This window comes from Oncorhynchus gorbuscha, linkage group LG16, assembly GCF_021184085.1.
Source record: "Oncorhynchus gorbuscha isolate QuinsamMale2020 ecotype Even-year linkage group LG16, OgorEven_v1.0, whole genome shotgun sequence".
NCBI lineage: Eukaryota > Metazoa > Chordata > Actinopteri > Salmoniformes > Salmonidae > Oncorhynchus > Oncorhynchus gorbuscha.
Window position 1 is genome coordinate 70529399 of NC_060188.1, and position 63058 is coordinate 70592456.

Sequence of the window (63058 nt, forward strand, 5' to 3'; positions counted from 1 at the left end):
CCCTTTGTTTTTACACTGCTGCTACTCGCTGCTGCTACCCCCACCTACATGTACAAATTACCTCAAATAACCTGTATCCCCGCACACTGACTGTACTGGAACCCGCTGTATATAGCCTTGTTATTGTTATGTAATCTTGTTGTGTTACTTTTTACTTTAGTTTATTTATTTATGCATTGTTGGTTAAAGGCTTGTAAGTAAGCAAGGTCTACAGCTGTTGTATTTGGCGCATGTGTGACAAATAACATTTGATTTGACTGCTGCATGTATCATTGCCACTGTTCATCGAAGTCTCCCTTTTCTCAAATTCTGACAAAGAAAATCACTCTTAGAAAAAAATACTAAAAGGACATTTTGGAGTAACTTTATACAGTATTCTCTTGCCCTGCATTTGAGTTATAGTTTTTTTTTTTGTGATGTGGATATGACCACGCTAGTCCCTTATGCTCAATTTATTAACCATTCTGATCATGCTTTTCAATGTTTTTGAAAAAAAAGTGGAAAGTTGATTTATTTTACATTTCATGCTGATAAAAGAAAAGCTGACAATTAGTTTAAGACAGGACATTGAAGAGCATATTTGTTTGATACAATCAGACAATTAACATAACCATCAATACAGCAGTTGCTGTTAAAATTTTTGTTGACAGACAGGATCAGGCAGGTAAGAGACACACAAGACAAGGAATGTTTCTTTGTCCAAATGTTCACAGAAATCAAATGGGAGTGAAAACAATTTTAAGATGAGCCAAAAACCTCTGGGAATTCTAATGACGAGCTCTTACCTGCGCTGCCAATCATTCACAAAATATTCTGAGACAGAAATCATTGAAGACAATTTTTTTTAATGCTATACATATTAGCTTTTCATAAACCTCCCTTCACAATATAATGCTTTCCTAAAATGACACAGTATTCTCCATTGTGAGGTCATCTGAAATGGTGCAAGCCACAAACAGGTATAACAATTGCTAGTACTATGTAGCAATGTGTACCCACACTAGGTACAATGTACAGTAGCTGCCAATGTAATTACCACATAAATGATGGCCTTAGTGACACTACATATGAAGTAGGACCAAAAGAAAGTGTTGTATGAATGACAGTACCCACATGGAAATAGAGAGATGCCAACAAACAATAAAAATAAAATAAAAAACTATTGCAAACATTTGAACTGCTGATCATTCAAATAAACCAGTGGTTATTTGGATTCCACAATCAAAAATAATTTAGTTAAGAGTCCTTAAAGCTGAGCTCCGCATTAGGTGAAACAGCGCCAATGGTCGCCGCCAGGTGCATTCGTTACATGTTTTGTTTATGAAGAAGAGGACATAAAAAAATGTATTACATACTCTGCTGTTCTATTGCATGTGCAATGATGTCCTAGAAAAGAAATAAAACATGTTTGAAGTAACATCTTCGTTGGACGTGGCAATATCACCGCTACGTATTCCAGCTTTAAGGATTCTTAAGAACATGGGAATGGTGAAATACATCTAACTAGATCTAACAAAGACACAGCATTCTGTAGTGTGACAGTGTGGATAATTATTTGTTACTTATCATTGTTATCATGGTTGGTATAGTAGGACTAACCTCAAGCTTAACCAAATGTATTATGGTATTCAGCACATCAGAATTTCCGTGGTCTGTTTTCATTCATCAAAGTGCATCATGAACAGAAGGAGTAGATAGTAATGCATATAACTCAACCTTTCTTAGAACCTAAACCTTTTGTTATCAGTTTTGATTTAAGATGTTAGTTAACAATATTGTGCTACAGCTGAGCCACTTGGGGTGCTTTAATTTCAACCTGTTACAATAGGGTATTACATTATAGAATATGTGAATTCCAAATGGTATCAGGTAGCTACAGTAGCTTTTTTTTTTTGCAATTTGCAATTTAATGTGAAATGTGTCATAATATTGTGTGTCAAATACCTGGATACTGGAACTAGCCACTTGGACCAGGATTAATTTAGTTAACACATTATATAGAGTTGATCCCATATAATATCGATCCAGATGCCAAAAGCTAAAAGCTACGGATCAGACAGAGACATATAAAGGCATCCTATCTAGACCGGAGCTCCTTTATCACAAGTTAAACAACATGTTAATTTGGTCCCTTATAACAACAAGCAGGAGGATATCCACTGACAGGACAAAAGTGCTGTCATTCCGAGAGCACGCCTCCATTCCACAACAGGACAGTGTGTCCAGATACTCACTGCAGTTCCACAGGAGTAGAGGCCATGGTAACATACTAATCAACTTAAATTCTAAGGGAAAATAAAGATTGGTTTTGATTACAAAGTGCAAAGTAAATAGTTTTTGTAAAATCTATTTAAAGATTTATGGGCCAAATAAGGTCATAAAAGCTGAGCAAGGCCTATTTCAAACCATAACATGCATCTGAAATACAGTTTCAGCTACATGTATGACGCGGAGCTATTATCTCAACTACCTCTAAATCACCTCTGCAGCATCTCACTCAAACCATTACCCTCCCTCTGTCTGCCTGTTCCCAAAATGGAGCAGGTGGGGGAGAGAAAGAAACTATAGGACATCATACCTCTTCTTTCACATTGAGCAAAGTAGATGCTGGAGGTGAGACCGGTGAGCTACATGAGGGAAGCAGAACAACACATTACACATGAAATATGCAACAATGTCAGATTCAAATACCACTTCAAAAATACATTTGTATTTCTCCAGTTACAGTTTGCAAGCACAACTATTGTCTACATTAACCTGTTAGCTTGAAAGCTTCTACTTCATTATTCTGTATGTGCTTTACCTGTCTGGCTTGAAATGCTCTTATAATTGATGGAAGTGTATCATTATAATACATAACAGCATACAATAATTTACTGGATTTGAACCAAACAGTCAATGAGGCTACAAATAATTGGACATTTGAGGTTGGCCTCTATGCTTAATTTGAGACAAAACAACAGCTGTGCAGTGTGTGCCCCTCTTCTTTATTTAGTCAAACTCAAGAGGAAGCCAGGTTACACCTGACACCAGGAAGCCACAATATCACTGAATGTAACAACTCAATCCCTTGTTTAAAGCTTTTAGTGGGAAAATAATGTATGTCTGTGACAGGTATCACAAGCGTATGACGTCAGTCATACAAGCATGGACATTGTCTGATGATCAAGATTGGTTTCAATATACTTCAAAAAAAACCATCTCAGCTCCTCTTCAATTATAAATCGTCAAACAACCTGAGATCAGTGACAGGGACTACTTACATTTGTAAGAGCAGGATACTTTCAATAGTTCATAATTAAAGTGAACTGATCGATTTATTTCTCAGCCATCACAGGGAAGCATTATGTTTAAACAACTTGGCTTTGCAGCATGTTGAAGCCTTGCCTACCCTGACTGTATCCACTGCCACCTCGTCATCTAACATGATTTCTTCTATATAAGAATTTCATGGGGCAAAGGGGCGTGTGCAGAAGAGAGTTTCGTTTTGAACCTACCTTCCAAATTTCCTTGAAGCATTCTCAAAAAACTTGGCTTTGGAAGCAACGCTGGAGAAAGAGAAAGACAGGGATCACCTGGGATGAATTTGAGGCATGTTGGGCTTTACAGCACACCAAACACTCTTTTGGAGTACAATGACAAAACTTAATGGGCAACATTTTCTGCCCACTAAATAGCCCTGGCAATGTAAAAATGGCATGTTACTTAGGATGTTACAAAACAGTAGTATTTAAAATAGACAGGATGGCCTTGTAATACAAAAGGAGTTTGGAACAGTGCAGCTTGTGATCTCATCTGTTGTGCACACAGTTTACTTGAGATGCACGTACATTATTGCCACTATCTAATTAGCTATATTTTTCCTTCTCCTTCCTTTGTACTTTTATTTTATTATGTTATGTTGTGAAGCACTTTGTTACTCATATTGAAAAGCGGTCAAAAAAAAAATGAAGTGCTGATTACTGTAAAAGAGAGCTTTTGAGATGCACCTTTGAGATGCACCAGAGTGCAAGTATTATGACTAACACTTTTCCATTTGTGCATTTTGTTGGTGTTTAGCAGGCAGAAAGAAAAAAAAATCACCCTAAATATACACTGAGTATACTAAACATTGGGAACACCGTACTAATATTGAGCACCACCCATTTTGCCCTCCGAACTGCCTCAATTCGTTGGGGCATGGAGTCCGCAAGGTGTCGAAAGCGTTCCACAGTGATGCTGGCCCATGTTGACTCCAATGCTTCCCACAGTTGTGCCAAGTTGGCTGGATGTCCTTTGGTTAGTGGACCATTCTTGATATACATGGGAAACTGTTGAGCGTTAAAAAAAACAGCAGTATTGCAGTTCTTGACACAAACCGGTGCACCTGACACCTACTACCATACTCTGTTCAAAGATGCTTAAATATTTTGTCTTGCCCATTCACTCTGAATGGCACACATACACAATCCATGTCGCAATTGTCTCTAGGCTTAACAATCCTTATTTAACCAGTCTCCTCCCCTTAATCTACACTGACTGAAGTGGATTTAACAAGTGACATCAATAAGGGATCATAGTTTTCACCCGGTTAGTCTGTCATGGAATAGCAGGTGTTCTTAACGTTTTGTATACTCAGTGTATTATGGCATCGCACTGGATACCCCTTGTAAAAACAGGAGCAGGCATGTACAGAGTACAAGACTGGTTATTGGGGAGTAGCAAATTGTAGGTTATTTTGTTGCTACAATGGGATAAATGGACACTGAAATGGGGAACACCTGAACACACTAGTGAAAGAGTAAAATCTTTGATCTAAATGCAGCCAATGGAATTAGTATGTTGTGAAGGGTTCAAAACGGTACATTTAATAAGAGACTTACAAGGACTGGAGAAAGACCAAAAGGAAACTCAAGGCTAAACACAGCATTTTGTGATTGTTCTCTTGATTAAGATTTTAATCAGTCTGGATGGAATGTCTGGGTCTGGCTGAATTCTAAGGTCTACTCACTACGACGCCGGGGTGTCCTCGCTGGGGGTTGCAGTGGGGCTCTTGTGGGGTGCAGGGTATCGGCTAGGGGGGTCAGGGGGTCTGGTTGGAGGTCTGCAGATGGCAGGCTTCTCAGCTGGAGACCTCGTTTTGATCACACTGTCATTTTCTGCTGCAATGCAAGGAACGAAAAACTTAGCTTCCATAACAGAACCAAGAGCTAAGACAATGAAATCCACTTTCAACCTTCTTTCTCATTGAACATGAAATCAGTACCACAGAGCAGCTAGGTACTGTACTGCTGCACTGTTGTTAAGCGAAGTATAAAATGCAGTCTAAAATTCATAGCATGTTTGTATAGACTACAGGTTGTTCCGCTACCTTCTCGAATGACCGCAACACTTCGAGGTGGTCTTCTGCCTTGGAAGGACTGCGCTCGGTTCACAGTGACTCCCATCTCTCCATTGGCAGTTGCATCTGGCATCTGACCTCCATCCGGTAGCTTAGCAACCAGTTTGACGACATTAGAGTCTGAGTGTCTGTCCTGGCGGATGGATGGCCTGGGCAGGAGGGCCTGCCTCTGAGGAGGTTCCCGAGGGAGCCGTGGAGGGGCAGTTATGGGTTTGGTCCTTTGGAGAGGTGTAGGGCTCGTTGGGGTGTCCCTGCCAGCCTCCACTCCCTCTGGTCTGCTACCATTTTGATCATCTGTGAGACAAACAGGAACATTTTCAAATCAACATACAAAGAGAGTACACATCCAGCCCAGGCATATCCCTGGTTTACCTTCTTGTGGTTGGGTTTAGTGCAGAGGTTGTCGTTTTAACGGATTTTGAACTTGATATCATTACTTCTCCTGAGCTCCTACCTACCATGAGTAGTATACTTCTACTTACAGAATTTCATGTCTATACATGTAGTATGAGTGATCATAGCATATTTTAATAGCATAACTATTAGAAAATTAATACTTAAAACCAATATTTTTTTTTTACCATTATAAAAATAAATGAAACATTCTTTATATGATTTTATATGTTTATATGGATCCTATTAGCTTTTTCAGAAACCTCTGCTACTCTTCCTGGGGTTCCTAGAGTATTATAAAAGCAAGTCTAATGTTGGCATTTGGGAGGATGCATTTAACAATGGCAGAAAGCACAAACCCTTTACAGTTAAATACATTTGTGGATTAATAGTCTGAGCTGGAGAAAAATATGGTTTTATGGAAAGTGAATTGTGTATAACAATGATCTATTAATCTAGGAGAATAAAAAGTCAGACTACTAGGTTGCATTCTTTCATCTAGAGTCGTGATGTTGGCCAGGTTTTCAGTGGTACATACACTATTCAAATGCTGCGAGGGATTTAGACAGGTGGTAGTTTGTCGTCAAGCAAATCGGAGCTGGTTATTTGGTAACTCCAAGCAGGAACCAAGAAGAGTGATAAATAAAATACCACACAATGAGGGGAGGACACGCTGCAAGTGTTCCACATCTTTCCATACCACAGTAAATGAAAGGCATGATTCACACAGACATTTAACACAAAGTTACAAGAGATAGAAATGTCATGATTTAGCCTGAAGCAATAACTTCCATTCAGTGAGCACGGCCTAAGCAAGACCTCCAACTGCCTTTCTTTAAGCACAGTAAACAAAAACAATTAATGGTTCAACTTGGCTGAGGAGGTCGTAGTAATCCAACATCTGGATATGCCATTGGCCACTATGCAACAAATGTAATGCTTATTGTTTCCGAATCAACAAAACGGTTTGATAAAACGCCTGCGATTAATGTAAAAATCAAACATTTAGAAAGAAAAGTAAAAGCACTATTCTATTTTAGCAATTCACAACGAGTACAAGATTCACACTTGCAGTAATACAGTGCGCAGAATAAACAGCCACCTACTGTATAAAATCACCTTACCCATACCAAGTGTACACTGTAATAATCCTAATATAATTATTTGCATTCACAGGACAAGGGATGGTCATGATAATAATGGTGATGGTGATAATGAGGATGATGATTAAACCAGAGGCTGATAATTACTCTCAATGTTCTGGAGCTGGCCATAATTAACTGCTGGGTAGACGCGGGGCGTGCGCTTGGAGATGGTGATTGGTTGCCGTTTCCTTGGGGTAATCCTTGGAGGCGGCATGGGTGGGGCTGTGGAACTCTCCTCTGGCGCAGTGCAGAAGATCTGTAATCACCCCAGCACGTCCAAAATGACTTACATTATATAGACATTCAACTTCAGAATATGCATTTAATAAAATCTTGAATGTAGTGTACCATGGAATACTTGAATGTTTATGATGCCACAGTGCATTAAATAGCAATCACATGACCCTTGAGCTCTTTGCAAAGGAGGAAAGGTAATGACATTTTTCCAATTCACCTTGGTGTAGTCCTCGATTAGAATCTCAACAACAATGTTCTGGAACTTTATATCCAACATGGCTGCCACAGTCTCTTCCTCTGCCCTCATGAGGGTGGGGCCAAAGATCACACCCATGTTGGAGGGAGTCATCAGGTTGTCTCCACTGTTGCTGCAGACACTGCCAACAGGAATCCAAATGGGTTCGTAAACAACATAATTCTCTCAAGACAGGTCCAACAAGAACAAACACCTCTAAAATAGGGGATAGGGAAGTTAATGCCAGTTAATGTAAATTTATAAATTGCACAACTACTATTAATGCATTAAATAAAAGTATTATTTTAGGAAGATTGGACAGCTATTACACTATGCATAGATGCATGAGTCTCAGTCAGATACTTTACCCATCTGAACAGATGCCACTTAATCCCTTCACTGACGCACATGCAACACAACACCACAAATGCAATTACAAAACAAGAAAAGGCCTAAATAAGCATAACTTGTATAACTTCATGAGTTAGGAGGCACACAGAGACTGAAGCACAACAGTGGCATGTCATATCAGGTTAGCTCTTACTTCACCAGGTGTTCGATCAGTAGGCTTAACATTTCTCGATTCTTCTCTGGGAGTTTGTATGTCAGGGAGTGGATTGCACCCAGTCGATCATCTAGACTATCTGATTCTAAGAAACAAGATACATTTCTTTTTACATGAGCAATAACTGACATATTGTCCATAAGTTAGATTGAGACCTATTATGTTAAGAGCAATGTGAATGTATTCATTGGTAATTAACACAATCCATTACACACACAACCAGTCAAACATTTGGACACATCTACTTATTCAAGGGTTTTTCTTTATTTTTTACTATTTCTACATTGTAGAATAATAGTGAAGACATGGAGAACTATGAAATAACACCTATGGAATCATGTAGTAACACTTTTTGATTACTACAAGTCAAAATCTATTTTATATTTGAGATTCTTCAAATAGCCACCCTTTGCCTTGATGACAGCTTTGCACACACTTGGCATTCTCTCAACCAGCTTCATGAAGTAGTCACCTGGATTGCATTTCAATTAAAAGGTGTGCCTGGTTAAAAGTTAATTTGTGGAATGTCTAGTATACAGAAGATACCACTATTTTGTAAAAGACCAAGTCCATATTATGGCAATAACAGCTCAAATAAGCAAAGAGAAACGACAGTCCATCATTACTTTAAGACATGAAGGTCAGTCAATACGGAAAATGTCAAGAACTTTGAAAGTTTCTTCAATAGCAGTCGCAAAAACCATCAAGCACTATGATGAAACTGGCTCTCACGTGGACCGCCACAGGAAAGGAAGACCCAGAGTTACCTCTGCTGCAGAGGATAAGTTCATTGGAGTTACCAGGCTCAGAAATTGCAACCCAAATAAATGCTTCAGAGTTCAAGTAACAGACATCTCAACATCAACTGTTCAGAGGAGGCTATGTGAATTAGGCCTTCATGGTCAAATTGTTGCAAAGAATCCACTACTAAAAAGGACACCAATAAGAAGAAGACTAGCATGGGCCAAGAAACACGAGCAATGTTCTTAGTCTGGAGTCCAAATTGGAGATTTTTGTTTCAACCGCCGTGTCTTTCTGAGACACGGTATGGGTGAACGGATGATCTCTGCATGTGTGGTTTCCACTGTGAAGCATGGAGGAGGTGTTGTTATGGTGTGGGGGTGCTTTGCTGGTGACACAGATTTATTTAAAACTCAAGGCACACTTAACCAGCATGGCTTCCACAGCATTCTACAGTGATACGCCACCCCATCTGGTTTGGGCCTAGTGGGGCTATCATTTGTTTTTCAACAGGACAATGACCCAACACACCTCCAGGCTGTGTACAGTATGGGCTATTTTACCAAGAAGGAGAGTGATGGAGTGCTGCATCAGATGACCTGGCCTCCACAATCCCCGACCTCAAACAAATTGAGATGGTTTGGGATGAGTCGGACCACAAAGTGAAGGAAAAGCAGCCAACAAGTGCTCTGCGTATGTGGGAAGTCCTTCAAGACTGTTGGAAAAGCATTCCAGGTGAAGCTGGTTGAGAGAATGCCAAGTGTGTGCAAAGCTGCCATCAATATAAAATATATTTTGATTTGGTTAACACTTTTTTGGTTTATATGCATAGACATTGTGCATGAGAAAGTTCATCAGCAAAGCCTAATCCTCATCCCAGTCAAAACATTTCAGGTGTCCAATTGCACACCTGCTGCTACATTGCGGTGTAATGTGAACCTCAAGAAGTTAAAAGATCGGGCTCCTGGGGCATGGGAGCTTATCTCAGTTAAGAGGTTTAGAACTGGTGTATAACATGCTTTTACAATGGTTTTACCATTTAATTATGGCATGTTCAAACGCAATATGGAGTTTTTCACACCCACTATGATACTGTGGATCCAGTCTGTGGAGAAACGGACCAAAATAAAATTACATTAGGAGGCAAGGGACTAGGATCCCCCGCAGGAGAACTGAATAAGATATCCAGAGGTAGGAACTTTAATTGACTGGATCTAATAAAAGAAAATGCCTGATGCTATTATATCCTAATATAATAATAATAATATCATTTTTCTTTGTTATTGCTTTTTTTCACAGGGAACACACAGATAGTGTGTATTTTTTTTTTAATGTATAAAGAAAATAAATAGGGATTTTACTTTAAATTTACTGTACTGAACAGAGAGAATGTTTTTTTTCCCTTCCCTTTTATAGCTGTAACCCAGCCTGTTGAACTTGAGAGTGAACTCAGTCTGATGGAGAACAAATGCACAATTAACTGTAGAAAGAGCACTTGGAATACATAAAACAAGATGTGGAAGTAAACCACCTGTTTCTCAGCTCCCAAAGCCAACCTTAAATGTAATTTGACATTTTAGTCATATCCAGAGTGACAGTAGTGAGCGCATAGATTTTTATATTTTACTCGTACTGGTCCCCCGTGGTAATCGAACCCACAACGAGCACTGCTCTACTAACTGAGCTACACGTTACTTCTAATGACTTGTACGATATCCAAACCGTGTTTGACAAAGACATGCCCTCGCATGAGAAGGAAATGTAAATGTGCCATGAGACTATCCTAAAGATCTAGAAATCTGACCTACTACTGTACATGTTCTGATAACAGAAATCCATCAGTTTAGTGGACTGGTGCAGCTTTTCTTTTTAAAGTGTGTAAGCAAATAAAGTGTGGATCTTGAAGTGGGTCTGAGTAATTGTTTCTCCAAGTCATGGTCTTTATATATCAGTAAGTGTGAAAACACATCTTACTTGCTGCTAAGATGAGGTCCCTGTTGAGACCGTAGGTCATCAGAGGCTCTGTTAAACTCCTGTGGATGAACACACGCGATCAGGTAAACAAGTACAGTACAAATACTCCACCACTCACGTCATACCCTAAAACAGCCTTTTTAATAACTGCTACTGAATTGTTGCTCATGCACTTTCAGCATCAACAAGTGCTACAGTACTCATTCCGAAATGAATTTAAGAGTCCACTGACAAAGGTCTCCTTATCAAAATGTTCCTTCCTAGTCTGAAATTAGACTTAACAATGCAGTGTTAAGGCATGAGTGACCAAAGGCCTAATGTAAGCCTTCAAGCAGCTGCCTGGCCTCCTCAAAGTGTGGGGAGACAACCTGTGAGTAAATCATTATGAGGGGTATTGGGGGAGGATAAAAACCTGGCCTTGAAGACAAGAGGCCTTGAAGACAAGAGGCCTTGTCACTGAGCACTTTAAGCAGCAAACAATTATATTAGGCTCATGGAGCAGAGAGAAACCTCTCATCCTTTGCCAGCATAGATGATTACAACTTTAATATGTAGTATATCTAATCACAGCACATAACTTATTTCAAAACATGGCATTATATTTTCTCATAAAACATAGAATATACAGTCTGGAAATGGCAGAGCGCTGTTTCGCCCTCTTTAAATTTCTCTCATTTAGAAGCTGAGTGCTAATTGGCATCAGACAAAGCTTGGTCTAACATCATTCTATAGAACATGTTGTTCCAGAGCAACTGGCTCTTGTATGTCACCTGCTAGATGATTTAAGACAGAGGTGTCAAACTCATTTCATGGAGGGCTTAGTGTCTGCGGGTTTTTGTTTTTTCCTTTCAATTAAGACCTAGACAACCAGCTGAGGGGAGTTTTCCACTAATTAGTGACCTTAATTCATCAATCAAGAATAAAGGAGGAGCCCACAGACACTCGGCCCTCCGTGGAATGAGTTTGACAAGATTTAATAGGACGGGAACACACCGGAGATAAAACTTCATGGCACTTGTGATGGTTTTAATGTCCCAGTCGCTGCTGTGGAAATCCACATCCCCTGGGCATTTCTGGTCTACAGGAAGAGGAGAAAGACGATTAAAAACAAACAAGAAAACACAATTCTGAAGAGTGACAACAAGTACAGGTTAAACTCAAATAAAGCATACTATTTTCATACTAATAGCAAACAAACCTGATAAAACACCTTGCAGCCCTCCCAAAACAAATAAACAGCAAATCAGTTACAATTTCCCAAAAATAAGGATAAATGCTTTAATTAGAAACACTATTCATAACAATTTTAAACACTTCTACAAAAATCTGAATTAAACAGTTGGACTAATCCTACAGCCTTCTTAGACTCAATAACTTTGAAACAATCAGCAGCAGCAATAAAAATATTAAAAATGTAAATCCCCAAGAAGAAATATTAGACACTTAAAACATTAGCACGGAGAAAAGCAAAATGGGCATCTTTCACATGTCATTTAATTTGATATTCTGGGACAAAGTAGTGCCCCTGTTTACTCAAATGACAACACACGTCACTCAATTCAGCGCTTCTGAGTTTCATGTATCAAACAGTTATTTCAGTTATATTAAAACCAGGAAAATATGGAGTCCCATCAGATTACAGACCCATAAATGTAATAAATTGTGACAAAATAATAACAATAGTCATAAGCAACAGAATGGCAGAAGTATTACCAGACTTGATACATATTAAGCCAACATGGTTTATTAGAAATATAGACTTTCAAATGAAAATATTTTTCAGTATAATACAGTACTCTAAAAAACAAGATGGCTGTTGATAGCGAAAAGGCTTTTCACCGCCTTTTCTATTCAAAACTTTGGAAGCCTTCAACTTTCCACCTGAAATAATATATTTCATAAAAATATCCTGTATTGTCTAGTGTTGTGGCTTTGTTGGCATGCATCCCACTTTTTTTCTCTCTGCTCCAAGAGCCCCCCCCCCCCCAAGAATTACATGTTAAAAATCACCACTGGGTACGAGACTGGGATGTCGTCTCTCCCCCCTCATGTTTGCACTGACAATACGTGAAAATAGTCTGGAATTAGCATGCGCATCTCCCATATGTAACCATGGTTCCTCTTTAATGCATTTAACAATATGTCGCAAGTAAAAGCCTTTGGTGACGAGTTGATACAATCGCAGGATATAAAATGAATGTGAAAATTTCATTTTTTATGGCAATAGGAAAAATACAACTTCATTTATGATCTACAGCAATCCGTTAAGTGAACCACAAAAATTGTAAATACTTAGGATATTTAAGTGATAATAAAACAAATATATTAAGATACAGTTATCCTAGATCTAATTCAATTGAACAATCTTCCCATAAATTTAACAGGTAGAATAAACCTCTTTAGAATGGCCTGGCTCCCAAAGTTTGATGTTTATTCTCAGTAATACCAATTACCCCACTAAACCACAGCCTAGTGGTTAGAGCATTGGACTAGTAACCGGAAGGTTGCAAGTTCAAACCCCCGAGCTGACAAGGTACAAATCTGTCTTTCTCCCCCTGAACAGGCAGTTAACCCACTGTTCCTAGGCCGTCAGTGGAAATAAGAATTTATTCTTAACTGACTTGCCTAGTTAAATACAGTGGGGAGAACAAGTATTTGATAACCTGCAAAATCGGTAGTGTTTCCTACTTACAAAGCATGTAGAGGTCTGTAATTTGTATCATAGGTACACTTCAGCTGTGAGAGACAGAATCTAAAACAAAAATCCAGAAAATCACATTGTATGATTTTTAAGTAATTAATTTGCAATGTGATTTTCTGCATTTTTGTTTTAGATTCCATCTCTCACAGTTTAAGTGTACTGTTGATAAAAACTACAGACCTCTACATGCTTTGTAAGTAGGAAAACCTGCAAAAACGGCAGTGTGTCAAATACTTGTTCTCCCCACTCTAGGTAAAATAAAAATAAAAAGACATTCTTTAAATGGAGGGTGGTTTTAACCTTCTAGATTTGGAATTTGATCAACTCGTCATCCAGGGCTTTTACTCGTATTGTTAAATGCACTAAAGAGGAACAATGGTTACATATTGAAGATGCACATGCTCATCCCCAGACTATTTGTTTAAAAAACAATGTTTATGTATAAAAATAAAAAAAATAACTGGAAAAAAATTCTAAAATATTACTAAACTTAAAAAATATATATTAAAAAATTAAGCAGAAATGGCAAACCTTTTTTTCCCCCACAGGGGCCCTTGCAAACACGTCTGATTAGTGTTCTTTTTTTCTTCAGGTCACACTGGCAAGTTATCACAGTAGGTGCATCCAGTTGAAATATCTGACTATATTGGTGAATTAAAGTACTCAATCTTAAAATGCAAGTAAATATAAAATGCCAGTGTCTTTTGCACTATTTCCACAACAATAAAACTATTATGGAGGGTTGGATACAAGATTATGATATGGATACAATATTATGATAAATTAAGCCTTTGCAGTAGCGCATAGTGATATCTAGATTAATATTGGAAAAAATAAATGTTATATCCGGTCACAGTCATCTGCCTTAGGGGCAAGGGAATTACTTATAAACTACTTCATAAATATGCATTTGGTGCTTTTTAATATTGCTTCAAAATCTGCTGTGTGTTTGCATGGCAACCCAAAATACTTGCTCTGTCCAAACGCTACGCCACACCCACGGACGTTACTTTGTTCTCCGCAATGAGTCTGGATCAGTGTAGCTCCCCGACAACTTCTAGAATACAAACACATTCTAACCGTTCTGATAGGTCCAAGAAAAACTGCTGAGTTGTGCCATAGTCAGAACACACATGGGTAAAGCAGATTTTTTTTAAATGTGTCATTGGCTTTGATACTCTGATTAGTTAGAAATTATCCAATCACCGAGGTCTTTGTTTTACACAACAACCGTCTCAGAATGATGTAAAAAAAGTTTTAAAGCAGAATAATTCAGTTTGAGTTCTCAGGCAAACTGTGTGTGCCAGTAAAACAGGGAAATGTAACAGTTTAATCTCTGTATTGTGCTTCAAACAGCCCCTCTGCATGAAACATTCTTTAATCCCATCCATCCATCCATCCATCCATCCATCCATCCATCCATCCATCCATCCATCCATCCATCCATCCATCCATCCATCCATCCATCCATCCATCCATCCATCCATCCATCCATCTATTGAGAGAGGGAGAGAGAGAGAAAACATGTTGACTGGGTAATTTCCTCACCAAAGAAAGCATTTAAAAGCTTCTGCACTTGGATGTTACTGCCAACAGTTCTGTATACTCCTTCTTGTGTGAGTCCTGTAAAAGAGAGAAGGAGAGAGTGGGTGGGGTTTGGGTAAAAGGAAAGAAAAGGGGGAGTTTCCTCCAGAGAAATTCAGAGCAGTGGAAATGTACAGGCTGTTCCTCAGTGCAGGCCTGTATCAACTGGAGTGAAAATAAGGACGTAGCAGACAACGCCTTCACAATGCTAGCCTACTTCCCAGCCTCTTCGAAATGAATGATTTGCTTCACTGCTCCAATGGATGGCTGGAGTTTATGTTATTATACGAGGCCTGTATATCTTACTGGTTGTGAAAGATAAGAGGATAATTTAATGTAAAGAGACTTACAATCATGCGTTAATACATTTAATGCATGTTTGGCCCCGGGAATCGAACCCACAATCCTGGCTTTGCAAGCGCCATGTTCGACCACCTAAACCATACAAAATCAAAGTGCCGGTGCCTCACCAAACTCGTAAATAAATTGGACGAGTGAATTAGGGAGGGCTGAAGTGAGAAAGCCTATGGAATCTAAAGAATTTGAGCTGCTTGAGAGATAGGAGAAGTTGAATGTGCCCACACATTTAACAGTTTTCTGATGCCACATGGTAATATACTCTCTCTGGAGTAACACTTTTGTTGCCTACATAGTGGTATGATTCTTAAAAACTACGTATAGTACTAGTGCGTTGTTATTAAGTTATATTGCTGTAAACAAGTAAAACAGCAAATGTAGTATGGACTGAAGTGCTCTTCTATAAGGACATTTATTGTGGTGAGCTAAATGGCAAAGTTAGTCATAATGGACGTCATAATGCAGCCGGTGTTTTTATTTACTGCTGCCCTCTGGTGAGAAAGTTCATTTAGGATAGCAGTGAGGCTTCAGAGTCCATTTCAAACAACTCATCTCTGCCCTCTAACGGGCAATATAGAAAACTGACTAGACTATGACGAAACTGGCAGGATATCTGATAGGCGGCATACAAAGACAAAAGGCATGGTATGGACTAGAACTTTCTGGTTACTTTACCTTTAGTTTCAACGAAGTTAATGCATTTTCTTACAAACTTGAATCCAACTTCATTCAATTCCACTGTGGAAGACAAGTAACATTTAACAGATTTCACAAGCAGGGGAATAACAAACAAATGTGTCTTTATGGATGTTCAGTGAGATTCATACGGTTTAATTTACTATATTATACTGCAGTAAAAAAATATAAAATAATGAACATTGGTAATGGTACATACTTTCAGCTTGCTTGTGAATTGGGGAATGATAAATCTGGAATGAAATAACAGTGTAAAACACCAAAAACTAATATCTGTGGAGCTTTCTGTGGCACTCATAAAAATAACCCTGAATATATGATATTATAAAGAGATCCGACTTTCATTATCATATTTCATTATCATTACCAAAGAAAAACAGCAATATTAGGACTATAAAACACAATGCCTTTACAGTACAGAATAACATTTGGACCAAGGGGGCTGTACCCTCCAGTAAAGAAACTCACAGGCTCTTTTCCATCCATGGCCTCCATCCATAACTTCCTGTTGGCCTCCGAAACAGCCTGGAGAGTGACAGGTATGTTTCTATTGTGATAGGAACAAGTGTACCAGTTAGTGCATAGACAATATTGCATGTTTGACTAATATACATATATATTTTCTTTTAACTGGCTGGTGTCTGAGCTCCCTTTTTTAAGTTAAGTTTATTAAATCCACCATTAAAAAAAAACAAAAAAAACAAGCACACATAAAACGTGAAAAAGCCTTACATGCACATTAGTAAAATCCTCGAAGATATCACAATAAAGTCAGACTTATTTCCATTGTGGTCCCTCTGTCTGATAAAAATACACCTTATGGAACAGCAGGGACTGTGAAGTAACAAACATAGACACATGCATGCACACACGATAACATACGCACTATACACACATACACATGGATTTTTCGTTGTAGATATGTGGTAGTGGAGTATGGGCCTGAGGGGACACAATGTGTTGTGAATTCTGTAATGAATGTTTTTAAAATTGTATAACTGCCTTTAATTTTGCCGGACCCTTGGCAGCAGCAGATCCATAATAAATACAATGAAATATCAGTGTACGGCTTGCATCCCTCTGCTGTAAATATTGTAAAGAATGCCTTGCTTGTATAAATATGAGTTCATGGTGTTCTCTTCCCCTGAAATCACCGAGTTTGCCATCTGCTTCCTGCAGGAAGTAGGCACCTGCTGCCAACTGATTGTTTGGGCTATCATCCACTCTGTACATGCACACACTCAGTGTCCTTGTAGACCACCTGTTCACCTCACTGCTCAAACTTGTTTATACCACAAGGCATGTATGATCTTATACGAAGTCTACCTCATCTCGAAGTCCTAAAGTGGCTTGTTTGTACTAACCTCTCGTAAGTTTCGATATCAAAGCAGAAGCGCTTGTCTATGGACTCTGTCTTTCGGCGGAAGCAGGATTTAAGCTTCAGCTCTGTGGGGCCCTGGAAGAAAGCATCACAGTGTGTGAGTAAAAGGAGGGTGGAGAGGCCTAGAGAGATAATCTCTACATTACAGCTTTGGAGAAAGTAAAAAATATATATACATTTAAAAAATCATTATATGAGCACATGTGTATTTGAATAATTCCATTGAGATATCAGAGATGAACAAATTCAAGTGTCTAACCAAGATAATATGACCAATTTTATGACCTACCTGTTTGGTTGCGGGTTTTGGTTCAGCAGGCACCATGACAAACAGCTTGCTTGCTTTGTGATACTTGCAGTAGTACTTCACCCATGACACACCCAAGGCCCCTGGGAGAGCAGGGTGATAGGATATCATGTCAGGGCTCATTCAATACAACATGTTGAGGAATATAGCAGGTTCGTTCCACCAATTAGGTGCCTTTTGAGAAGTGTAACTTGGTTGAAATGCACTTTTGATTTCACCTAATTTTAATGTTGTCATAAAGAGTGCATGTTAAAACTAAAAATAAAATAAAAACTTTCCAATCTCAAGATATAATAATACTATAGTAACCATAGATATAATAATACTATAGTAAGTGCCTATAGAGAGCCAAATAAAGTAATAGGTTGACGATAAATAAATCCCCTGAAAGGGGGAATGGAAGCTTATTGTGTGCAACAGGGAGTGGCAAATGAATGAAATATTTTTTTAAACATGAACTTGATAAATAAATTCAAGCCTGTCTATCTATAGGTAACAGGGTTGATGTGTTTATGCTCAACCTGCTCAGTTTTCCACCATAAAATGGCCAAAAAGTGTAGAACTAGCTCACCTACTTTTACACTATGATTTGACTTTTAGATGTTCACTGTTTATTTTTGTTTATTTTAATGGAATAGTTTCACCTTACTAAAACAAGAGTTCAGTTCAAGTGCCAGGGTTGACCTTAAAAATGAGGGACAGACATATGAATCACTAACCACCTGAAATAAATAATATTCAGAAATTACTTTGTCAAAGGAACAAAATAATTAGGTCTTTACAATGATTGTGAAAGTTAAATTTAGGGATTAAGTGAGTTAAAATCTTTCTAGAAGTGACAGATGGTTGATGAGGGACATGTCAAAATGCTGAATTTTGGCACTTTAGCAAGACTTTATAAAAAATCTGATTGCTTGAATTTTCCATGTGGTCTATATTAAAGAGCATTTAATATAATATAACATGCTTTTAAAATTCAATATTGGTGCACAATTTCTACTTAAAATATCAAAGGGCACTCACTTCGTGGGAAGACAGCAGGTTTACAAACAAACTGACATGAATACTTACACTTCTCCTGAGAGTACAGGTAGCCCTCAATGGTTGGTTGGCCGTGCATTTTGCCGATCTGGGTTGGATGCTTCATTCTCTTCATCAGCTCCTCCATCTCCTCACGAGTGCTCTCGAAGTGGTTCCGCGTCTGCAGATCACAGCAAAACAGTCCATGTTGGATGGTTATAAGAAAGCTCTATTACAGCTTCCTGAAGTCCTAACCAGACCCATCACTACCATTACCACCCACCCATCGCCACCATCATCATTGAGCCTCATTATCATCGGGTAGCTACTCACATTCTGCAAGCTGAGCTGCAGCTCCTGCTTATAGGGCATGAAGTCCTGAGTCATCTCCACTGTCAGGTTGTTGAGTGTTAGGATACTGTGAAGAAATGCCAGCACCTGTCCATTGAAAATGCAACAGAGATATAATTATCAGTATATTGATAATCATTCAGAAAATGGTCCTGTCACTATATTCTTCTAATGGGCAAATGTATTTTATAATACTTAATGAAGTGAAGTGTAAGAGTTCACCTCCATACCTGCCTTGAGTAACAGATTTCTAGGCTCTCACAGCTGTTCAAAGGCTGTTCTTAATACTCACTCATAATGTACTCGAACACTAACCTATTTCTACTCTAGCATTTGGGTCCAATGAGAAATCAATGCAATTTTTAATAATTGTTTCCTAGTGCCATGCTAGACTTAACTTCCTTAATGTGCAGGTGTTCAGAGGTAACTATAGTTAGTTCAGGATGAGGGCTATTGATCCACTGTGGCCGTATCATATAATAGGTTACACAGGCAGCATCTATAGCCTTGTGAGTGAGTGAGTGAGTGAGTGAGTGAGTGAGTGAGTGAGTGTGGATAGCCATGCAGCAACACTGGGAGGCGTAAACAGGAAGTGTGGGAGACTAGAAGAAAGCACTTACAGGCTCCACCACATCAAACTTCTTTCGGTCCTGCACCTGCTGGATCTGGTACACATACTCCACTGACGACTCATAGAAGTTCAGCCTCTCTTTGTCCAGCAGCTCGTCAGCCTGTGGAGGAACCACATGGTGATTACAAAAGCAGCTTATTTCCAAATAGTCTTCATAAGTGTTATTAGCTCATCTTTAAGCCATTGAGCTAGTTGAGTTATCCAATTAGGGAGCATTATAATACAATAAAGACATTTGACAAACAAAACTTTGTAATTTTTTTTCTTCCATTGAACTGTTTACAGGAAGCCTATGTTGAGGGATTTCCACCAACCTCCTGCAGCTGAGTTTCCTTCTTCTTAGCAGACAAATTCAGATGTTTATCTAACTGAGAGTAATATTTTTCGCTTTCTTTCTCAAACTTCTTCCTTCTTTCCTAAAAGAAGGAAGTTTATTCAATTACAGCACAATTCAACAAAACATTTACAATCTTTTTTTCAGTGTGAGACTTCATCATGAGTCAAGAAGAATAATAGCAAGATCTTAATCACAACAGTTTGTACATGCACATGTTGCTCCACACAGCCATAACTGGCCTTGATCTGTTGAGATCAGAGTTTTCCCCCAACCCCCTCCTGGGGGACCACAAAACAGTCCACATTTTTCTTCTAGCTTTGCACATCTGATTCAACTACTCAAGGGCTTGGTTATTACTTGAATCCGGTGTGTTAGTGCAGGGCTATAACAAAACGGTGGACTGTCTGGGAGGTCACAAAGGACAGAGTAGGGGAACACTGGTGTACATAGACCTGCCAACACATTTGGAAGGCCTAGAATTGGTTTAAGATCATGTCTCAGCTGAGATCATCTGTAGATGATTACAGATGTCAAAGCACTCCAGTCCACAACCCATTTTGGACTCAGACACAGCTGCATTGGCAGAGGACAGAGGCACACAAAGGGTGAGTTGGAGAAAGGGAAGCTAACACTTTTTGAAAGAAAATGCCATGTTTTCAGTACAAACACTGAGCCTAATACAATATGTGCTAGATAGATCTTAAATCAATTGTAGTCAAAAGTAGGTCAACAGACCAAGGGTATGTGAAAAATGGATATCCAGTCCAGAACCACTAGGCAGCTCCAGTTTTCCATAGGCAGCTTTCAAAAACTCAGTTGATTTATTTAGCTTTGGCTTAGTGATTATACATTTTCCACTGAACTTTCCACATGTTTAGTGTGCAGTACAACACTAGTGGTGTTTCTACACCCCATCTGACTTAGTCACAATCTAAAGGCGCAATTCAGTCAACCATTGCAGCATAAGCATTGCAGCATAAGCATTCAAAGCATTCATAGTACATTTGAACAGTCTTTGCAATGGTAAAAAAGTTTAACGTTGATCAACTGGGGCAGTTTATGGTGGCACTGGGTAAGTATACAAAAGAGATACATTTAGTTTGACTGAATGCCTTCCTGAATAAGGTTGGTGTCATGGTGAGCTTCCCACTAAATTTTCACAGCAAGCAAATCTGGAGGGTGCCATCTCAGCGACACATGAGAATGGTTTATATGTACTGCCAAAACTTTGATCCTATTTTCTCCCATCAAGTGCACACACTTGTTAGAAGGAAAGAGTGCTGCCTCAGCTCAGGAATGTCTAATAGAAAGTGAGTATACTCAACAATCCAATCCAACAACCCATAATTGTAAAATGTACATACTGAAGTATCCATCACCCTAAATAAATGAATAAAAAGCTTTATATGAACTCACTTTTGTCACTCCTATTTGCTCCTTGCGAAACTTCTCCAGTGGCTTGATAAGCAGATCACAAGCATTCTGAACCTGAACCAGGGAAAAAAGTATTATAAAAAAATTGCATGACATATTTACAGTGCTGTCCGTAATTATTGGGAAAGTGATGCATTACTTTATTCTTTCGGCTCTATACTCCAAAGGTTTGTATTTGAAATCAAACAATGACTATGGAAGTTAAACTGCAGACTGTCAGTTTTCATTTGAGGGTATTTCCATCCATATCGGCGAACCGTTTAGACATTTCAGGGCACCAAAAATATGGGACAAATTCACTTGTGTATTAAAGTTGTGGAACGTTTAGTATTTGGTTCCATATTCCTAGCATGCAATGATTACACCAACAAACTTGGATGCATTTGCCATTTACATTTCAGATGATTTTGTTCCCAGTATAATTAAAATGGTAAATAATGTAGTGTAATTTTGGATTCACTTTTATTGTAAATAAAACACTTATACATTAATGTGGATTCTACCATGATTACAGATAGTCCTGAATGTATCGTGAATGATGAGTGAAAAAGTTAGACGCACAAATATCATAACCCCAAGACATGCCAACCCCTCACCTTTACCATAAGAGGGATATGATATTTGTGCATCTAACCATCTCACTCAACATTCACGATACATTCAGGACTATCCGTAATCATGGTAGCATGCATATTAATGTAGAAGTATTTAGATACGTATTGTCATTTACAATAAAATGGACTCAATATAACACAATACATTATTTATCATTCATTTATATTGGTCACAAAATAATCTGAAACACAACCAAAACAAACAGAAAATGCATCCGCCATGACATTGGCCTGTGGGTGAGGTTTATGACCCCCGCCCTCTCTTGACTCCACAGAAGGACTCTTGAAAAGCCTTTGTTAAACATAGAGAGTCTGGGAACATCAGAAGGTGGGGGGAAAGGAACCATATTTCGGTAATCCAACCAGCTGAAAATATGCATTGGTACTAATTTAATATGATGCCAGATCAGTTGGCGTCTGAGATAGTATTACTGATGATAGGACGACATAAAATGTATCTTGGAAAGTCTACAAATTATAGTTTTCAGATTCACATGGAATCGTTGTGCAATTTAAAATGTTTAAATATGAAACTATTTGTGTAAAGATTAAATGTAATTTAGCTTCTTAATGAGAAAACAGTTTGTCATAGAGCTCAACTCCGTGTCCCTGCCCATGTGAACAGACATTGGTTATAAACTATGAAACAAGCCCTTCTCTCCCCTCCTATATAAAGCCCTTGACGATAATGTAACTTTCTGTTATGAGGACATTAGGGCGACAGTCCTACGTTAAAAGATAAGCTGTTCCAGGGACGTGTGGACTTGAGATCCCCACATTGAAAGGACAAAGACCACCTACAGAACTAAGCCAACCTGAGAGAACCTAATGAAATTAGCATCGCATTTCAATGTGAAGTTGACGACCTACATGCCGGAAGGATGAATTGCAACTATACCAGCCAGAATATAGCATGGCAACTTGGTATGAACTTTGAACTCTTATTCACTAAAGAAGTGATACCTCCTAGCCGCCGTTGCGTTAGCACCCGCAGCTGTAAGCGTGGGCTAGGAGAGGACAGACAGAGTATCCATTCTACCACGCTCCAGTTCACCACTAGACAGTCTTCAGAGGACGAGAGATGCATGCTGGACAACCGGCTTACGATCTACGACCAATCTACCGAAGCGCAGCTCAGAGTAAATATTTATTGCATTCTCCTTTTTCAAATGGGCGGTAATTTATAATGCATAAAATACTGTATTTAAGATAGCATAGCTTCTCCCTTTGTTACTCAGTTTTCCCGCTCTGCCACTCAAACCCAACCCCCTTTCCTTTGAGTAACTAGCCGTCATGTCGGCTCCGTCCACCAGTGATGTTCTCTTTATGACATAATTTGTAATCAATGTAATCCATTCAGTGTATATGTAATTCTATGAGATTAGTTAGGTATTTAGTAAATAAATTAAACCAAATGTTGTGTTGCTGATTCAACTTGTTAGCCAGGGTCCAAGAAGATAACCAAGAATTTACCACTTTCAGATGAGACTAACCAAGGTGACGATTAAATATTGACTGCTAATGTAAAAGTTTACTTGGTCTTTAACCTGTTGAGTGTAGGGGGCAGTATTTTGATGTTTGGATGAAAAACGTCCCCAAATTAAAAAGCCTATTTCTCAGGCCCAGAAACTAGAATATGCATACAATTGTCAGATTAGGATTGAAAACACTCGAAAGTTTCCAAAACTGTCAAAATATTGTCTGTGAGTATATCAGAACTGAAGGTGAAAACCTGAGGAAAATCCAAAGAGGAAGATCCTTTATTTTGAAAGCTCCCTGTTCCATTGCATGCCTTCACTCCATTTAAAAGGGATAGCAACCAGATTCCTTTCCCTATGGCTTCCACATGGTCTGAACAGTCTTTAGATATAGTTTGTCTTTTTTTCTGAAAAAATTAGCAAGAAAGATCACATCGCGTCAGTGGATGGCTGGGTGCCAGCAGAGTTCTGCATGCACGAGCAGCTTGGAGCAGACATTTTCTCTCTCTCCTATTGAAAAAGCTACGGTCTGGTTGAAATATTATTTATTGTAAAAACAACCTGAGGATTGATTATAAAAACGTTTGACATGTTTCTATGAACTTTACGGATAAAATTTGGAATGTCTGCCCCGTCGTGACCGCTCGAGCTTGTGGATTTCTGAACATAACGGGCCAACCAAATGGAGTTATTTTGGATATAAAAATAATCTTTATGGAACTAAAGGAACATTTATTGTGTAACTGGGAGTCTCGTGAGTGCAAACATCCGGAGAGCATCAAAGGTAAGCGATTCATTTTATTGCTTTGACTTTCGTGACCAATCTACTTTGCTGCTAGCGGTTTGTAATGTTTTGTCTGCTGAGAGAGATGTCCTTACATAAACGCTTGGTTTGCTTTTGCCGAAAAGCTTTTTTGAAATCTGACATGCCAGGTGGATTAACAACAAGCTAAGCTGTGTTTTGCTATATTGCACTTGTGATTTCATGAAAATTAAATATTTTTAGTAATTTAATTTGGCGCTCTGCAATTCATCGGATGTTGACAAAAATGATCCCGCTAACGGGATGGGTGCACCAAGAATTTAAGAGTTTATTCGGAAGATAACAGTTCTATAAACATTATTTTGTGGTGCCCCAACTTTCTAGTTAATTATCTACCTGATTAGCTTAATCAGGTAATATTAATTATTTTATAGAATAGCATGTCATATCACTTAATCCGGCATAGCCAAAGACGCATCCAACTAGTTTGTAGAGTCGTAAGCTTGATGTAACCATTGCATACTAGGAATATGGAACCAAATAAAAACTTGAGCATTTTATTACACAAGTGAATTTGTCCCATTACTTTTGGTCCCCTAAAATGGGGGGGGGGGGGGACTATGTACAAAACGTGCTGTAATTTCTAAACGGTTCATCCGATATGGATGAAAATAACTAAAATTACAAGCTGACCATCCACACTAACTTCATAGTCATTACATCATTTCAAATAATAAAGTGTACTCCTGCAGAGTCAGAATAATAAAAAATGACTAATTGTCCCAATAATTACAGAGGGCACTATATGTTCTGGCTGAAACGATTTGGGATGGGCCCTCGGATCCTCAAAAAGTTCTACAGCTGCAACATCGAGAGCATCTTGATTGGCTGTATTATCACTTTGCATGGCAAATGCACCGCTCTCTACCACAATTGGCAAACTGTCTAAACCCGTTTTTTGCTGTCATTACGAGGTAGTGTGTGTAGATTTTTTTTTCTTTTCATTTCATCCATTTTAGAATAAGGCTGTAACGTAACAAAATGTAGAAATAGGGAAGGGGTGGTCTTAATCCTTTCCGAATGCACTGTATACACACACCAAACCCACACAATGACAACACACAGTTTTACACTCATCATATGCTGCTGGTACTCAGTTCTTTATTTTACTCGTATTATCTATCCTGATGCCTAGTCACTTTAGCCTGCCTTCATGTACATATCTTCCTCAAACACCCCATACCCCTGCACATTGATCTGGCTTATGTATTTTACTCCTATTTAATAACTAAACAAATTTTTTAACTCGGCATCGTTGGGAAGGGCTCGTAAGCCTGCATTTCACGAACATTTACACCCGATGTATTCAGCGCATGTAACAAATATAATTTTATTTGACCATTTGGCAAAAACATTCATGCATTACATTAAACACACAAGGTGAGTTATGATAAGAATGTGTGAAAAGGGGAAACCAGCAACTATAAGCCTAGAAATCAAACAAATAAACAGAGAGATCTCTTGCACTCCAGCAGGTGTTGCTCTTCTTCCCCTCAAAAAGAGCATAAGCTGTAATCAGAGAGCAACTGTTTAAAAACATCCTTAAAGCATCCAGAAAGCCCAGTATAACAGGATCTGCTGCTTTTCACTGCACGCTGAATGCAGTGTCATGACATGACTTCAATAGCACAAAGCAAAAGACTAGAGTTCACTCCGGGGCCCAGATCTTCACTACTTTTTAATCTGGATCAGAAAGATCCAGATTCTGTAATCCTCTTTTTTTGCAATCCAGGATCAGATCAATTTGGCCGTTAAGTAATTTAAAAAAGTTTTTTTTTTAAAGAAAAAAACAAATCAGGCAGGATCATTCTGATTGAGATATCAAGATCACAGAATCCAGATTTTCAGTGCTTTGAAAAGTCCTACACCTTGCCAGTGGACAGGTTGTGCTACTTCTGGACCATTTGCATTGTGTCCCCCTCCCCCTCTTTTACACTGCTGCTACTCTGTTTATCATATATGCAGTCACTTTAACAATACCTACATGTACATGCAACCTCAATTTGCCCGACTAAGCAGTGCCTGTATATAGCCTCGCTACTGTTATTTCACTGTTTGATTTTTTATTGTTTTTCTTTTTACTTATTTATTGTTCACCTAATACCTATTTTTTACTTTTAAAAAACTGTACTGCTGTATTTGGCGCAAGTGGGGGAGGGAGAAAAAAGTTGTAGAAACAAAGAATGATCAATGGAAACAGGATAAACCTGAGCTCAAATTCAAGTCTCATAGCAAAAGATGTGAATGCTTATTTACATTAGGTATGTTTATTTGTAATAAATCTGCCCCCCCAAAATTACAAAAATATTTTTGCTTTGTCCCTATGAGGTATTGTTTGTAGATGGAGGAAAATGTTGTTTAATACATTTTAGATTAAGGCTGTAACGCCTTATTCTAAAATGTGGAAAAAATGAAGGGTCTGAATACTTTCCAAATGCACTGTAGATTAAAATAGAGCCTGCCTGCATATCACTTATAAATAAGTAGATGCATCTATTTGACACCTCAATATAACTGCACACATACCGACAGTACCAGTCAAAAGTCTGGACAACTACTCATGCAAAGGTTTTTCTTTATTTTTACAATTTTCTACATTGAGGAATATTAGTGAAGACATAAATTATGAAATAACACACATTGAATCATTTAGTAACCCCCCCCAAAACAACTTGTTAAATCAAAATATATTTTATATTTGAGATTCTTCAAAGTAGCCACCCGTTGCCTTGATGACAGCCTTGCACTTTCTTGGCATTCTCTCAACCAGCTTCATGATGTAGTCACCTGGAACGCATTTCAATCAACAGGTGTGCCTTGTTAAAAGTTCATTTGTGGAATTTCTTTCCTTCTCAATCAGTTGTGTTGTGACAAGGTAGGGGTAGTATACAGAAGATAAACCTATTAGGTAAAAGACCAAGTCCATATTATGGCAAGAACAGCTCAAATAAGCAAGGAGAAAATGACAGTCCATTACTTTAAGACATGAAGGTCAGTCAATCTGGAAAATGTCAAGAACTTTGAAAGTTTCTTCAAGTGCTGTCGCAGAAAACATCAAGGGCTAAGATGAAACTGGCTCTCATGAGGACCGCCACAGGAAAGGAAGACCCAGAGTTACCTCTGCTGCAGAAGATAAGTTCATTAGAGTTAACTGCACCTCAGATTGCAACCGAAAAAAAAATGCTTCCGAGTTCATGTAACAGACATCCCAACATCAACATGGTTGAATTGCTTCAAAGAAACCCCTACTAAATGACACCAATAAGAAGAAGATTCTTGCTTGGGCCAAGAAACAAACAATGGACATTAGACTGGTGTAAATCTGTGCTTTGGTCTGATGAGTCCAAATTTGAGATTTTTGGTTCCAACCAGTGTCTTTGTGAAACATGGAGTAGGTGAACGGATGATCTCTGCATGTGTGGTTCCCACCGTGAAGCATGGAGGTAGTGGTGTGATGGTGCTTTGCTGGTGACACAGTCATTGACTTATTTTGAATTCAAGGCACACTTAACCAGCACGGCTGCCATAGCATTCTACAGCGATACGCCATCCCATCTGGTTTGCACTTAGTGGGACTATCATTTGTTCTTCAACAGGACAATGACAACACACCTCCAGGCTATGTAAGGGCTATTTGACCAAGAAGGAGAGTGATGCATCTTATGACCTGGCCTCCACAATCACCCGACCTCAACCAAATTGAGATGGTTTGGGATGAGTTGGACCGCAGAGTGAAGGAAAAGCTGTATACTAGTGTTCAGTATATGTGGGAACTCTCAAAACGGTTGGAAAAACATTCCAGGTAAAGCTGGTTGAGAGAATGCCAAGAATGTGCAATGCTGTCATCAAGGCAACGGGTGGCTATTTTGAAGAATCTCAAATATATTTTGATTTATTTCACACCATTTTTGGTTACTACATGATTCCATATGGGTTATTTCATAGTGCTGATGTCTTCCCTATTATTCTACAATGTAGAAAATAGTAAAAATAAAGGAAGACCCTTGAATGAGTAGGTGTGTCCAAAATTCTGACTGGTACTGTATACTGTGATCAATTCAACATAATGACCCTTTGGTTTTCAGATGTAAGAAAATTCTTTAAACCTATAGATACCTTGAAATGTATTGGTTGTAGTGTCATTCAACTTTTTAAATCCATTTCAGTGGGATCAAGATAATCCTTATTTTTTAGCATCAAAACAATCCTAATCACTACCTTTTGAGTTATGAAAAAAGCAAAAATGACATACAATCCTGATTAAAATTCAGATTGGATTACCAAATTCTTATCCCTATATGGAGGATAAGAATCTAATTTTACAGTCTTGAAAATCCCAATTCTATCATTTAATCCTAACTGATTGTCAGAATCCGGTCAGATATCTTTTGAAAATCTGGGCACAGAAAGCCACTTCTAAAAGAAGTGCTGCTGATAACCCACCAGCATCATCCGGTCATCCTCCACTTCCTGTAGGAGACCAGCAAACTCTTGGAAAGATTCCGCTGTGGACAAAAATAAATATGTTATCCATGTTCAGTGAGATAATTGAGCAAAAATTAAGCTCATGGCACTGTACAGGGGAGGATGTGAAATCAATACAGGATAGCATAAGATTGTGTGCCATAACATGAAAATAGGTTTCACATCCTAATTCCATGAAGTAAATTACACTGAAACATTGAGAAACATCAATACATCTGTTGCTACACAGACTCAATGCTAGGGGGTAAATTAATGAGGCGGACTATACAGATTAAACTCAAAAATCATAGTCGTGGCCAAAAGTTTTGAGAATGACAAATACTCATTTTCACAAAGTCTGCTGCCCCAGTGTCTTTAGATATTTTTGTCAGATGTTGCTATGGAAAACTGAAGTATAATTACAAGCATTTCATAAGTGTCAAAGCCTTTTATTGACAATTACATGAAGTTGATGCAAAGAGTCAATATTTGCAGTGTTGACCCTTCTTTTCCAAGACCTCTGCAAACCGCCCTAGCATGCTGTAAATTAACTTCTAGGCCACATCCTGACTGATGAGAGTCCATTCCTGCATAATCAATGCTTGGAGTTTATCAGAATTTGTGGGTTTTTGTTTGTCCACCCGCCTCTTGAGGATTGACCACAAATCCTCAATGGGATTAAAGTCTGGGGAGTTTCCTGGCAATGGACCCAAAATATCTATGTTTTGTTCCCCAAGCCATTTAGTTATTACTTTCGCTTTATGGCAAGGTGCTCCATCATGCTGGAAATGGCATAGTTAATCACCAAACTGTTCCTGGATGGTTGGGAGAAGTTGCTCTCGGAGGATGTGTTGGTACCATTATTTATTCATGTCTGTGTTCTTAGGCAAATTTGTGAGTGAGCCCACTCCCTTGGCTGAGAAGCAACCCCACATATGAATGGTCTCAGGATGCTTTACTGTTGGCATGGCACAGGACTGATGGTAGTGCTCACCTTGTCTTCTCCGGACAAGCTTTTTTCCGGATGCCCTAAACAACCAGAAAGGGGATTCAGAGAAAATTACTTTACCCCAGTCCTCAGCAGTCCGATCCCTGTACCTTTTGCATAATATCAGTCTGTCCCTGATGTTTTCCCTGGAGAGAAGTGGCTTCTTTGCTGCCATTCTTGACACCAGGCCATCCTCAGTCTTCACCTCACTGCGCATGCAGATGCACTCACACCTGCCTGCTGCCATTCCTGAGCAAGCTCTGTACTGGTGGTGCCCCGATCCCGCAGCTGAATCAACTTTAGGAGACGGTCCTGGCGCTTGCTGGACTTTCTTTGGCACCCTGAAGTCTCCTTCACAACAATTGAACCACTCTCCTTGAAGTTCTTGATGATCCGATAAGTGGTTGATTTAGGTGCAATCTTACTGGCAGCAATATCCGTGCCTGTGATGCCCTTTTTGTGCAAAGCAATGATGAAGGCACGTGTTTCCTTGAAGGTAACCATGTTTATGTATCGGCCTCATGGCCTTAGTCAGAGCTTTGGTGAATTTTCTGAAATTAGCACCCTTATGTAGACCTAGCCCCACATCCGTTCCACACGTCGAAAGGGGTTGGAGGCAAAGGTAGCAAAGGTGCTACCACATATAACAATATGCATTTCATAAATATTACAAAAGTGTGTAAATAAGATATTAAACAGGCACATAATTCATGTTCATACATAGGCATTTCATCATTAAGTACATTAGGAAATAATGTCTGGAGGGTGAAAATCCAAAAACATTCTCTTTTACTCAGAGTATTAGTAATATCACCTCCCCCGTCTGATATCTTAACTTTCTCTATGCCAAAAAATATTTAATATATTTTTTTTAAAGGTAGAAATGTCATGATTTAGGTCTTTAAAATGTACTGCGACTGGATAATCCCTGTCGTTTCTCCTGATTGAACTTTTATGTTCACCAATTCTCTGCTTGAGAGAGCGGGAGGTTTTACCGATGTAAGCAGAGCCCACATGGGCCTATAATAATGTGAACATAGGTGGTGGAACACGTAATAATGCCATTTATTTGGAAACATTTTCCTGTGTGTGGTTGGCAGAAATATTCACACTTCATATTGTTGCACTGTGCGCATCCTCTGCATTTACAGCTACCATTTGGTAGAGGGCATAAAAGAGCCTGGCTGATTTTTTGTGGCTAGCAGTTGGCATGAACCAATTTATCGCATAACTTGAGACCTCTCCTATACACAATAAGTGGTGGATTTTTAAATTCAGCCGGCAAAGCTGGGTCCGATGCTAAAATATGCCAGTGTTTCTTGACCACATCTCCCACATTTTGCGAATTCAAAGTATGTGGTTGTGAATATTACGGAGTGTTCTTTAGTGGGTCTTTTTTTGTAACAGTTCATCTTGTGTTTATCCCAATGCAAAATTAAGAGCTTCATCCACGCATTGTGGCGAATAGACTCTTAGAAACCTAATGCGCATCTCCACTGCTTTTTCTAGATAATCCTCTGTGGAGTGGCATATACGGCGGGCTGAAAAATTGGCTTCTTGGAAGACCTCTTTTTAATGGCTCAGGGTGGAAGCTGTCCCCCTGTAATAGAGTTTGTCCGTTTCTCTTCTATACAGAGTTGTAAAACTGGGTTCCATTTGATTTCTCAATCCACATAGAGGTAATGAACATGTTGAGTGTCACACAATGTCATTGAGTAGTGCCATAAAATCTGACAGCACTTTTTCAGTTCCTTCCCATATGCAAAATATGTCATCAATATATCGATACCACTTCAGGACTTTATTCAAAAATAGATTTTAGTTTTCATTATTAACAAAATGTTATTCAAAAAAGGTTAGCATAGCTCGGAGCGAATGTGGAGCCTATTGATGTTCCATTCGTTTGGAGAATTTGTTTCTCCAGAAAATCACATTGGATTTTGTATTTTTTTATTTGCAAATTATGGTGGAAAATAAGTATTTGGTCAATAACAAAATTTTATCAATACTTTGTTATATACCGTTTGTTGGCAATGACAGAGGTCAAACGCTTTCTGTAAGTCTTCACAAGGTTTTCACACACTGTTTGCTGGTATTGTGGCCCATTCCTCCATGCAGATCTCCTCTAGAGCGGTGATGTTTTGGGGCTGTTGCTGGGCAACACAGACTTTCAACTCCCTCCAAAGATTTTCTATGGGGTTGAGATCTGGAGCCTGGCTAGGCCACTCCAGGACCTTGAAATGCTTCTTACGAAGTCACTCCTTTGTTGCCCGGGCGGTGTGTTTGGGATCATTGTCATGCTGAAAGACCCAGCCACGTTTCATTTACATTACATTTAAGTCATTTAGCAGACGCTCTTATCCAGAGCGACTTACAAATTGGTGCATTCATCTTCAATGCTAACATAGAAATAGAAAAACTAGACTACACATAGAAATAATAAACTAGAACACCCCCCCAGACCTACTCCACCATAGAAAATAAAGGCTTTCTATGGTCAGGACATGACACTGGTGCACTTAACAAAATATATGTCATCATGAGGTAGGAAAATTATGTGGATATATTGAAGCAACATCTAAGACATCAGTCAGGAAGTTAAAGCTTAAAGCTTGGTAGCAAATAGGTCTTCCAAATGGACAATGACCCCAAGTATACTTCCAAAGTTGTTGCAAAATGTCTTAGGGACAACAAAGTCAAGGTATTGGAGTGGCCATCATAGAGCCCTGACCTCAATCCTATAGAAAAATTGTGGGCAGAACTGAAAAAGCGTGTGCACGCAAGGAGGGCTACAAACCTGACTCCGTTACACCAGTTCTGTCAGGAGGAATGAGCCAAAATTCACCCAACTTATAGTGGGAAGCTTGTGGAAGGTTACAATTTAAAGGCAATGCTAGCAAATACTAACTAAGTGTATGTAAACTTCTGACCCACTGGGAATGTAATGAAAGAAAGAAAAGCTCAAATAAATAATTCTCGCTACTATTATTCTGACATTTCACATTTTTTAAATAGTGATCCTAACTGACCTAAGAATGTTTTTGGCTAAGGTGTATGTAAACGACTGACTGAGATCATGTCTACATGCTTTTTAAAGTCGATATCAAGCTTATACATTTCTTGACTGAGATGAGACGGTGGATTGTGTAGTCAGAAGGAACAGAGTAAATAGGACTATTTAATGTCATAGCTTCAGCCGGTGGCAATTTGAGGAATGCATTTTTAACCAATCAGCATTCAGGGTTAGACCCAACCATTGTACAATGTCCTTCAAACTATGTGTAGGCAGGTTGCTTCGGATTCACACCATCTCAAGCAACCTAATTCATACTCTTTGAGGAGGTGCTCCCACAATATGATTTTTACTGCATACAAGGTAATGTATTGCCTGCTTTCCACCCCACACTAAGATATTATTCCCATATGGTCTTAGGTTGACCAATGAGGTAAGCGTTTGTGTGACATCACATCCCTATATGAACTTACCAATATTAATCTCGTCATCTGTCAGGGAATCACCAATGAAGTCGAACTGGAACACGTTGAGTGTCTGGGAGAACTTATGAACTGCCACAGAATAACCTTAATTAAAAAAAAACATAGCATATTATCAACACAATCTACATAATTTGGTAACAAAAATAGTGGATGTATTAGGAATTTATAAATGAAACTGATTGTTATTTTGATGATTGCCAAATATTGGGCTTAAATGTGTATGTTAATCCTACAGCTATTGGATGAAGTAATCATGAGCCCATGAACCAGAGTTACACTGTTAGCACTGAGGCGGTGTGCCCTAGTAGGAAGATCACTTTGTGCAGGGTGAGCTGCACAATCAAGTCGACTTCTGATAAGCTTCACAGTAAAGTATTAAAAACAATCAAGCAACCCAGAAGTGCTAAAAATAGGCTGCAAATGTTAATATGGGCTAAGAAACAAGGTACATGAACTCAATAACTTGCTTGTAACAGATGACATTCATATTGTAGTTATAACTACTAATCCAGTTTAGCAGCAATATTAACCAGGTGAAATTGTGTCATTTCTCTTGCTTTCATTGCACGCAGAGTCAGGGTATATGCAACAGTTTGGGCTGCCTGGCTCATTGCGAACTAATTTACCAGAATTTTACATAATTATGACATAACATTGAAGGTTGTGCAATGTAACAATGTGGTCCTTCTGTAGCTCAGTTGGTAGAGCATGGCGCTTGTAACGCCAGGGTAGTGGGTTCGATCCCCGGGACCACCCATACGTAGAATTTATGCACACATGACTGTAAGTCGCTTTGGATAAAAGCGTCTGCTAAATGGCATATATTATTATATTATATATTATTTCGACTTAGGGATGCCACCCATTAGATAAAATACCGAACGGTTCCGTATTTCACTGAAATAATAAACGTTTTGTTTTCGAAATGATCGTTTCCGGATTCGACCATATTACATTTACATTTAAGTCATTTAGCAGACGCTCTTATCCAGAGCGACTTACAAATTGGTGCATTCACCTTATGACATCCAGTAGAACAGTCACTTTACAATAGTGCATCTAAATCTTAAAGGGGGGGGGGGGGGGTGAGAAGGATTACTTATCCTATCCTAGGTATTCCTTGAAGAGGTGGGGTTTCAGGTGTCTCCGGAAGGTGGTGATTGACTCCGCTGTCCTGGCGTCGTGAGGGAGTTTGTTCCACCATTGGGGGGGCCAGAGCAGCGAACAGTTTTGACTGGGCTGAGCGGGAACTGTACTTCCTCAGTGGTAGGGAGGCGAGCAGGCCAGAGGTGGATGAACGCAGTGCCCTTGTTTGACCAAAGGCTCGTATTTCTGTGTGTTAATGTTATAATTAAGTCTGATTTGATAGAGCAGTCTGACTGAGCAGCAACAGGCCCGTAATCGTTCATTCAAACAGCACTTGTGCGTTTTGCCAGCAGCTCTTCGCAAGCACAGCGCTGTTTATGACATCAAGCCTATCAGCCTAATGACTGGTGTAACCAATGTGAAATGGCTAGCTAGTTAGCTGGGTTTCAAACGTCACTCGCTTTCAGATTTGGAGTAGTTATTCCCCTTGCGCTGCAAAGGCCGCGGCATTTATGGAGCGATGGGTAACACTGCTTCGATGTGTTCCTGGTTCAAGCACAGGTAAGGGTGAGGAGAGGGACGGAAGCTATACTGTCACACTGGCAATACTAAAGTGCCTATAAAAAACATCCAATAGTCAAAGGTATATGAAATACAAATGGTATAGAGAGAAATAGTCCTATAAATACTATATTAACTACAACCTAAAACCTCTTTCCTTGGAATATTGAAGTCTCATGTTAAAAGGAACCACCAACTTTCACATGTTCTCATATTCTGTGCAAGGAACTTAAACGTTAGCTTTTTTACATGGCACATATTGGCACATATGACTTTCTTCTCCAACACTTTGTTTTTGCATTATTTAAACCAAATTGAACATGTTTCATTAGGGGTGGCGCAGTGGTTAAGGGCGCTGTCAGAGTCCCTGGGTTCGCGCCCAGGCTCTGTTGTAACCGGCCGCAACCGGGAGGTCCGTGGGGCGACGCACAATTGGCCTAGCTTCGTCCGGGTTAGGGAGGGCTTGGTCGGTAGAGATGTCCTTGTCTCATCGCGCACCAGCGACTCCTGTGGCGGGCCGGGCGCAGTGCACGGTGTTTCCTCTGACATATTGGTGCTGCTGGCTTCCGGGTTGGATGCGCGCTGTGTTAAGAAGCAGTGCGGCTTGGTTGGGTTGTGTATCGGAGGACACATGACTTTCAACCTTCGTCTCTCCCGAGCCCGTACGGGAGTTGTTGTGATGAGACAAGATAGTAGCTACTACAACAATTGGATACCACAAAATTGGGGAGAAAAAGGGGTAAAAAGAAAAAAAAAAGTTTCATTATTTATTTGAGGCTAAATTGATTTTACTGATGTATTATATTAAGTTAAAATAAGTGTTCATGCAGTATTGTTGTAATTGTCATTATTACACATTTTAAAAAATGGCCGATTAATCGGTATCGGCTTTTTTGGTCCTCCGATAAAATCGGCATAGGCGTTGAAAAATCATAATCGGTCGAACTCTAGTAGCAATACATGGTCATAACATTTACCGAAAAGACAGAAATGCCAACTGGGGCGATGTTGCGGTCTATATAAAGAACCACATTTAAGTAAAGTATAGAGACTTTCTAATGTTAAATAATGTTGAAGTAATATGGCTACAGGCTCATCTACCTCACCTAAAGCCCATTCTTGTGGGAAGCTGTTATAGACCACCAAGTGCTAACAGTCAGTATCAAATCAAAATTCTATTGGTCACATACACATGGTTAGCAGATGTTATTGCGAGTGTAGCAAAATGCTTGTGCTTCTAGTTCCTAACGTAATGTAATCTAACAATTGCACAACAACTACCAAATAGACAAACATCTAAGTATAAGTATATATACAGTGGGACAAAAAAGTATTGTCAGCCACCAATTGTGCAAGTTCTCCTACTTAAAAAGATGAGGCCTGTAATTTTCATCATAGGTACACTTAAACTATGACAGACAAAATTAGAAGGAAAAAAATCCAGTAATTCATTTGCAATAAAATGAATTACTTAAAAATCATACAATGTGATTTTCTGGATTTTTGTTTTAGATTCCGCCCCTCACAGTTGAAGTGTACCTATGATAAAAAATTACAGACCTCTACATGCTTTGTAAGTAGCAATACCTGCAAAAATCGGCAGTGTAACAAATACTTGTTCTCCCCATTGTGTGTGTGTGTGTGTATATGTATGTATGTATTACATTTACATTTAAGTCATTTAGCAGACGCTCTTATCCAGAGCGACTTACAAATTGGTGCATTCACCTTATGACATCCAGTGGAACAGCCACTTTACAATAGTGCATCTAAATCTTTTAAGGGGGGGGGGGGGTGAGAAGGATTACTTTATCCTATCCTAGGTATTCCTTAAAGAGGTGTATGTATGTATGTATGTATGTATGTATGTATGTATGTATGTATGTATGTATGTATGTATGTATGTATGTATGTATGTATGTATGTATGTATGTATGTATGTATGTATGTATGTATGTATGTATGTATGTATGTATGTATGTATGTATGTATGTATGTATGTATGTATGCATGCATGCATGCATGTATGTATGTATGTATATATATATATATATAAATGAGATGAGTAATGCAAGATATGTAAACAATAAAAGTGACATTATTAAAATGACTAGTGATCCATTTATTAAAAAGCGGCCAATGATTTCAAGTCTGTATGTAAGCAGCAGCCTCTGTGTTAGTGATGGCTGTTTATCAGTCTGATGGCCTTGAGATAGACGCTATTTTTCAGTTTCTCTGTCCCAGCTTCGATGCACCTGTACTGACCTCGCCTTCTGGACAGTAGCAGGGTGAACAGGCAGTGGCTCATGGTTGTTGTCGATTATTGTTTTGGCCTTCCAGTGACATCGGGTGTTTTAGGTGTCCTGCAGGGCAGGTAGTTTGTCCCCGGTGATGCGTTGTGCAGACCACCCCGCCCTCGGAACAGAGCCATGCGGTTGTGGGAGGTATAGTTGCAGTAACAGACGGTGATTCAATCCGACAGGATGCTCTCAATTGTGAATCTATAAAAAGTTTGAGGGTTTTAGGTGACAAGCCAAATTTCTTCAGCCTCCTAGAGGTTGAAGAGGCGCTGTTCCGCCTTCACCACACTGTCTGTGTGGAGTGACCATTTCAGTTGTCTGTGATGTGTACACAGAGGAACTTAAAACGTTCCACCTTCTCCACTGCTGCCCCTTCGATGTGGATAGGGGGGTCCTCACTCTGCTGTTTCCACACGTCCACGATCAGCTCCTTTGTTTTGTTGACGTTGAGTGAGAGGTTGTTTTCCTAACACCACACTCCGAGTGCCATCAACTCCTCCCTGTAGGCCGTCTCGTCTTTGTTGCTAATTAAGCCTACTACTGTTGTCATCTGAAAACTTGACGATTGAGTTGGAGGCGTGCATGGTCACCCAGTCAGGGGGAACAGGGAGTACAGGAGGGGGCTGAGCACACACCCTTGTGGGGCCCCAGTGTTCAGGATCAGCAAAGTGGAGATGCTGTTTCCTACCTTCACCACCTGGGGCAGCCTGTCTGGATAATGTGTGTGAAATGCAAAGTATATATTCTGGGTGATTTAAATATTGACTGAATATCATCAAGCCGTCCACTCAAGAAAACTTCAAGCTGTAATCAGTGCATGCAACCTGGTTCAAGTTGTCAGTGAACATACCAGGGTATTTACAAACACCACAGCAATTAAATCAACATGTATTGATAACATCTTTACTAATGCTGCAGAAATTTGCTTTAAAGCAGTATCCAAATCCATTGTAGTGATTACAATATAATAGCCATATCTAGGAAAACCAAAGTACTAAAGGCTGGGCATAATATAGTGTATAAAGGGGTCATACAATATATTTTGTAGTGATTCATATGTTGATGATGTAAAGAACATTTGCTGGTCTTTGGTGTGTAATGAGGAGCAACTAGATGCTGCACTTGGAACACCCCTTTTGCAAGAGTGCATAAAACCCCTCGTGAAGAATTAACGTATCAGACCAAGCAAGCGGATGGTGTTGAACCGGATGTCACGAATGGTTAGAATCTAGGAGACCAGAAAAACATGGAGCGTGGCTATACATTGAAATGGTAGGAATTTAAATCTCTAGAGATCAGTACATTGCAGGGTTGCTACAGGCGTGTAAAATGGTTCTAGCTCTACATTAGACCAATGTGACCGACCGTGTGAGCTGAAAGGTACGAAATGGTTAGAAATGCTGAAACTCTCGAAGAAGACTACACAGGAACATTCAGTGTGCAGCTGTTTAAGTACTTCAGTCTAGTAAACTCGACCAAGAACCACCGGTTGGGACTTGAAGAGCTGGTCTAATATACACTCTGAGACAGAGAAGCTACAGCTTCAAAGGACATGGTGACCTCTGGTGGACAACCCGAAACTCTCGAATTACTCCCCCTAGATGGATCGAGTGTTTTCAACAGACACAGCAAACCGATACACACGTAAATATGTACATTGCAATTATTTCGAATGAGTGGCCGTTTATGTGCAAAGTATTTGCATTAATAAGCTTACTTATTAAAGATCAGGGATACTATCAAGAGCAGTGTGCGGTTTCCTTTTTCATTCATCTTGTTCAACTGTTGCCATGCACCTGCAAAACATTTTACTTGGATGTGCGAGGGCCTTTTGAAAGTATTTGCATTACCATGAGCATAGTTATCAGCTGTATGTACGTGGAATTCCTTTGTCTCTCCCTTTCTCTCTTTTGAATCTGACATTTTGTGTAACAAGCGGTCATCTCCTTTTAGTCCACTAGGGACTTTTCATTGCATTGTGTAGTAATCAATGTGTAAGGTATCCTGTTTGTAATTCTGTGTGATTATTTAGTTAGCAAATAAATAATTAAGCCAATTTGTATATTGCTGATTCATAATTTATGCTAGGGATCGTGCAGTTATCCAAGAGTTTTGCGACATTCAGAATGAGACTGATAAGGTAAATATGAATTGACTGTGACTGATATAAGATAAATATATATCGTTAGAGTTTAGTCAGGAGATAGTAACTTGTTGAATAACTTTTCCCGTGGTGCCCCAGATTACTACTTCATTGTTTAATTGTGTAATAATTGAATGTGGTATGTCGCAATCAACCACATTAATGATTGTCATGACAGCAAGTTGAGGTGACTAAACTGCTTGGAGTTACACTGGATTGGTCAAAACATATTGATAAAAATAGTAGCTAAGATGGGGAGATGTCTGTCCATAAAAAAGCGGTAGTGTGCATTCTTAACAATATCAACAAGGCAGGTCCTACAGGCCCTTGTTTTGTCGCACCTGGACTACTGTTCAGTAGTGTGGTCAGGGACTTGGGAAAATTGCAGCTGGCTCAGAACAGGGCAGCACGGCTGGCCTTTAAAAGTACAAGGAGATCTAACATTAATGACATGAATGTTAATATCTCATGGCTCAAAGTAGGATTATCATTATTATTTTTCGTAAGAGGTGTTGACAAGCTGAAGGGACTGAGCTGTATGATTAAAATACCCATGCACACCCCACAAGACATGCCACCAGAGGTCTCTTCACAGTCCCCAAGTCCAGAACAGACTATTGGAGGAGCACGGTATTACATAGAGCCATGACTATATGGAACTCTATTCCACAACAGGTAACTGACGCAAGGAGTAGAATCAGATTTTAAAAGAAAGTAAAAATACAACTTATGGAACATTGGGAACTGAAGTCACACAAACATAGGCACAGACACATGCATACACACGATAACATACACACTGTGCTGTATGGATTTTGTCTAGTAGATATGTGGTAATGGAGTATGGCCCTGAGGGCACAGTGTGTTGTGAATTCTGTAATTTATATATCGTAATGTTTTTTTAAAGTTGTATAGCTGCCTAAATTTTTGCCGGACCCCAGGAAGAGTCGCTGTTGCCAGGGATCCATAATAAATATAAGTATCGTGTAACGTGGCAAGGAAACAAAGAACTTAGTAGATTTATCTTTCTTCAGGAAAACAGCTATAATGTAAGAAACAAATATCCTTATGTTGTCATCGGGTAACAATGATTTATTTTCTAAGCTACAGAACACAATATACAGCAGGTTTTTAAAAGGAACAAAGAGTTTGTGTACTTCGTGTTTTCATTTTTCTCCAGCTAACTAATTGGCTAGGTGTCAAGATCAAGCTTAGTTAGAGCAGAGACATTCAATCCCCTCCCCTACTGGATCAAGAGCCCTGTTGCCTAAATGTATTTTTTTTATATAGCGCTCCTTGTGTGCACATTTGGATATACCATATGGTACAGAAAAGGTATGACAATCTGGATACCTCCCAACCCTATGCTACCGACGTAAATCGGCCGAAGTGGTTCCAACAGGCTCTTCCGTTGCGCCGCCCCCAAAGACCCATCTGCTAGCCCCGGCCTGCTAGATGTCTGAATCGCCGTGTCTCCAGCTCGCCTAGTGTAATAGTGACTACCGAACGACTCCCTGACTCACCGATTGCTACTCATTGGACCCTATGGTAGCTCGGCTACACATGAATCTCCCGAATGTCAATATGCCTTGTCTAATGCTTTTTTGGTTCATTATTATTGTCTTATTTCACTGTAGAGCCCCCAGCTCTGCCCAATATGCCTTAGGTTGACTTTTTGTCCTACCCCCCTCACACACGGTGACCTCACCTGGCTTCACTGGCGCCTCTAGAGAAAAAACCTCTCTCATCATCACTCAATGCCTAGGTTTACCTCCATTGTACTCACATCCTTCCATACCCTTTTCTGTACATTATGCCTTGAATCTATTCTTCCACGCCCAGAAATCTGCTCCTTTTACTCTCTGTCCGAATGCACTCGGCGACCAGTTAATCTTTAGCCGTACCCTTATCCTACTCCTCCTCCTCCGTTCCACTGGTGATGGAGGTTAACCCAGGCCCTGCAGCCCCCAGCACCATTCCTATTCCCCAGGCACTCTCATTTGTTAACTTATATAACCGTAAAAGGCTTGGTTTCATGCATGTTAACATCAGAAGCCTCCTCCCTAAGTACGTTTTATTCACTGCTTTAGCACACTCCGACAACCCTGATGTCCTAGCCGTGTCTGAATCCTGCCTTAGGAAGGCCACCAAAAATCTAGAAATGTCCATTCCTAACTACAACATTTTCCAACAAGATAGAACTGCCAAAAGGGGTGGAGTTGCAATCTACTGCAGAGATAGCCTGCAGAATTCTGTCATACTATCCAGGTCTGTGCCCAAACAATTCAAGATTATATTTGTAAAAATCCAAGTTTCCAGAAAAAAAGTCTCAATGTATCCGCTTGTTATAGATCCCCCTCAGCCCCCAGCTGTGCCCTGGACACCATATGTGAATTTGATTGACCCCCCCAATCTACCTTCAGAGTTCATACTGTTAGGTGACCTAAACTGGGATATACTTAACAACCCGGCTGTCCTACAATCTAAGCTACATGCCCTCAATCTCACACAAATTATCAAGCAACCTAACAGGTACAACCCTAAATCCGTAACCATGGGCACCCTCTTAGATATCATACTGACCAACTTGCCCTCTAAATACACCTCTATGGTCTTCAACCAGGATCTCAGCGATCACTGCCTCATTGACCACGGCTCCATTATGGACGCAGGCAAACGACCACCCCTCATCACTGTCAAACGCTCCCTAAAACACTTCAGCGAGTAGGCCTTTCTAATCAACCTGGCCCGGGTATCCTGGAAGTATATTGACCTCATCCCGTCAGTAGAGGATGCCTGGTTGCTCTTCAAAAGTGCTTTCCTCATCTTAAATAAGCTCGCCACTTTCAAAAAAAAAGAGAAATTAGAACTGATAGCCCTTGGATCACCCCAGACTTGACTGCCCTTGACAAGCACAAAAACATCCTGTGGCATTCTGCATTAGCATCGAATAGCCCCCGCGATATGAAACTTTTCGGGGAAGTCAGGAACCAATATATACAGTCAGTTTGAAAAAGCTAGTCTTAGCTTTCCTAACAGAAATTTGCATCCTGTAGAACTAATTCCAAACATTGTTGGGACACTAAAGTCCATGGAGAATAAGTGCACCTCCTCCAAGCTGCCCACTGCACTGAGGCTAGGAAACACTGTCACCACCGATAAATCTACGATAATCGATCAGTTCAATAAGCATTTTCCTACGGCTGGCCATGCTTTCCACCTAGCTTCCGCTACCCTGGTCAACAGCTCTGTGACCCCTGCAGAAACTTGCCCCCCTTTCCCCCCGACCCGCTTCTCCTTCACCAAAATCCAGACATCTGATATTCTGAAAGAGCTGCAAAATCTGGCTCCCTACAAATCAGCTGGGCTAGACAATCTGGACCATCTCTTTCTAAAATGATCCACCGAAATTGTTGCAAACCCTATTACTAGCCTGTTCATCCTCTCTTTCGTATCGTCTGAGATCCCCAAAGATTGGAAACCTGCCACGGTCATCCCCCTCTTAAAAAGGGGGAGACACTCTAGTCCCAAACTGTTATAGACCTATATCCATCCTGCCCTGCCTTTAAGGTCTTCAAAACGAAGTTAACAAACAGATCACCGACCATTTCGAATCCCACCGTACCTTCTCCACTATGTGATCCGGTTTCCGAGCTGGTCATGGTGTACCTCAGCCACGCTCAAGGTCCTAAACAATATCATAACTGCCATCGATAAAAGACAGTACTGTGCAACAGTCTTCATGGACCTGGCCAAGGCTTTCGACTCTGTCAATCACCGCATTCTTATTGGAAGACTCAATAGCCTTGTTTTCTCAAATGACTGCCTCCACTGGTTCACCAACTACTTCTCAGACAGACTTCAGTGTGTCAAATCAGAGGGCCTGTTGTCCGGACCTCTGGCAGTCTATGGGGGTGCCACAGTGTTCAATTCTCAGGACGATTCTTTTCTCCGTATATATCAATGATGTCTCTTGCTGCTGGTGATTCTCTGATCCACCTCTACGTGGACGACATCGTTCTGTATATATCTGGCCCTTCTTTGGACACCGTTAAACCTCCAAATGAGCTTCAATGCCATACAACACTCCTTCCGTGGCTTCCAACTGCTTTTAAATGCTAGTAAAACTAAATACATGCTCTTCAACCGATTGCTGCCCACACCTGTCCGCCTGACTAGCATCACATCACTACTCTGGACGTTTCGGACTTCGGAGAATATGTGGACATCTACAAATACCTAGGTGCCTGGTTAGACTAAACTCTCCTTCCAGACTCGTATTAAGTATCTCCAATCCAAAATAAAATCTAGAACCGGCTTCCTATTTTGCAACAAAGCATCCTTCACTCATGCTGCCAAACATACACTCGTAAAACTGACTATCCTACCGATCCTAAACTTGTGATGACACAAAAGTCTCCAACACTCTACTCAGTAAACTAGATGTAGTCTATCACAGTGCCATCCGTTTTGTCACCAAAGCCCCATGTACAATACCCACCACTGCGACCTGTATGCTCTCATTGGCTGGTCCTTGCTTCATATTCATCGCCAAACTCACTGGATCCAGGTCATCTATAAGTCTTTGCTAGGTAAAGACCCGCCTTAGCTCACTGGTCACCATAGCAACACCCACCCATAGCACACGCTCCAGCAGGTATATTTCACTGGTCATCCCCAAAGCAAACACCTCATTTGGATGCCTTTCCTTCCAGTTCTCAGCTGCCAATGACTGGAACGAATTGCAAAAATCTGAAGCTGGAGTCATATCTCCCTCTCTAACTTTAAGCATCAGCTGTCAGAGCAGCTTTACGATCACTGTACCTGTACACAGCCAATCTGTAAATAGCACACCCAACTACCTCATCCCCATATTGTTATGCATCGTCTTACACTTTTGAGGGCAAACTCAGATTTAGGTTCAGCCTACTCCGCTGGACCCAGTATTTCTACTTGCAAATCTAACATCCGGCGCCAACAGAGATGGCCGCGTCACGTTCCTAGGAAACTTTGCAGTATTTTTTTTTTTTTTATGTGTTATTTCTTACATTGTTACCCCAGGAATTTTTAGGTTTTATTACATACAGTCGGAAGGAACTATTGGATATAAGAGCAACGTCAACTCACTAACATTACGAGCAGGAATACGACTTTCCCGAAGCGGATCCTCTGTTTGACCCACTGTCCAGGACAAAGGATCGGATCCCAGCCAGCGACCCAAAACAATGGCGCCGCAGAAGGGTCAGACAGAGCGGTCTTCTGGTCAGGCTCCGTAGACAGGCACATCGCGCACCGCTCCCGAGCATACTACTTGCCAATGTCCAGTCCCTTGACAACAAGGTAGACAAAATCAGAGCAAGGGTTGCCTTCCAGAGACTAGCGTTCTTTGTGTCAAGGAAACATGGCTCACTCGAGACACGCTATCGGAGTCGGTACAGCCACCTGGTTTCTTCACGCATCGCACTGACAGAAACAAGCATCTCTCTGGTAAGAAGAAGGGCGGGGGTGTATGCCTTATGATTAACGAGCCGTGGTGTGATCATAACAACATACAGGAACTCAAGTTCACCTGACTTAGAATTCCTCACAATCAAATGCAGACCGCATTATTTACCAAGAGAATTCTCTTCGATCCTAATCATAGTTGTGTATATTCACCCCAAAGCAGACACATTGAAGGCCCTGAACAAACTTAGACTCTATTTAAACTGGAAACCGCATATGCTGAGTCTGCATTTATTGTAGCTAGGGATTTAAAAAAGGCTAATCTGAAAACAAGGCTCCCTAAATTTTATCAGCATATCGATTGCGCGACCCGGGCTGGCAAAACCCTGGATCATTGTTATTCTAACTTCCGCAACGCATATAAGGCCCTCCCCTCTGCCTCCTTTTGGAAAAGCTGACCACGACTCTTTTGTTGCTCCCCGCCTATAGACAAACTTAAAAAGGAAGCACCCGTGCTCAGTTCTGTTCAACGCTGGTCCGACCAATCAGATTCCCCGTTTCAAGATCGTTTTGATCACGTGGACTGAGATATGTTCCGCATAGCATTGAACAACAACATTGATGAATATGCTGAATCGGTGAGCGAGTTTATTAGCAAGTGCATCGGTGATGTCGTACCTACAGCGTCTATTCATTCCCCAACCAGAAACCGTGGATTGATGGCAGCATTCGTGCAAAACTGAAAGTGCAAACAACTGCTTTTAATCAGGGCAAGGTGACCGGAAACATACCGAATACAAACAGTGTTGCTTTTCCCTCCGTAAGGCAATCAAACAAGCTAAGCGTCAGTATAGAGACAAAGTAGAGTCGCAATTCAACTGCTCGGACATGAGGTATGTGGCAGGGTCTACAGTCAATCACGGACTATAAAAGAAAAACCAGACCCGTCGCGGACCACGATGTCTTGCTCCCAGACAAACGAAACAACTTCTTTGCTCGCTTTGAGGACAATAGTGCCACTGACACAGCCCGCTACCAAAACCTGCGGTCTCTTCTTCACTGCAGCCAATGTGAGTAAAACATTTAAACGTGTTACCTTGCAAGGCTGCAGGCCCAGACGGCATCCCCAGCCATGTTCTCAGAGCATGCGCAGACCAGCTGGCTGGTGTGTTTATGGACATATTCAATCAATCCTTATCCCAGTCTGCTGTTCCCACATGCTTCAAGAGGGCCACCATGTTCCTGTTCCCAAGTTAGCTAAGGTAACTGAGCTAAATGACTACCGCCCCGTAGCACTCACTTCCATCATCATGAAGTGCTTTAAGAGATTAGTCAAGGACCATATCACCTCCACCCTACCTGACACCCTAGACCAACTCCAATTTGCTTACCGCCCCAATAGGTCCACAGACGACGCAATCGCAACCACACTGCCCTAGGACCCTGGGTCTCGACCCCGCCCTGTGCAAATGGGTCCTGGAATCCTGACGGCCCGCCCACAGGTAGTGAGGGTAGGTAACAACATCTCCACCCTGCTGATCCTCAACATTGGGGCCCCACATTGGTGCGTTCTCAGCCCTCTCCTGTACTCCCTCTGTTCATCCACGACTGCGTGGCCATGCACGCCTCCAACTAAATCATCAAGTTTGCAGACGACACTACAGTGGTAGACTTGATTACCAACAACGACGAGACGGCCTACAGGGAGGAGGTGAGGGCCCTCCGAGTGTGGTGTCAGGATAATAACCTCACACTCAACGTCAGGAGAGGGAGCAGCCCCCTATCCACATCAACGGGACAGTAGTGGAGAGGGTGGAAAGTAAGGTCCTCTGCATACACATCATGGACAAACTGAAATGGTCCAACCACACAGACAGCGTGGTGAAGGCGGCGCAGCAGCGACTCTTCAACCTCAGGAGGCTGAAGAAATTCGGGTTGTCACCAAAAACACAAACTTTTACAGATGCACAATCGAGAGCATCCTGTCGGGCTGTATCACTGTCTGGTCCGGCAACTGCGCCGCCCACAACCGTAAGGCTCTCCAGAGGGTAGTGAGGTCTGCACAACGCATCACCGGTGGCAAAATACCTGCCCTCCAGGACACCTATACCACCCGATGTCACAGGAAGGCGAAAAATATCATCAAGGACAACAACCACCCGAGCCACTGCCTGTTCACCCCGCTATCATCCAGAAGGCGAGGTCAGTACAGGTGCATCAAAGCTGGGACCGAGAGACTGAAAGACAGTTTCTATCTCAAGGCCATCAGACTGTTAAACAGCCATCACTAACATTGCGTGGCTGCTACCAACATACTGACTCAACTCTAGCCACTTTACGAATGGAAAAATTGATGTTAATAAATGTATCACTATCCACAAACAATGCCACTTTATATAATGTTTACATACCCTACATTACTCATCTCATATGTATATAATGTACTCTATACCATCTACTGCATCTAGCCTATGCCATTCGGCCATCTCTCATTCACATATTTTTATGTACATATTCTTATTCATTCCTTTACACTTGTGTGTATAAGGTAGTTGTGAAATTGTTAGGTTAGGTTAGATTACTTGTTAGATATTACTGCATGGTCGGAACTAGAAGCACAAGCATTTCGCTACACTCGCATTAACATCTGCATGTGACAAATAGAATTTGATTTCACTCCAGTGTTAATGCTAAATTATAATTATTTCGCCTCTATGGCCTATTCATTGCCTTACTTCCCTAATATTCTATTCGTTCCCAGCCGTTCAGTACCCAATCGTTTAGTCTGTTCTCAATGTTCCATTGCAAAATTGGCTGGCAACGTCCTTATCCCTTGCTTGCTAGCTAGCTAGCCAGCCAGCCAGCCAGCCAGCCAGCCAGCCAGCCAGCCAGCCAGCCAGCCAGCCAGCCAGCCAGCCAGCCAGCTACAGCTAACTTATAGCCACATCAAATGTGCAGCCAGAATAACAGCAAAGTAGCTGCATTTGCATAAGCTGATTTCTGGTAACATTTATTTGGATACATCCATATAATGACTGAAATTAGGCACGATTTCACCTGGCATAGAAAAATTGCTCAGTCGTCAGGACAAAAATTGCTCAGTTGTTCAGAGGAGCTAGCCAACAACACAGTTAACACAATCACTTCAAAACGAAGCTGGAAAGAAAATAAACAAGCTGCACTTAATTTAGTTTTAGTTTTTTTAAATTTACATTTCTTTGATTAGATCATAAAAATGATGCCAGCTGATTCATGGTTTCGACTGGCTGAGAAACGTTGCCTGCCCGCGTCTCGTCCCGACACGTTCATTACTATGGAACAGCTAGAGATCGAATTTGAATACTGAAACAATGTTGCAAATGTCAGAGAGAGCAAGGTTTATGCAAATATCCGCTGTTGAAACAAATGTTAGTCTAAAAGAAATGTGAGATAATCTCCAGATGCTTTTTATATGATGAGTGGATTGCACAGTCAGATGAAGCAGTAAATAGGCATTTCAATGTCATAGATTTAGCCGGTGGTAACTTGTGGAATAGACACCAGCTGGAATGCAGTTACCCAATCAGCCTTCAAGATTAGACCCACCCATTGTATAATATACAGATAAGACATGGACATGCTAATGGTTAGAATAGTTCTTAAGGTTGGGGCATAGATCAACAAGGTAAAACACTACAAGAGCTGAGGGCAAATTCAGTTTCAGGTTCAGCCTACTCCGCTGGACCCAGAATTAGGAACATTGGGCCACTGCTTAATTGCCGTCTCCTGCTCTGCTGCCAAATATATTTTCTTAAATTACATCAGAAGAGGCGTGCCAATGAGGAGACCCAAGATATCAGACAGACTAGTGAAACCGGTATGAAATAGCTGGCTAGTTAGCGGTGCGCGCTAGAAGCATTTGAAATCGGTGAAGTCACTAGCTCTGAGACCTTGAAGTAGTTGTTTCCCCTGCTCTGCAAGGACCGGGGCTTTGTGGAGCAATAGGTAACAATGCTTCAACGGTGACTGTTGTTGATGTGTGTAGAGGGTCCCTGGTTCAAGCCCAGGTTGGGGAGAGGAGAGGGACAGAAGCAATACTGTTACACAGGGCTGCAGTGGAGCAAGTCGAGAACTTCAAGTTCCTCCGAGTCCAAATCACTAAAGACTTAAAATGGTCCACACACGCAGTTCGGATTACCAGAATATAGTTAATTACCCCCCCACCTACTGACATTCCCAGAATCTCTATGTTAACCAAGGGTTTTGCAAATGTAAACTCAGTAGGGTAGAGAGAGGGAAAAGGGGGGAAGAGGTATTTATGATTGGCCTGGGGGGGGGGTAGGTTTATGACAACGTCATGACACATTGTTAGAATTTGAGTTAGCAAGAAATGCATTTCACTGTACTTGCACATGTGACAAATGAAAAACTTGAAATAATAACCCATCCTTGCAGTCAACGGAAAAGCTCTAATTAGGGTTTTTCATTTTTTATAAAGTCCACACAATTCATGTCTCAAGGCTTAAAATCCTTCTTTAACCAGTCTCCTCCCCTTCATCGACACTGATTGAACTGGAAATAAGAGGTGACATCAATAATGAATCATAGCTTTCAGTTGGATTCACCTGGTCAGTCTGTCATCGAAAGAGCAGTTGGGCTAGGAATTGCCAGGGACCTCACGATACGACAATACTGCGATTTTATTGCGAATTGACGTAACAAACATATTGCTCAGTATGTGTCTGCTGCAGACATACAAGAAAGCATGAGAAAACAAGTTTTGATCAGTCAGGTAAATAAGTGCTGAAAACCTATTGGCTCACTATTTAAAAAGAAGCTGGAGAACAAGCTATAGGATGAAAAATACTGTTTTTACTCAGGTACAGCAGACTAGCGCTAGCAAACTCTACCTACAGTACTTACATATATCATTAACTCCACTTCAAAAATTTATGATAATATTTTCAGGATGGTAAAAACAGTGTGAACATCAATGACTAAAACCAGATATAAAGTATGAAGAAATGATAATGGAGCAATTTATTGGAGCCCCCACTGACTTTGCTATAATGTTTTAGTCACTCAAACATAACACGGCACAAAATTTGTGGAATTGCAGGAAATTAGACTTATTTTTTTTTGTTTTAAAAGCTATCTGGCCCATGGCAAATGTGTAAAATTGCAGCTTTAAAACAGCAACATTATGTCTCAGCAACCAAGAGGGTCTCTAAAATGTATGGTCGGAGACTGTGCCATTGGCCACGCCCACTACCACACGCACTAACTTTACCACCGCTACTAAAAAAAGTCTTAGGGTACTCACTGTGGACTTGTTTGCACCACCAGATGGGTGTTAGGCCTATGACTTATGATAAATCAGTATATCATAGGGGGGGATGGGGACTCTTATTTGAGACCAATCCATTGTACCTCGACAATGAACACTCTTCAAGTGACCCCCAGTTATCACCAAGACTGAATAAGTGACATATCCCCTACTCAGCACTTCATCTCTCTTTACAATGGCAGTTTCTGTTTTCAAGATAAAAAGCTTGACATTGGTGAATTGGGCTACGGAATGGAATGTTGGTGGGTCAAACAATGCAAATACTGTTCCAGTCATTTGGTCCTATACCAAGAGGCAGTGGTACTCATGGAGAATGTCCAAGAGCTGACGTTTGGGATTAGCACAGTGGTACTTTGGTGAAATACTGAGGTTAGCCTTCAGTAGCTTAAGTAAGATTAACTCCAACAGTGCAAAAGGCATCAACCAAGTTTCTGTAAACACAAGGGCAAACACTGGTCAGCATACATTATTTGGTTGATGAGTTTTACAGTTTTGCTTCCTTGAGACCTGCAAAGACAGCACTCTCGCTTTATATGTAGAGTAGAATATCATATGGCAGTGGTTTTGGTGGAGAGAAAACAGGAAGGAAAAGAGACAGGGCCATGGCATGAATAAACTCAGAGCACGACAACATTGACAAAAACATGGTTATAACGTATGCTACAAGTTCATCTTGTGTATAATAAGGAATCACTAAGGGCTTCCATTGTTTACTTATGCTTATTTAGCACGTGGTTTGGGTGTGGTTATAGACTGTGCTGCAAACATCAGATCATATTTTTCTAATGATTGAAACATTTATTCCTACCTTCATAAGGACTTTAAATGATTCCTGATCTTGACTCCATAGGCTATCCACCTTCAGTGCTCTGTGGATTTGGACTGACTTTATGAAGCATTGGATAGAAGGTGCATGAGTCACATGTGGGGCGACAGGTAGCCTAGTGGTTAGAATATTGGACTACTAACCGAAAGGTTGCAAGATCGAATGACTGAGCTGACAAGGAAAAATCTGTCATTCTGCCCCTGAGCAAGGCAGTTAACCCACTGTTCCTAGGCCGTCATTGAAAATAAGAATTTGTTCTCAAATGACTTGCCTAGTTAAATAAAGGTAAACATGCACAAGTCAGCATGGAATGAGTCATAGAGTTCAGAGTTAATTTACAATGTAGCTTTAGGTTGTCTATCAGGTCATGTTTTTGACATCTTAAATAGGTTGCATAAAGAATATTCTGCTGTCACAGCCCACTGCCATCCACTCATTTCTTACCAAGAAAAGTGAAATGTTAGGCTGATAAATTGGTTGAAATTGTGTTCTCATAATTCAGCTGCAATTCAGCAAATTATGAACGTGGGGTTGTAGTGCATTCACTCATGTATTTTTACAGTAATCCATCAGAACAAATGGGGGGGGGGGGGGTCAGATGGGTTTAATTTGGAGAGGGCCAGCCCTCTCCCCTTTTCACACCACTGCTCAGTGTGCATCTTTCAAATTGGCTAGAGTAGATTCTTTCCATCTGTCAGGCTCTGCTTCACCATATCTAATCAGATTATCTAGTGGTCAAGTGAAAGCGTCAGGCAGGCTTTGTTTTTGGAAACAATTGCCCAACAATGAGGTTCCTCTCCTACAAACAGTGGGTAGGCTGTCTCGTGAGCCACAAACAGCCTATTAAGTAAAACGTTAAAAAGGGGAGAAAGAGAGAAGCTTACCCTTGATTGCATTGATTACACTGTTGCCATCTTTGATGACATCTTTGAGAAATTTGCTTGTTCTTTCCAATTCTAATTCATAGCATTTGAGTCTTTCTCTAAAATCCGGACTATCCCCATAGCAGTCGCTGAACTCAAGCGGAGGATGCCCCATTACTTATTTTTAGAATGCTGTGCAGCTGCCTAGATGTTAGAATGAGAAGTCTTCAGATTAAAACAACATTTGCAGAACATTGTTGATCAATTTTCCAAGTTGAGATTTGGTTAGCCCGCTCCTCAAAAAACGAATGCAGTCGAACCGGACCCGTGAAACGCAGTAATTCTTGATGAGAGATTCTTGATGCATTCATTCATCAAATAAACAGTGTTAGGTGATTTTTGCTACAAATTATCTTCGAGTATATCTGGGTCCCGTTTTTTACATCTCATAAATGTATTTTTCCTTTGGATACTTTTTTCTTTTTGCGGGGGTTAAAATAGTGACTTGCGAAAAGCGGGTTGGCCAAGCACATCCTCCTTTCACACCCATAGTAGAATTCTTAAAGGGACAGCTACACAAAATATTTTCCATATGCACGATTTTGATGATATAAAATTGTAGATATGTTAATACATTGTGATATTTGACTGCCTTTGTCTATTAATTTGTGCTTACTTCGTGTCAACTTGACAAGACAAGACAATATACGTTTTTGTTCTCTTCAACCATAATAATGCCCAACGCCCATGCTCTTGAATAGTCAAATGTTCCATAATTTGCTAATATGCTGTGTTCATAAATGGTCAAAATAAACGACTGGGAAAAATCCAACTGGTAATTAGTAACTAGTGGGAAACTCCTCTGTCATCTCTGAGCTCCAACTTCTCCCACATGCTGACCTCCCCTAATAAGGATATTACCTCTATAACAGCATTTTCCACAGTTAAATGCAACAACAAAACATTATTTATAAAACGCAATCTATTAATATAGATTTTGAACATATAATTTGTTTAAAAGCATGATAGCTGTACCTTTAGTGTATCGTTGACGAAGCTTGTTGGCCATTAGCCAATCAGCATTTCTCAACAAGTTCAAAGCAAGTAAATGCATACAACTGGTATTTACGAGTTTACAGCTAGTAATTACCAATTTGTTATGAATGCAGAAGTATTATTTACTGCTGCTGTAAACACATTTTCTATAAAAATGTCTATACACACCAGCATATACATATATATATATATATATTCCAGACTCTGACATTGCTCGTTCAAATTTTTCTACATTTCTAAATTCCTTTATTTTATTTTTTGGGGATTTGCGTGTGTAGTATTGTTAGGTATTACTGCACTGTTGGAGATAAGAACATAAACAGTTCGCTACACTCACGATAACATTTGCAAAATGTATGTACACAACCAAATAACATTTTAATTGATATTGGGCAGATTCGAATATGCTGAGCCGCTAGACACCGGTCTATGGCCCGGGATTTAAACAGTTAAAGGCGGTGAGGTAGGAGTATCTTTCTCAAATCGAACAGTAATCTGCGCTGCTTGGTCATGTTGTCAACAAGGCAGCATAGCATCATCCAGAAACATACAACATATCTTTCCATCAAATATAGGTTTGAATTTTCGAAATAAACTGAACAAAAATATAAATGCAACATGCAACAATTTGTAAGATTTTAAAATTGTATTTGTTTATTTAACTTTAATTTAGCTAGGCAAATCAGTTATGAACAAATTATTATTTACAATGACGGCCGAATCCGGATGACACAGGGCCAATTGTTCGCCGCCCTTTTGGCTACAGCCTGGAATCAAACCAGAGACTGTAGTAACGCCTCTTGCACTGAGATGCAGTGACTTACACCGCTGCGCCACTCGGAAGCCAATTTATGGTTACAGTTCATATAAGGAAATCAGTCAATTGAAATGAATTTATTAGCCCTATTCTATGGATTTCACATGACTGGGCAGGGATGCAGCCATGGGTGGGCCTAGGAGGGCATATGCCCACCCACTTAGCAGACAGCCCCACCCACTGGGGAGTCAGGCCCAGCCAATCAGAATGAGTTTTTCCCAACAAAATGACTTTATCACAGACAGAAATACTTCTTATCAAAAGCAATCCCTTTTGCATGTGAAAACACAGAAGCTTACTCATTACTCTAATACCAGCAACAGTGTGTAAAAACCTTGTGAAGACTTACATAAAATGTTTGACCTCTGTCATTGACAACAAAGGGTATATAACAAAGTATTGAGATAAACTTTTGTTATTGACCAAATACTTATTTTCCACCATAATTTGCAAATAAATGAATTAAAAATCCTACAATGTGATTTTCTGGATTTTTTCTCATTTTGTCTGTCATAGTTGAAGTGTACCTATGAAGTGTACCTATTATATTAAGTAGCATTGTTTAAAGGGGCTAGTGATATATTTTTACATCAATTTCCATCAATTCCCATTATTAAAGTGGCTGGAGTTGAGTCAGTGTGTTGGCAGCAGCCACTCAATGTTAGTGGTGGCTGTTTAACAGTCTGATGGCCTTGAGATAGAAGCTGTTTTTCAGTCTCTCGGTCCCTGCTTTGATGCACCTGTACTGACCTCGCCTTCTGGATGATAGCGGGGTGAACAGGCAGTGGCTCGGGTGGTTGTTGTCCTTGATGATCTTTATGGCCTTCCTGTGACATCGGGTGGTGTAGGTGTCCTGGAGGGCAGGTAGTTTGCCACCGGTGATGCGTTGTGCAGACCTCACTACCCTCTGGAGAGCCTTACAGTTGTGGGCGGAGAAGTTGCCGTACCAGGCGGTGATATAGCCCGACAGTATCCTCTCGATTGTGCATCTGTAGAGGTTTGTGAGTGCTTTTGGTGACAAGCCGAATTTCTTCAGCTTCCTGAGGTTGAAGAGGCGCTACTGCGCCTTCTTCACGACTCTGTCTGTGTGGGTGGACCAATTCAGTTTGTCCGTGATGTGTATGCCAAGGAACTGAAAACTTTACTACCCTCTCCACTACTGTCCCATCGATGTGGATAGGGGGTGCTCCCTCTGCTGTTTCCTGAAGTCCACAATCATCTCCTTTGTTTTATTGACGTTGAGTGTGAGGTTATTTTCCTGACACCACACTCGGAGGGCCCTCACCTCCTCCCTGTAGGCCGTCTCATCGTTGTTGGTAATCAAGCCTACCATTGTAGTGTCGTCCGCAAACTTGATGATTGAGTTGGAGGCGTGCATGGCATCTCGAGCTTGATGACGAGTTTGGAGGGCACTATGGTGTTAAATGCTGAGCTGTCAATCAATCTGAGATATTTTCGGATGATTTGGACATGATATGCGAAAAATGCTAATATCGGTCCCATTACTTGAATGGGATTTGTGCCACAAATGCTAAGAAGTTAGCATGTGGAAACTTTCCAACTGATGTTTACGATTTCACAACTGGTAAATACCACCTTCCCACCTGGTTAATACGCAGCATTAGGCACTTGACATCCTGGTCAAAACATTTGGATGACGTTTCATATCCGTGTCGACAGAGAAAATGGCGGAAGTGGAGGAGACAAGTAAATTTATGGTAAGATGAAAGCACATAACGTAACTATTCGTGTTCATATATACCACATTTACATAGTATACATTAATGTTTTTGTAGGCGTGGTGTTAATATTAAATACAGATGAGGGAATGTCAACATTGGTGTTGACCAACACTCCATGGAAAGGAAAACGCTTACAGTAACATTGTTGTATGTTCAGTAAATGTGCAAAAGTTCTCAATGGCTTCCAAAACCTGGAGAGAGAATCGATTAGTTCTTTAACTAGCCATGTAAACAATGACGGAACGAAACAAGAGGGAGAACATTAGCTATCTAACGTTACTGCATTATGCCTGTTTAGCCAAGCTAGCTCTCCACCATGCATGTGCCAACAGTAGCACCCAAACCAAATATTGTAATAAGACCGCATTGAATTATCATATAGAAACTAACTTTATAGCGAAGTTATTTATTGAGAGCCAAATGTCTAATTTATTTGTACCTGTGTTTCTTATTTCCAGTTTACAGGTTTGTCAGATGTGTCTGTTTCAGGGGACATTCCTGTTGAGGGGGAGATCAATGTCCCTGTTGGAACACCGAGTCAGGACATAGAATACTCCACACTGGATGAACCTGTTAAAGATACCATAGTAAGATTTCCCTCTTTGTGTACATACTTGAATCTTTAAAGGCCTAGTGCAGTCAAAAATGTGCCCCCCCCTGTGTTTTATATCAAATTGTACAACAGCTGATGAAGCGAACACTGTCATTTCGCCTGACATAGACATTGTGCTCTCTCATCAGGACACTGTTGTTTAAAGGAGCAAGCCAACAACACAGCTAACACAATCACTTCAAACTGAAGCTGGGAAGACTGCAAACTAGCTGCACTTTGTTTCTTTTTACCTTTTTTTTATTTCTTTGTATATATCCATAAAATTATGTTCATTACTATGGGACAGCAGGAGATGGAGTTTGAATATTGAAACAATGTTGAAATGTCAGAGAGACAGACTGCAAGGTTTATACAAATCTCCGCTGTTGAAAACAAGATGTTAGTCTACAAGACGTGAGATAATGTCTAATGTTTTTTTATAGTGGAGCTCAAGTTTATTAAGTGCCTGGCTGGGCTGATGAGACAGTGGATTGTGCTGTCAGATGGAACAGAGTAAATCAGCATTTTAACATCAGATTTAGCTGGTGGTAACTTGTGGAATAGACACCAGCTGGTATGCACTTTTAACCAATCAGCATTCAGGATTAGACCCATCTGGTGGAAAATAGACATAACAAAGAGTTCCAAACCTCTCTGCCAATAACGGCTAGTTTTCAGTTTTCCCCTCCCACTCAGACCACTCTTATTCTGGCTTGAGAAATAGTTTTTTGTTAAAAAGCTATTTTTGCCTATTTGAAATCTATTACAGTAAAGGTACCTTTTACCCTGAAATTATTTGATAGTGATATAAAAATGTATGCATTAAATGACACCTTTAATTTGGCCCTTCCCTGATACATGGCACTTCTAAAATCTCCCTCATGTCTCATTTACAGTTGCGAGATCTGAAAGCAGTGGGGAAAAAGTTTGTTCATGTGATGTATCCCAAGAAGAGTTCAGCGCTACTGAGAGACTGTGAGTACTGTGTACTTTGAAAGATGAATTCATCTTTTAAACTATTCCAACACAATGAACAAGTGGTGTTATATGATACGACAAAGCTGTATCAAACTTGGTAATATATTTAACCAATGTGTACAAGGATAACAGTATAATGATATGAAAAACATTATATTACGTTACATTTGTAGTAGTACCTAGGAAAATGTGGCAAACAAAATGTGCCAGGTGTATTAATATTATTTTAACTCTCTCCAATACTACCTAGGAAAATGTGATGATGCTAAATGTGTTTGATGTTTTAGTAGGAATATTGTGTTTACTTTGTCTTCTTTTCCAGGGGACTTGTGGGGACCATTATTGCTCTGCATGACACTGGCTCTGTGAGTATTCACGTTTCAATGTAGTAGCAGAATATAACTGCTAACACTCTTTGAGAATGAAGGATGACAAGAGAAGGATGAGCTATGGATTGATAATCTTTCCTTCCTGCTTTTTTAGGATGCTGCAGGGGGGTTCAGTTGACAGTAAGGGCGACGGAGGGCCCCAGTTTGCAGAGATGTTTGTGATCATCTGGTTTGGATCTGTCATCATCACACTGAACTCGAAGCTGTTGGGAGGCACCATGTATGTGTCTGTCATTTCCAACTGCCCAACTTTATAGCTGGCTTCCAATCATTATGGTGAAATTATTCCAGTATTACAAATATTGACATGAGAGCATTTAAACATGCATACAGTGGGGCAAAAAAGTATTTAGTCAGCCACCAATTGTGCAAGTTCTCCCACTTAAAAAGATGAGAGAGGCCTGTAATTTTCATCATAGGTACACTTCAACTATGCCAGACAAAATGACAAAAAAATCCAGAAAATCACATTGTATGATTTTTTTGGAATTTATTTGCAAATTATGGTGGAAAATAAGCATTTGGTCATCTACAAACAAGTAAGATTTCTGGCTCACACAGACCTGTAACTTCTTCTTTAAGAGGCTCCTCTGTCCTTCACTCGTTACCTGTATTAATGGCACCTGTTTGAACTTGTTATCAGTATGAAAGACACTTGTCCACAACCTCAAACAGTCACACTCCAAACTCCACTATGGCCAAGACCAAAGAGCTGTCAAAGGATACCAGAAACAAAATTGTAGACCTGCACCAGGCTGGGAAGACTGAATCTGCAATAGGTAAGCAGCTTGATTTGAAGAAATCAATTGTGGGAGCAATTATTAGGAAATGGAAGACATACAAGACCACTGATAATCTCCCTCGATCTGGGGCTCCACGCAAGATCTCACCCCGTGGGGTCAAAATGATCACAAGAAGGGTGAGCAAAAATCGCAGAACCACACGGGGGGACCTAGTGAATGACCTGCAGAGAGCTGTGACCAAAGTAACAAAGCCTATCATCAGTAACGCACTACGCCACCAGGAACTCAAATCCTGCAGTGCCAGACGTGTCCCCCTGCTTAAGCCAGTACATGTCCAGTCCCGACTGAAGTTTGCTAGAGAGCATTTGGATGATCCAGAAGAAGATTGGGAGAATGTCATATTGTCAGATGAAACCAAAATATAACTTTTTGGTAAAAACTCAACTCGTCGTGTTCGGAGGACAAAGAATGCTGAGTTGCATCCAAAGAACACCATACCTACTGTGAAGCATGGGGGTGGAAACATCATGCTTTGGGGTTGTTTTTTTGCAAAGGGACAAGGACGACTGATCAGTGTAAAGGAAAGAATGAGTGAGTGAGATTTTGAGTGAAAACCTCCTTCCATCAGCAAGGGCATTGAAGATAAAATGTGGCTGGGTCTTTCAGCATGACAATGATCCCAAACACACCGCCTGGGCAACGAAGGAGTGGCTTCGTAAGAAGCATTTCAAGGTCCTTGAGTGGCCTAGCCAGTCTCCAGATCTCAACCCCATAGAAAATCTTTGGAGGGAGTTGAAAGTCCGTGTTACCCAGCAACAGCCCCAAAACATCACTGCTCTAGAGGAGATCTGCATGGAGGAATGGGCTAAAATACCAGCAACAGTGTGTGAAAACCTTGTGAAGACTTACAGAAAGCATTTGACCTCTGTCATTTCCAACAAAGGGTATATAACAAAGTATTGAGAAACTTGTTATTGACCAAATACATATTTTCCACCATAATTTGCAAATAAATTAATTTAAAATCCTACAATGTGATTTTCTGGATTTTTTTTTCTTCTCATTTTGTCTGTCATAGATGAAGTGTACCTATGATGAAAATTACAGGCCTCTCATCTTTTTAAGTGGGAGAACTTGCACAATTGGTGGCTGACTAAATACTTTTTTGCCCCACTGTATACTGTAATATGATTAGTTCCTTAATTTAATTTATTCATTGAAACCTTGTTTATAAATGCCTGTTTTCCCTCCCTCTCTAGATCTTTTTTCCAGGGCCTGTGTGTGCTAGGCTACTGCATCATGCCTCTGACTGTGGCAATGGTCGTCTGTAGGCTAGTGCTGCTGGGTGGGTCTTGGTGGTTCATCTTTATCGTCCGACTAATTGTGGTCACAGCATCATTCAGTTGGTCCACGTTTGGTAAGGAAGGTCCTTTTCATAAGGAGACAATTATATTTGTTTAAATTTAGTTGGCTATATTTATTGGTGCAAACACACCTCTACAAACACATTGACTGTTTGCAGTCATACTGACTTCCAGTAGGTGGAGCTGTTGCATAAAGATTCACCTTCTAATGTTCCTCATAACATTAGTACTACATTTGAATATATTATTACTGTCTAATCTTATCATAAAACAAGTCACTGATAACTCATTAGTGTATGTATGTATACGATTTCCCCCCAGCCTCTACAGCTTTCTTAGCAGATTGCCAGCCTCCCAATCGCAAAGCTTTGGTGGTGTATCCTGTCTTCCTTTTTTACTTCGTCATTGGATGGATGATTCTCACATTCTCACCGTCTGCGTAACAGTGGACTTATCTCTAACTGAACTTATCCCAATCCTTTTGGAATAGAAGGATACAATCAACACCTTGCAATTTGTGAAAGTTGAGTGGAGTGTTGGGAGTACTTTTGATGGAAAACAGTGTATGTTTCTTTGGAGCTACAAGGACAATGGTGAGATATTAACCATAGAGCACAATGCTTTGCCTCTTTTTTTTGTGGCTCTATTATTGCTAAGCATAGCTAAGAAATACAGTGGAGTACAAAGGACAAAAGTGTCAGTGAGTCCCTATGAGGATGTCAGAAAAGCCTATCTGCTTGATTTAACAAGCTCTCTGTGTCTCACTTGAAGAGATTACTTATCTCAATTGTTTCCTGCCTTGTAAATTATCTTACAATACCAACTAAGGTTTCTACACTAACCACATTCCCCACTGTAATGTTAATAATTCATAACATGTAGACTAGCAGGAATAAAGGGGACTATGTGATCTATATTGTATGTGTCATGGTCTATTGCCATTTACTTATGAATATGAGATGCCAGAATGTATACAGTACACTGCCTCACTACATCCTACTGCATATGCCCTATCACTCAAACATTGCTTGGAAATAGGTTTCTGTTTTATTTAGGAATAAGTAAAACATCTTCAAGTAGTATTATCTTATTCAGAAGGTAGGATTTGATTATCACGGATAGTGTCAGTGTTGCTCGATTTTGATATGAGCAACCTAAAAAGAATGTAGGTGGCTGTAGTTTACATTTTCACATTTTTACTTTCACAAGGTTGTGAAAATATATACATTTCCAGTTCTCTTAATATTTGAATGTCATTCTATTAAAACAAAAATGCTGTGAAAAACAATGGCAGCCTCCAAAACCTGACTCGTTTCTATAATTGTGTTTTTATTTCAATTTTGTAATACGGTACAAAGACATTGATGGAATCAGAAGCTAAATGGGGAATAAGAGTCCTTGGTATACAAATTTCTTCTGTCACTAGCGATATAGCTCCAATATTATGCGAGAACTCTGGACCACGCCAGCAGCAGTTAAACTGAAAAGTATATTTTGATAGCCTGTCAGAAGCCTCTGATTGTTATGGGTTAGTTTGCCGGCATATGTGTAGCTCCTGACTGTTGACTCAAGGCATGTGTGTGAAGAGAAATCATTTATTGGGAGTTTAACCTCCACAAATACCTGCCTTGAAACCTCTTAAGTGTGCATTCTGTTTAAATAAATCTCCTCTGGAGATTTTTTCTTCTGAAAATCATAGCACTTTCAAAACTCCAAGCAACGCAAATGTGTCTGTTTCCATGATGTTTGTACTTTTATATAACACTGTAAACCTATAATAACTAACGGGAAGTAAATGCATCCATTTCCTTTCAAATGAATAGTTTTTGTATCAAGTGTCAGTTGTGGGGTGGTGAAGACTGAGTCAGGCGCAGGACACAGAACTGAGTAAAATAACATACTTTACTCAGAAAAATATTCAGCCAATAAATCCACGCAGGGATAACAAACCCTAACACAAAAGACTAAAATAAAACCAGGAACAATCACGCACAAAACATAATGAGAACCAGGGGGTTAAATAGGGAAATAGTAATACCGTAATGGGAACCAGGTGTGTACAATCAAGACATGACAAATGGAAAAAGAAACGTGGATCGGTGGCAGCTAGAAAGCCAGTACTTCCCACTAAGACAGCGCACTGTCCGACCGATGCCAGGATGACCAGAGTAGGGTGACGTATGAGCCCAACAGATCAATCGATCACGAACATCAGACGGAACGTACTTACGTCCAACTGGACACTGGGTGGGAGTGGGCTCCGCACGTAACACCCGCTCGATGTTCCGCATCAACCTCCCATACCACAGGTGCCACCAGGTAAGAAGCCGGACGTATGGGAGTGGGATCCGTGGACCGCTCCTCTGTGTCATTTACATTTAAGTCATTTAGCAGACGCTCTTATCCAGAGCGACTTACAAATTGGTGCATTCACCTTATGACATCCAGTGGAACAGTCACTTTACAATAGTGCATCTAAATCTTAAAGGGGGGGGGGGTGAGAGGGAATACTTATCCTATCCTAGGTATTCCTTAAAGAGGTGGGGTTTCAGGTGTCTCCGGAAGGTGGTGATTGACTCCGCTGTCCTGGCGTCGTGAGGGAGTTTGTTCCACCATTGGGGGGCCAGAGCAGCGAACAGTTTTGACTGGGCTGAGCGGGAGCTGTACCTCCTCAGTGGTAGGGAGGTGAGCAGGCCAGAGGTGGATGAACGCAGTGCCCTTGTTTGGATGTAGGGCCTGATCAGAGCCTGGAGGTACTGAGGTGCCGTTCCCCTCACAGCTCCGTAGGCAAGCACCATGGTCTTGTAGCGGATGCGAGCTTCAACTGGAAGCCAGTGGAGAGAACGGAGGAGCGGGGTGACGTGAGAGAACTTGGGAAGGTTGAACACCAGACGGGCTGCGGCGTTCTGGATGAGTTGAAGGGGTTTAATGGCACAGGCAGGGAGCCCAGCCAACAGCGAGTTGCAGTAATCCAGACGGGAGATGACAAGTGCCTGGATTAGGACCTGCTCCGCTTCCTGCGTGAGGCAGGGTCATACTCTGCGGATGTTGTAGAGCATGAACCTACAGGAACGTGCCACCGCCTTGATGTTGGTTGAGAACGACAGGGTGTTGTCCAGGATCACGCCAAGGTTCTTAGCGCTCTGGGAGGAGGACACAATGGAGTTGTCAACCGTGATGGCGAGATCATGGAACGGGCAGTCGTTCCCCGGGAGGAAGAGCAGCTCCGTCTCATAGATCCGAGACAGTGCGTCTGCCTTAGCGTTCTGGGAACCTGGTCTGTAGGATAGAGTGAACACTAAACGGGTGAAAAACATGGCCCACCTTGCCTGGTGAGGATTCATTCTCCTCACCGCCCGCATGTACTCCAGATTGCGGTGGTCAGTCTAAATAAGAAAAGAGTGTTTAGCCCCCTCAAGCCAATGCCTCCATGCTTTCAGAGCCCCTACAACAGCCAACAGCTCCCGGTCCCCCACATCATAGTTTCACTCCA

General features: G+C 40.5%; 2 protein-coding genes across 3 annotated transcripts; one reads left to right on the forward strand and one right to left on the reverse strand.

Moving 5' to 3' along the window:
* Window positions 1–348: 348 nt before the first annotated feature.
* On the reverse strand, window positions 349–52413 carry LOC123999910 (oligophrenin-1-like). Of its 2 annotated transcripts, none has more exons than XM_046305941.1 (24): window positions 51906–52413; window positions 33323–33418; window positions 28828–28889; window positions 21452–21523; window positions 20013–20114; window positions 19688–19798; window positions 19050–19154; window positions 18768–18897; window positions 17679–17779; window positions 17373–17464; window positions 16477–16555; window positions 16208–16241; window positions 15988–16050; window positions 14920–14994; window positions 11664–11748; window positions 10671–10729; window positions 7935–8040; window positions 7373–7532; window positions 7024–7174; window positions 5351–5674; window positions 4991–5138; window positions 3498–3548; window positions 2579–2627; window positions 349–2285 (listed from the first exon to the last, which is right to left on the reverse strand). In XM_046305941.1, exons 1-24 carry the CDS (start codon window positions 52057–52059, stop codon window positions 2274–2276), a joined length of 2421 nt encoding a protein of 806 aa, XP_046161897.1. In that variant the 5' UTR covers window positions 52060–52413; the 3' UTR covers window positions 349–2273. The 2 variants fall into 2 exon arrangements, with proteins under 2 accessions (XP_046161897.1, XP_046161896.1); XM_046305940.1 differs by having other exon boundaries at window positions 4991–5141; window positions 51906–52412.
* A 2904-nt stretch (window positions 52414–55317) lies between these two features.
* LOC123999569 (protein YIPF6-like) lies at window positions 55318–60853 on the forward strand. Its single transcript, XM_046305474.1, has 7 exons — window positions 55318–55475; window positions 55958–56086; window positions 56988–57066; window positions 57392–57434; window positions 57553–57678; window positions 59461–59618; window positions 59887–60853. Exons 1-7 carry the CDS (start codon window positions 55443–55445, stop codon window positions 60006–60008), a joined length of 690 nt encoding a protein of 229 aa, XP_046161430.1. The 5' UTR covers window positions 55318–55442; the 3' UTR covers window positions 60009–60853.
* The last annotated feature ends 2205 nt before the right edge of the window (window positions 60854–63058 follow it).

Excerpts from the sequence above, each read along its gene's own strand:
- LOC123999910 (XM_046305940.1), bottom strand. The coding sequence starts at position 52,059 with ATGGGGCATCCTCCGCTTGAGTTCAGCGACTGCTATGGGGATAGTCCG. Across the intron at positions 20,115-21,451 it reads AGCAAATAGGAGTGACAAAA|GAAAGAAGGAAGAAGTTTGA; the intron begins GTGAGTTCATAT and ends TCCTTCTTTTAG. Across the intron at positions 16,051-16,207 it reads AATTCACAAGCAAGCTGAAA|TGGAATTGAATGAAGTTGGA; the intron begins GTATGTACCATT and ends TGTCTTCCACAG.
- LOC123999569 (XM_046305474.1), top strand. The coding sequence starts at position 55,443 with ATGGCGGAAGTGGAGGAGACAAGTAAATTTATG. Across the intron at positions 56,087-56,987 it reads AACCTGTTAAAGATACCATA|TTGCGAGATCTGAAAGCAGT; the intron begins GTAAGATTTCCC and ends TCTCATTTACAG. Across the intron at positions 59,619-59,886 it reads ATTCAGTTGGTCCACGTTTG|CCTCTACAGCTTTCTTAGCA; the intron begins GTAAGGAAGGTC and ends ATTTCCCCCCAG.